Here is a 72,089-nt window from a genome sequence, read left to right as displayed (position 1 = left end):
TCCCCAAGGACGAGGAAGCAGCCTGGCCGAGGGCGGGGTCGCCTGCCTGCTTGTGTAGAGGGGCGGCAGGTGCATGGCGCTGTAACCTTCCCTGCCGCTCTCCCTGCTCCCTGGCCCTGGACTAGGCAGTCCAGTCCCCACCTCTCCTACTCGACCACCGCTGCCTACACCATGCGCAATGACAGTGGCGGGCCTGGAAGGCAGGGCCGGAGCAAGCGGACCAGCGGTACTGAGAGCCCTGCAGCCCTGCTGGAAGATGGAGAGCCTGCTGTGCTGCGGCCGCACCAGCGCCAGGACTGGAGGAAGCAGGAGCTCCTGTGCCAGGACAGTGAGGGCGCCTCTGGCCGCGGGGCAGGCCCGCACCAGCAGCCCGACCTTTGCCATCACACCGCGGCCCAGGGCCAGTGGGGCCGGAGCCTGGGAGGCCAGGAAAGGAGCTGCGCGTCCGTACAGCACCTCCACCGCCGCCAAGGCTTCGGGCCAGCCGCTGGAGATGCAGCCAAGGCAAAGGCCAAGTCCGTGGCCCACCCTCCCATAGCCCAGAACCCCGGCCTCCAGGGCCCGGCGGTGGCGGAGGCGGAGCCAGTGAAAGAGGAGTCGCTGACCCGCCCATCGCTGTATCAGGAGGGAGCGAACCAGTACCCGCCTAGCAACACGCCCAGCAAGGGCCTGAGCCATAGCTGTGGTCTGCAGCCCAAAGGGCAGAGGAAGCCGCTTCCGGCGCTGCCTTGCATGAACAAGCAAGGGCATCTGTAGTGGACGACTTCCTGGACAAGACAGGCGACGAGATGTGGGCCCTTCACGACACAAGCCAGTTCACGGACAGCCAGCTGGGTAGCCAGAACAGCAACTCGTTCAAGGACATCTGAGGCAATAAGATCACCTGGATCGAAAGCAAGGAGCCCGGCTGTGAAACCGCTGGGCTGCTGATGAGGAGCATGGACGACCTGATCCGCCACTGTAACAGGAAGCTACGCTAATACAAAATGATTGGCCGGACGAAAGCCATGGCTGCTTGTTATGCAGGTAGTGGAACAGGTTATGTGCGGTATGCTGATAATCCAAATGGAGATGGGAGATGTATGACTTGTATATATTATCTTAATAAAGACTGGGGTTCCAAGGGAAGTGGAGGTATACTTCTAATTTTTCCACAAGGCAAAGCCCAGTTTGCTGACATTGAACTCAAATTTAATACACTGCTGTTTTCTGGTCTGACCCTCGCAACCCTCATTAAGTACAACCAGCATATGCTGCAAGGGACACAATACCTGTTTGGTATTTTGACTAAAGTAAAATATCTCACTGGTGAAAAAGGAGTGAGGGTTGAACTCAATAAACCTTCTGAGTCAATCAGTAAATATGTCTTATAGAGCCTCTCATCCTGCAGTAACCTCGATTCACTACAGTAATTGTTGACACTGTTTGTTAACTTGTGAATGCAAATAAATGGGATAAATAAAAATAGACAACCAATCAGCAGTTTAATAAGGAAAAGATACAATTGTTTTGTGGATCATCAAACAAGAAGATTTCACTGCTGTGGCTTTGTACTGCATGATCCACTCAGAATCTGTGATTGCTTATGGGAGGAAGGTAAGCTATCAGTGGAAAATGGTTTTTACATCTGGACATGAAATAAGTGCCCTGTGTAGAATTTTTCATTCCTATATATTGTCTGACCTGTCATCTTGGTGAGTTCATTCCATCTCTCCATTTTTTATATCAAGCTTGAATTTTGGATAATTTTTGTATGATTAGGTACAATTTATCAAAACTGAATTGTGAGAAAAATTACAGTATTATTTCTTAATCTATTTTTGTAAACCTCTTCATAATATTAAATTTTTGCCCTTAAAAACCTCTCAAGATGAGGTTGCTAGTGGCTGATGATTAATTCATTTTCTTTTCACTTAAAATAAGAAAAGGAGCACTTTACCAATGGAAACATTAGATGTTTTGTAGTCTTATCTTGCTCTAATTTGGATTCTTACAGATTGCTGCTGTCATGTTTTTGACATTGTTAATAATGAACCCTAACAGTGAAACAGTCACTGTTTATTACCAGTAACTTCAGTTCATGTTTTATAAGGAAAAATACACTGTAAGAAGGATTTATCTTTTCAAGTTTTTTTTTTTCCTTTAACAAACTAAAGTGATTGGCACTAAGTGAACTTGAGATTATCCTCAGCATCGAGTTCTTAAGATAAAGGGCTTTCTTCTGCATGCAGGTGTTTCCTATAAAGGTAGATGGTAATTTCCCATTTCCAAGGTTTTCCCTTTTGCTTCTTAAATTGATTGTACTTTCAAATTTATTGCTTTCTTCCTAGTACTACATTCCATCTGATTTTCAGGTCAGAACACTGTTTCTTTTGAAGAACATCAGGGGAAGATTATATTTGCATTGAGAAGGAAATGTGTTTTTACAGACTTGATGTTCAGTGAGTCTTCAGACAGTTCTTGAGACATTCCCCGGTTGTGACACCAGCCTTCTTGTCAGTACTGAAAGATGTATGCTTAATTAGAAAAACAAAAAAGCGCAAACCCAGATAATTTTATTTTTATTTTTTGGGGGTTTTCTTTTTTATATTTTAGAAAATGAAGGAACATTACACAATCACACAAGGCCTCTCAGACTTCAGTTACTTAAAGAATGAGTTGAGATAGACGTCTTAGATTTCACTCTCCTAAGCTCTTTAGCAAAGAGCCCTTACCAACTTAAGTTTCTAACCCCCTTCTTCAATCTTCTTTGCCAAAAGTTGAGTATACAGAAATATTTCTACATATTTCTTTTTTTAAAGATTTATTTTATTTATTTGAAAGTCAGAGTTACACAGAAAGAGAAGGAGAGGCAGAGAGAGAGAGGGAGAGGTCTTCCATTCACTGGTTCACTCCCCAATTGGCTGAGGTGGTCTGAAGTCAGGAGCCAGGAGCCTCCTCCAGGTCTGCCACGAGGCTGCTGGGACCCAAGGACTTAAGCAATCTTCTACAGCTTGCCCAGGCCATAGCTGAGAGCTGCATCAGAAGTAGAGCAGCTGGGACTTGAACTGGTGCCCATGTGGGATGCCAGCACTGCAGGCAGTGGCTTTACTTGCTACACCACAGTGCCAGCCCTTCTAAATATTTCAATTTACAGCAGTTTTAGCATCTGTGTAGTTTGTATGCAATTAGAGACCTCTTCTATGGAAAGCTCAGTAATTTTTATTAAAAGATTGCTGTTGTTCATGTATAATATGAAAAAGATTATTTAGTGAAACTGACAGTGTGAATTTAGAGTGATTAATTATTTGATATCATGTTCTCACTTAGGAGAACCTACAGGAAAAAGTAATAGTTTACTGCTTTTCCTTGCTCATGTTCAACTTTGTCCACTTCCTCCTCCAGATGATAACATAACATCTCTATAGTAAGTGCTTCTCTGCCAGCCCGACCTGGGAGGACAAGTTATCCTTGACATCTGGTCTATAGTGAAGTGCACTGCCTTTGGCCAAAACTCAAAAGCATTGCCATTTTTTGGGTTAGTAGAAATTGTAGGTAGACTGAAGCCTGTTAAGATATACAGCATAGACTTTAAATTTGGGAGCCCCTGTTAAAATGTGTGTATCTTTGCAGTTGTGCAGTTATCAGATTCTGCTGTCTATTGGTTGTGCTTGACAGGTCTTAAGTTGCATATTTTTTTTGCAAAAATTTATATACTTTCTTGGAGATCAGTGTGAAAATATCAAGAAATTAGGATAGCCATTTCTTTAATATTTGCTGAAACTATTCATTTGATGTTAGTGGGATCATTAACTTGTCACTGAGCAGGACTATATTTAAAACTAAATTGGAAATGGTTTGGCCGGCGCCGTGGCTTAACAGGCTAATCCTCTGCCTTGCAGCACTGGCACACCAGGTTCTAGTCCCGGTTGGGGTGCCAGATTCTATCCTGGTTGCCCCTCTTCCAGGCCAGCTCTCTGCTATGGCCAGGGAGTGCAGTGGAGGATGGCCCAAGTGCTTGGGCCCTGCACCCACATGAGAGACCAGGAGAAGCACCTGGCTCCTGGCTTTGGATCAGTGAGATGCACCGGCCGCAGTGGCCATTGGAGGGTGAACCAACGGCAAAAAGGAAGACCTTTCTCTCTGTCTCTCTCTCTCTCTCTCACTATCCACTCTGCCTGTCAAAAAAAAAGCCAAAAAAAAAAAAAAAGAAAATTGTTTGTGTCCTATATGTGCTTATTTCTGGTTAAAAATAATTCTTCACAATGCTTATTTTTATTCAACACATTAACCAGTTGTAAAACAGAACTTTATCAATAGTAGGCAAAGAATTTCAGGATTCCTATATAGACAAGATTATAAAGTCATATAATTTGGAAAGCAGTGTTTCATTATGAAATAGCTCTCAGGGTGCTTGTAAAGCCAATCTAATTAAAATATGTATAAATGTTTTTGAAAAAAATGGAATGGTTCCTGGAGATTATTCTGGCATGACAGACCCCCATTGCAGCAAATTACTTAAAATAAAAAGAAATGCCAACCATTTAAATGTTCTGTAAATGGTCTGAAGGTCATCCAGCGAATAAAAGAAAAATAGTTGCTAAAGAAGGTCTTCTAAGAATCAGTAAGAGCATGGAGATCCAGTGGTATTTGAATCCAGACCTCCTCTCCCCCTCTTGTCAGTGAAATGGGAACTCTATTTCAGACACATGGAGTCAAGAGCATGAGGCTTCCTCTCCCAGCAGTTGGCTGGTGAGTATTCTAAGTGTGACAAGACATGCTCATTTTCCTCCTTCCCCAGGCACCTGCTGCTGGTCATGTTATATTGAGTGCAACTGAGAGGTGAGCTCCTGACCTCATTGTTGATGAGGGATCTACATTGTGCATAAGAACACTTAGATACCATCATCAATTGTATGTAATGTTTATAGCAGGCAGATTTCTCAAAATAGTAGATTTGTGGTTGATGTGGATTGGAGGGATGAGCATGAGCATATAGTTAAGAAAGAGTTAAAAGGCACTAAATTTGGGGGGTTGCACTTTAATAAAATAGGCAACTTGTGGCCAGTGTCATGGCTCATTTGGCTAATCCTCTGCCTTCAGCACTGGCACTCCGGGTTCTAGTCCTGGTTGGGGCACTGGTTCTGTCCTGGTTGCTCCTATTCCAATCCAGCTCTCTGCTTTTGCCCTGGAAGGCAGTGGAGAATGGCCCAAGTGCTTGGGACCTGCACCCGCATGAGAGACTAGGAGGAAGCACCTGGCTCCTGGCTTCAGATTGGCACAGCGCACCATCTGTAACAGCCATCTGGAGGGTGAACCAATGGAAGGAAGACCTTTCTCTCTGTCTCTCTCTCACTGTCTAACTCTGCCTGTCAAAAAAAATAGGCAACTTTTTTACACAAAAGACATAATTTCCATCTTTTTGAAATTTTTTAAAAATTATATTTAAGTTACACAATTTCATGTATTTTCATATATAGAGATTTAAGAGCATAGTGATACTTCCCACCCTACCCTCTTTCCAACCCATGCTTCAACACTTCTTCTTCCTCCCTCTCATATTTCCACTCTTAATTTTTATGAAGATCTATTCTTAGCTTACTTACTGATTGTATAGCTGACCCTACACTAAGTAAGAGTTCAACAAATAGTATGAAGAAAAAAGAAAAAAAAAACACTGTCCCTCAACAATTGAGACAAGAACTGTAAATAATCATCAAGTCTCAAAATGTCCATTTCACTCCAACACATTACATTTTGGACACTTTATTAGTTATCCCAGGTTGAGAAAAACATACAATATCTATCTTTTTTGGATGGGCTTATTTCACTAAGTATAATGATGTCCAGATAAATCCATTTTGTCGAAAAGGACAGGATTTCAATTTTTCATAACTGAGTAGTGATCCATAGTGTATATATACCATAATTTCTTTATCATGTCATCAGTTGATGGACATCTGGGTCAATGCTGTATCTTAGCTATTGTGAATTCAGCTGCAATGAACATGGGGTACAGATAACTCTTTCATATGCTGATTTCGTTTCATTTGGGTAAATTCCCAAGAGTGGAATTACTAGTTATATGGTAAATTTATTTTCAGATTTCTGATATATTGCCATACTGTCTTCCACAATGGCTGTAACCAGTTTGTATTGGCTTAGGGTAAATTTTTCCCCACATCCTCACCAGCATTTGTTCTTTGTAGATTTCTGTGTGAGAGCTATTCTAACTGGGATAAAGTGAAACCTCATTATGATTTTGATTTGCATTTCCCTGATTGCTAATGATCCTAAGCATTTTTTCAAGTGTCCCTTGGCCATTTAAATTTCCTCTCTGAAAAATGCCTATTCAAGGCCTTTTCCCACTTCTTAACTGGATTGTTTTGTTGTTGAATTTTCAGTAGCTTAGTTTGAAAGTATTTCCTCCTATTCAGTTGGTTGTCTCTTCACTTTTCTGAGAGTTTTTTGCAGTGCTGAAGATTCCTAGCTTGATGTAATCCCATTTGTCAATTCTGGCTTTGATTGCCAATGCTTCTGGGTTGTTTTCTAAGAAGTGTTTGCCTATGCTGATGTCTTGCAGTGTTTCCCTTTTATTCTCTAGTAACTGGATGGTATTGGGCCATAGATTTAGGTATTTGATCCATTTTGAGTGTATTTTTGTGTAAGGTGTAAGGTAGAGGTCTTGTTTCCTACTTCTGCAAGTGGAGATCCAAACTTCTTAGCACTATTTGTTAAAGAAACCATCATTCTCCAGGGATATATTATACCTCATTTGTCAAAAATAAATTGGTTTTAGATGTGTGTATTGATTTACATTCTGTTCCATTGGTCTGCACATCTATTTTTGTGCCAGGACTAGGCTGTTGTAATCATAATTACCCTGTTGTGTGTCTTGAAATCTGGTATTTTGATGCCTCTGGCTTTGTTTTTATTGCATAAGTTTGCTTTAGCTATTTGGGATCACTTTTGTTTCCACATGAATTTTAGAATCATTTGTATAGATCTGAGGAGAATGTCCTAGGTATTTTGACTGGGATCACATTGAATCTCTATATTACTTTTGGTATTATGGACATTTTGATGATATTGATTCTTCCAAACCATAAAAATGGAAGATTTTTCCATTTTTTAATATTTTCTTCTTTAAGTTTTTTCCCTAATGTTTGTTATTTTTGTCGAGGAGATTTTGACATCCTTGGTTAATTTTATTTGAAAGTATTACATTTTTGGTAACTATTGTGAATGGATCTATCTTAAACTTCCTTTGTGAGTCATGTCATTTTATGGGGATACAAAGGGTATTGATTTTCATGTGTTAATTTTATATCTTGCCACTTCAACAAACACTTTTATGAGCTCCATTAGTCTTTCAGTAGAGCTTTTTGGATCTCCTATATATAGAATCATGTTATCTGCTTATAGGGATAGTTTGACTTCTTCCTTTCCAATTTGTACTTCTTTGATTTCTTTTTCTTACCTAATAGTTCTAGCTGAAACTGTAGGACTATATTACATAACAATGGTGAGAGTGGGCATCCTTATATGGTTCTGGACCTTAGGGGGAATGCTTACAACATTTCCCCATTTAGGAAGATGCTGGCTGTGGGTCTGTCATAAATTGCCTTGATTGTGTTGAAGAATGTTCCTTCTATACCCAATTTGTTTAAGCTTTAAATCATGAAAGAATGTTGTATCTTATCAAATGCTTTCTCTTCATCCATTGGGATAACCATATGGTTTTTGTTTTTCAGTTTGTTAATGTGATGTATCACATTCATTCATTTGAGAATGTTGAAACATCTCTATATATAACAGATAAACCCCAGATGGTCTGGTGAATAATCTTTATGATGTATTGCTCAATTAGCTAATATTTTGTTGGGGATTTTTGCATCTATGTTCAGCAGGGATATTGGTCTATAGTTTTCTTTTGCTGTTGTTTCTTTTGCTAGTTTAGGAATTAAGATTATGCTGGCTTCATAGTTTAGGGGGTTTTCCTCTCTTTCATTCGTTTTTAATAGCTTGAGAAGAATAGAATTGATTCTTCTTTAAATGGCTTGTAGAATTGAGTAGTGAAACCATCCAGTCCTGGGATTTTCTTTATTGGGAGAGTTTAATTACTGATTCAGTTTCTGTCTTGATTATTGGTCTGTTAGATTTTTTTGTCTTCATACTCAACTTTGTTAGATTGTATGTGTACAGCAATCTATGCATTTCTTCGGGGTTTCTCAATTTATTGACATATAGCTCTTTTTGTATTTCCTGGTGATTCTTTTTATTTCTATGGTATCTGTTGTTAAATTTTCTTTTTCATTTCTGATTTTATTGATGTGGATATTTTCCTTCATTATTCTTAGTTGGGCCAATGGTGTATCGATTTTATGTATTTTTTCAAAAAATCAGCTCCTCATTTCACTGATATTTTGTATTTTTCTTTCAATTTTGTGTATTTATTCTCTAATGTTAATTATTTTTTCCTTCTACTAATTTGAGTTTGGTTCATTTTTTATAGGTCCTTGAGATGCATTGACAGCTCACTTATTTGGTGTCTTTCAATTTCCTATGTAGGTACTCATTGCTATAAATGTCCCTCTCAGCACTTCCTTTATTGTATCCCATAAGTTTTGATATGATGTATTGTACTGTTTGTTTCTTTCCAGAAATATTTTGATTTCTTTTATGACCTGCTGTTCATTCAGGAGCATGTTGTTCAGTCTCCATTTATCTATATATGTCCTAGAGATTCTTGAATTGTTTATTTCCAGGTTCATTCCACTGTGGCCAGAGAAGATGCATGGTAGGATTTCAATTTTTTAAAATTTGCTGAGACTTGCAATACGGTGTAGCATATGGTCTATGCTAGAGAAAGTTCCATGCACTAGTGAGAAGAATGTGTGTTCTGCTACTGTGAGATGAAAAGCTCTGTAGATATCTTTTAGGTCCATTTGGTCTACAATGTTGATTAACTTTGTTGTATGCTTGCTGATTTTTTGTCTGGTGATCTTTCCATTGCTAAAAGTGGAGTATTGATGTCCCCCATTACTATTGAATTGGAATCTATATCTCTATTTAGATCCCTTAACATTTCCTTTAAATATCCAGATGCCCTGTAATTGGGTGCATATACACTTATTATAATGGCATCTCCCTTTTGAATTGATCCCTTAATTATTACACATGCCCTTATTTTTCTCTTTTTACAGTTTTTGTGTTAAAGTCTATTTTGTGTGATATTAGGAGAGCTACAACAGCTCTTCTTTTGGTGTCCATTAGCATGGAATAATTTTTTCCATCCTTTGTGTTTCAATCCACATGTATCTTGTTGGTGAGATGTGTTTCTTGTAGGCAACAAATAAATGGGTCTTGTTTTTCACCATCCAGCCAGTCTATCTTTTAACTGGAGAGTTGAGGCCATTTACATTCAAGGTGACTATTGATAAGTAAAAACTTAGCCCTGCTGTTTTTCCATAAATATTCCTATTGTTTATTTTGGATTTACTTTGTACTTTTAATTTAAATTGAAAGTAATCTGTACTTACTAGATTTTATGTATTCACTTTCTTATCATATTGAGGACCCTGTTTCTGTATTTCTGTATGTAGCACATCTAGAAGTTCTAAGAAATGCACTGTGAAGGTGGAGACAGAGGCCTAAGATGCTGCCCTGGGCTGCCCTGCAGTATTCCAGCTCACAGGAGCAGCTGGGCAGCAGTGGGCAGCTGCGTGGCGAGGAGACAGCTGGAACCCCTTGCTGGCATGTGCAACCAGAACAGCTTGCCCTGTAGGGGCAATAGAGCACAGCCTGGCAGGAGCTTGGGCTTGGAGCAGTCAGGTGAGGAGGAGCCAAATAAGGACACAACAGGACTGCCACTTCCTCTGTATGGCATCTCACACAAGCTCTTGGAAAAAAGAATCCACTCTCCAGAACCTGCTGTGCACCAAGAAGCTCCTGATGGCAAACTCCAGGAGCAGCAGTTCCTGCTCTCCTCAGTGAGATTGCAGCAGCACAGGAGCCAGTTGGCGACTTTGAACTCCTCTGCTTCCTGACCTGGGAGATGTTAGGCTGAACAGTGGTTGCTCTTGGTGTTGAGCATTGTTCTGGAGTGTCTCTATGATGTCCACAGACTGTACTTTGTATCATGGAGCATGGCTCCCTGCATTTGCGCATATAAACACTCTTGTAAATCTGACCTCTGTGTTCCCTGATGGTGCAGCTGAGGCTGGGGGGGGAGCAGAACTATGAGATCAAAGGTCAAGAGGCATGGGGTCTTTTTCCTGGCTATGTCCTGCCCACCCCTTGCAGGTCAAAATGCAAATCAGCAATTGTCTTGTTCTTCTTCCCACATTGTGCATGCTTCATTTTTTCTATTTTTTAAATTTAAAAAAATCCTTTTTTTTTTGAAAACAAATTACCAAGCTTTAAGGGGGCAATTTACTTAGAAAAAAATTGTTTTAAATATTTGAGGTGAAGTACCAAGAAAGATTTCAGTTACTGAGTTATTTTAAAAAGATGTTTTTGATTTATGAAACATTCAGAAGTGCCATGTTCACACATGGTGATTCATCATAGCTCTAGGTGGCTTAAGAGACTTGTCTTTTTCTTCTTGGTTGAGAAGGGTCAAGCTGCCCCCTTGCCCTTGCATGGCAGCAAAGAGGATGCCATATCCTAGTTGCCTCTCTGCTGTACTGCCCAGGAAGGTTGCACGTGGCCTAGGCTGTCTTCCAGTGCCATGTGGGTTAGAATGCTATACAAACCCCAGAGAACACTGGCTAATGCTGATGCTAACATGAATATAGATGGATGTGATCTGTTTCTCTCATGACCCCAATTCTCTCCCCATACATGGTGCTGGTTGGTGGGGCAGACATATTTCCTTGGAAAGGAATGTCTGTGGGCATTTGGATTCTTGTTTGATTTAAGGGTTGAGCCCCTTTAGGCTCACTGAGAACTGTTTAATCTCTGTGTGTGTATTTGTACAAAGTCAAGCTGTGGGAGCTATGTACTGACTTCCCCAGACTCAAGTGTAGCTCAGGCAGTTATGCATCCTGGTTCCTCGGGGCCAGCCGTGGACTGGGGCCCAATGGGAGCTGGCATTGGAAGGATTAGGTGATCTCAGAAGACTCCTGTGTCCTTTCCATGGTCTGCTAAGAATTGTCCAGGCCCTGATGGCCCACCCCTTCCCCATTTCTTGTTTTTCGAACATGCATCTTTTCCCTCCTTACTGATTGGGAAGGCCACCCTGTGCTTGGCTGGCAACTTGCCCTTCAGGAGTTGGGGCTGGGAACAGATCAATTCCAGAAAAAATAATTTCACCCAACACTTGGGGTCACATGCCTGGCCTAAGAGGGAGAGGAAACCGTGAAACCATAACTGAGCAAGGAGCCTCAGATGCCTGGGACATTAACTGAACCACACAGTGTAGTCCTAAAACCCTTGTGGGAGGTTGCAGATTTAATAACTTCATGGCTTAATAGTTTGCGGTCTTAAATTGCAAATACTATAGGCTGGCATTGTGGCATAACAGGTTAAGATGCCACTTGAAATACCAGCATCCCATGTAAGTGCCAGTTCAATCCTGACTGCTTCGTTTCCAATCCATCTCCTTGGAAAAGTAGTGGAAGACAGTCCAAATATCTGGGCCCCTGCCACCCACATTGGAGCCCTGGATACAGCTCCTGGCTTCTGGCTTCAACCTGGCCTAGCTCAGCCATTTTGGCCACTTAGAGACAGAACAAGTTGGATGGAGGATCTCTCTCTCTCTTCCTTTTTCGTACCTTCTATATGTTACTCTGCCTTTCAGATGAAATAAATAACTATTTAAAGATGCAGAAATACTAGAACTAGCCTGTGAATTTTCTTTTTTTTAAAAGATTTATTTGTTTGAAAGTCAATGTTACACAGAGAGAGGATAGTCACAGAGAGATAGAGAGAGGTCTTCCATCCACAGGCTCACTCCCCAGATGAACGAAATGGCCAGAGCTTTGCTGATCTGAAGCCAGGAGCTTCTGGGTCTCCCATGTGGGTGCAGGGGCCCAAGGAGTTGGTCACCTTCTACTGCTTTTCTGGGCCATAGAAGAGAGCTGGACAGGAAGCAGAGCAGCTGGGTCTTGAACAAGCATGCATATGTGATGTGGGTGCTTTAGGCCAGGGCATTAACCCACTGAGCCACCATGCTGGCCCCACACCTGTGAATTTTATTCATAGCCCTGATATGCACTGTATTCTAGGGATTGTATGACATAATTCTGCCTACACACAGTAGGTATTTTTCTTCTGTGAGCCTGGACTTTGAGCAATGTGTGGTTGATATAAATGTCATTGCTGGTTATTTTGGTTGAGGCTTCAAGCCTAAGTTATTAGGATTTTGAAATGCACAAGGAAACACACCATCAACCACCCCAACACACACACACAAACATATACACATATTTGTTCTTAGTAGAAAACTTAAGTGAGATGAAGCAGACCTGTGTGGATAGTGATTTCACCTTTTTGTGTGCCTGGAAAGAAGGGGCTGGAGCACCTGGGAGACTCTCCTCACCATGTGTTTGCCTCCTTAGTGAATGCATGCACACTTATGCACCAACAGACACTCATGTACTCTACACAAAGACAGCTGCAGCTTTCTCCAGGCAGCCCTGCCTGTGAGGCATCCTGTGGAGTATGTTCTAGTCACTAGGATACATCTGACAGGATTCCAAGCCCTGAGAAAACTATCCTGTTCTTCTCACAGGTGGACTGTGACCTTGCAACTCCTGCAGCATAATCCATTGATGAGTCATTTTTAAAAACTTCCTGACTACCCACATTAGAGAAAACCAACAGTTTATAGGAATTAAGACCATCTCTCTGTAACCTAGAGCATGGTAAACTTTTGCAAACTACTTTGGTGTTTTCCTCAGTACCTTTCCTGTGCAGGGCTTCTGCTCCCCCAATCCTACAGGTGTGTTCAGTGAAGAGAAATGGGTCTGCTCTGAGAGCTGTCTCATTGCCTCCTTACTGTCAGACAATGCCTGAGCTCCTGTGTTCTTCCTGTATGATGCCCTCAATTCTCCAACACACAGGCGGCCAGTGAGGGGTGGTGGTGATGGTGATATATGTGTGTATGTGTTTTTCACATGAAGCAGAGAACGTACAAAATACTTCATTTTTTCAAAATTTACTGTGTTCCAGAAATTTGTTGGCAACTTCCATTCTTGACTCCTCTAGTTCTTTGGTTTTCACTATTTTTTCCTTTTATCTTTGCCTTATTTACTTGAGGATTGCAAAAGTAGCACACACTCTGACATTGAGTAAAACACTAAGTCACAGTATGTGGTATCCTCTTCTGTTAGTAAGAAGAGTGTATGAAGATAGTCATGAATGCACTAAGTGTTCAAATCCTGCTTCAGTTCACATGGCTGTATGTATATAACAAACATATGACAGGGAATAAAGTCCCATCTAGTGTCATGAGTGCTAATGTCCTCCTACCTTTTGGGTGTTGGCCCCAAACCTCCCTTTCCTCTTAAGTTTGCAGGAGGGCCATCACATAAGCAGCAATCAGAAACCAGAAAATGGGGACACACTGGCTCTTTCATTGATAAGTGTCATATATTTTTAATATATTATTCTCTGATAAGCAACTATTTAGGAAAAACTAATAAAAGTGATAGATGATAGCCGGTAATAGCTTGCTATTTCTTATTTTGACTTCCACATAATTGAATCTTAATTTGAAAAGAAGTTATGGCATTGTGCCACAGCAGGTTAAGCCCCTGTTTGTGGCAGCAGTATTCTGCACTGGAATGTCTCTCCAAGTCTGATTATTCTTCCAATATAGTGTCTTGCTATTGTGCATGGGAAGGCAGTGGAAGATGACCCATATACTTGGCCTCTGCCACCCACATAGGAGACCAGGATGTAGTTTCTGGCTCCTGGCTTCAGCCTGGCCCACACATGCATGTTGTGGCTATTTGGGCAGTCAGCAAGTAGAAGTAAAATCTCTTCACCTCTCACTCTCTCTCTGTTTTTCTGTCTTTCATTTTATCTGAGAATGTGACAGACTTTCAAAATTTAACATTGTACCAAAATGAGTTACTAAAACACATTTTTCTCATATGAAATATCAGGAAATATTCTCAGTGCACTAAAAATATGAATGTAGAAATGAAATCAGGTGATTTCACTTTCAATACCTAGTTAAAATCTCTTGGCACTAAAAAACACAACAAAAAGCATTGAGGAAAGTTTGTGAGAAGATGTCAGGTGAACAACAGGCAATAAAACATTGAGATCACCAAGAAAAGAAAATTTGACAAGCAGTCACTACAGTTATATGGGTTCTTGCTGGGAAAAATGACTTTTCAACAATACAATGAACTGGATTCCAGTCAATACCTGTTGCTATTGAGCTGCAGTAGTTACCGTTATCTGAGGACAGCAAGAACTTTCCAAAGAAGAAACTGGAATGAATGTAACTGAACAGATGAAACCTTGAGAACTGGATATGTAAAGCCCTTGAGCATGAGATAGACTGAGCATCGATGGAGTGAAACTACATGAGGTTCACCAGAGAGTAGCTGATCCTGGGGTGGGGGTAAAAAATATATTTCAGATTATTTGGTTTGGAGGGTACCTAAGTTCTAACCTAAGTAAGAACTTGTTGACATATTATTAACATCACAGGCATGTAAGTGAAATGTGCAAAGGATGTACTTTATAAGAAAGAACCATACACTGCAGTAATGCTTATTTTAGATCACTCTACAAAAAAAAGTATGTTAAATAGCCCTGGTTTGAGGCTAAGGCAAATAAAATGTTGGAGGTCAAGAAATTCAAAGTTAATAGTGCTTATGGAAAACTTGACATATATTCAGGCCTACTATTGAAAAGCTGAAAACCAAGACTAAACAAGTTCAAGGTGACAAGCCAGTAATTAGGCTATCTATTAGAACAAATACAGGAGTCAAATAAAACTGTTACCTGGTGTAATAATAGAATAGCATTGACCAATCTTCTCACATAAAATGCTGAATTCATGGCTTTCAAATTGCCCTTGCAAAAATATTGAAGTTTTAATCTAGAAGAAATGGACCAGCTGGAATAAAGACACAATCTGCCTCAACCCTCATCAGAAGAAATGAATATCCTAAAAGTTTCTATATCTATTAAAGGAATTCAATTAAAAGATATTTTCACAGCAGTTGCTGCTTGATATGCCTGCAACCAACAGTGGACTACATTGGTTCAAGTAATAGCTCCACTCCCAATTCAGACTTTCTACTGACATGCACACTGGTAGGTAAAAGCCAATGTCTAAAATTTTTGTGTCTCTCTCACTCACATCAAAAATCTGGATTACACTAATATGGGGTTGTGTTTATGTCTCCAAACTGCAGGCTTACTGAGTTTCAGCTGTTGTGGTCATTTGGTGAATTGAACAGCAAGAGGAAAGATCTCTTTCTCTGATTGTTACTGTTAATTCAGTAACAATCTCCTAAAACAGAAAGCACCAGGCCCTGATGGGTTTGCTGAGAAATTCTATGTAGCATCTAAGAAAGAATTGCTTTAATTACTTGTGAACTTTTCTGGAAGATAGAACTTGAATAAATGTTTCCCTATCCAAACTATAGAGAGGGTACAGGAAAATAATTTACAGGCCAGTGTATTTCTTATATGTAGATGCACATATTTTAAAGTTTTTCATAAAATTTAATAAGGTATTACAAGAGTGATGTTTGATAAATATATGGAATTAGTTCCAGATATTTAGGGCAGGTCAAACTGGTGGCAATTTAATTTCCAAAATCAATGGAAAAAAGAAAAAATACAATTTTATCAATTTGATGAATACAAAAAATCTTGACAAAGTCTAGCACTGTGAGTGATTAAACAAATGGATGAAAAATTAAGTAAGAGCCTCCAGCCCAGGATGTCCTCCAAGTTAATACAATACATCTACACAGACCTCTCACCTCAAATTATAGGTAATGATGGAAAGCTCCAAGTTTTTCCACTAAAATGAGGAATCAAATAAGCATGTGTCTTCACAACCAATTTTCAACATGTTACTGAAAGTCCTAGCCAATGCAGTAAAGTAAGAAATAGAAATAAAATGCATAAAGTAAGAAGAGACACTCTGTGGAGCAGCAAAGATTGCACAGACACACAGCAGTTCAGGGGACACCACCAGCTACTCCTATGGCTGCAGCTTCTGCAGTCCTCAGCTGGCAGGGAGGCCATCTTCCCAGAGTGAGTTGAGAGGATTCTGTAGAAGCCTGTGCACCACTGGTGATCTTGTCTGGAGAAGAGGCTTGTGGTCCCTACTGACTCTTATTCCATTGAGGCAAGTTGTCCAGGGATAGAGTGTCTACTTAACTTTATGAATGGAGGGAACATTGCTCCCTCCCCCACCAGGGGGGAAAGTGCCACCTTCTCATAGTAATGGGAGTGGAAGCTGACACAGCTAGTGCATGTCTGGGATTTTTTTTATCACAGGAGAAATCTATGATCTCCACTGACTTTGAGTCCTGGAAGAGGAGCTGGTGGGGGCAGGGCACCCATTTTGCTCAGGGAATGGAGAGCACGTTGCCTTCCAGCCCTATCCCAAGGTCAGGGACAGAGTAGTTCTCTGGATAGAGCAGCACAGAGGGCAGAGAGTGGATACCCTATAGTCTGACTACAGGAATCCTGCATCCTGTGACTGGGAATCCTGGGACTATGCTATAAGCCAGGAGGACTCCATGTTCAGGCTACAGAGCGGACAGATTTTTTTTGTACAGTTCATGCACTTGAGTGAGTTGGGGGCAGGGTGTAGGCACAGAGAAGTTCATCTTGGCACAAAGGGTGGAGGCAGTGACCACAACAAACAAGGGGATCATCCACTCTCTTCTGCTGGATACAGAGGGGAGATACCATGCATATTTTGGGTGTTACCCTGGACTTTGACTCACACACAAATGCTGACCAGAGCTTCTGGATCCCACTCAGCACACACCTCTAGATATCCACTGAAGGTGCAGGCATCTTCCTATACCTAGGGGGCACGTTCCCGATAACAAAGACTTCAAAGGAGATACCCACAAGTGCTTTCTAGATATGAAAAAATCATAAATATGAGATATTAACAAGGAACACAATATGAAACACCAAAGAGAACACAATAATACTTCAATATTAGACTTTGAAGATGAGGATCTTGACAAAGTGCCTGAAAAGGCATTCAAAAGTCTTATTGTAGGATTACTCAAAAATACAGAGAAGCAATTACATGAGATAAAGTAATTGATGCATGTTATGAATGAGAAATTCAGCCAAGAAATAGAAATATTAAAAAACAACCAAATTGAAATATTAAGAAATGAAGAATTCAATATGTCAAATAAAAAATACAGTGAAAAGCATGAACACCATTCTCAATGGTGCCAAAGAAAGTATCCAAGCTGAAAGACAAAGGTTTTGAAATATCGCAGTCTGAGAAAAGAAAGGAAAAATTTCAGAAAAATGAAAACAGTGTTTATTCTATGAGACACAATCAAGGACAAACTACACATGTCTTAGGCATTCCTGAAGGAGTGGAAAACCAGAGTAAATTAGAAAACTTTCTCAGCAAAATAATAGAAGAAAATTTCTGAAATTTGGACAAAGATATGGACATCCAAGTACAGGAAGCACAAAGAATCCCAGATAGACATGATCAGAGAAGGCCTTTATCACTATACAGAATATTCAAACTTTCAAATGTAAAACACAAAGAAAATATGCTAAAAAGTACAAGACAGAAATGCCAGATTATCTTTAAAAGAGTTCTAGATTGACAGCAGATTTCTCATCAAAAACCCCACAGAAAAGGATAGAACAGAGAGACATAGTCCAAGTTTTTAAGAAAAACAAAGCTGTTGGGCTAGAATACTGTATCCAGCTCAGCTCTAATTTATAAATTAAAGTTAATAAAGACTTTCCAAAACAAGCAATCTTGAAAAAAAAAAAAACTTGTCCTCCTAAAAGTGATACTTAAGGATGTACTAAACACAGCATCATGAAAGAATGTGAGGCCAAAAATCTAGTATTAGTACAAAGTAATACTACAAAGTAGTAATACAAAACAACCAATAGAATATTTGTGGAAAGAAAAGTACAAAGTAATAGTACAAAACAAACAGTAGAATATTTGTGGGGAAAAAAAGGCAAGAACAAGTCATCACTCACCAATAACAATCTTTTTTTTTTTTGACAGAGTTAGACAGTGAGGGAGAGAGAGACAGAGAGAAAGGTCTTCCTTCCATTGTTTCACCCCCTAAATGGCAGCTAAGGCTGGTGCACTGCACTGATCCAAAGCCTGGAGCTAGGTGCTTTCTCCCAGTCTCCAATGTGGGTACAGGGCCCAAAGACTTGGGCCATCCTCCACTGCCCTCCTGGGCCACAGCAGAGAACTGGACTGGAAGAGGACTGACTGGGACAGAATCCAGCACCCCAACCAAGACTAGAACCTGGGGTACTGATGCCACAGGCGGAGGATTAGACTAGTGAGCTGCAGTGCCAGCTACCAATAACAATCTTGAATGTAAGTGGAATAAACTCTCCAAATAAAAGATAGACTGGCTGAATGGATTAAAACAAAGACCAATATACATGCTGCATAAAAGAAACACTCCACACCAACAAAGCTACACAAAGACTGAAAGTGATAGAATGGAGAAAATTATTCTATGCTAATGGAAATTAAAAAAAATGAGCAGGAATGCCTAGCCTAATATCAGACAAAATAGACTTTTTTTCAGGATTAAGTTTTATTTCACTTGATAGAAACTGTGGAAAACATTTACATTTTCCCATATTACAGCACAACATTGCAACAGAATATTTCTTGCCATAAATAAGATTTTGCTGACTTATATAACTGAAACAATGTATTTTGTTCTTCAAGGCAAAGCAAAATGACTCAGTAAATGATTGTTTAAAATTTTAAATCCAGAGATAAACATATGGCTTCATTATTAGCATTATTATTCTATAGTCCAGTACTAAATTATATTCATAACCAATTAGCACCCATTTATAAAGATCCATTCTTAACATTGTTTGGTCTTTTGGAATACAACAGAGAAATTAACACACTTCAGGAATATTAAGCATCCATTTTTGCTACGTATTAAACTGTGGTAACTAGACCACAGTACATCGTTCTGATTCATGTTTATTATCCATAAACTTGTTTTCAAACACTTTTGTCAGTAATCTAGCAATTCTGACTATTTAAAATCAAATGATCATTATTTTTATGTCAGAACAGAAAATAATCATTAAAACTCATTTAACTAAATGAAAACTTAAGTTCACTGGCACAAAACATATTTTCTAATGAACTGTTCATTTCCTACAGTAGCTAGTTTGAAACAAATGTACAGAAAACAGAATCTATGCTACTAGGAGATGAAATCATCTCAGAAATTAGTTTTTAGGATTGGTCTTAATTATTTCAGAACATACTAGAATATAATCTAATTATTATTTGAATTATATACAGAAAAATAAAAACACAGAATGACTTGTTACCTGTATTGAAGATTCTAATTACTGAACAGGTCTAAGTTTAGACTAATGTATGGTTATTCGAAATATTACACAGAAAGTTTTAAGTAATGGTTGTTTTCTCTTAAAGTGCAAATAGATTTTCAATACCATATGTCTATGATTCAGAATGTCAAATTACAGCATTACTGACACAGGTTCTATGGCAGGAAAACAGTATTTGGTCTGCTGTGAAGGACAATCAGGAAAGAACATTTTTGTTTTGTTTTGTTTTGATATCCAGGGAAAAGTCTGGTCCCCAAAATAAAAGGGCCATTACTTGAAGAGAGGAATATTACTCTTTACTGAGACTTAAAAGCATTATCCCTACTTTAGGAATAATATAATACCTTCTCCCTCTTATGTATTACTATCATTACACATGGGAGCATATATAAAAATACCAGAGATTACATAGTGACTAAGCAACTTTGGAACAAATTTATAGACTAAGTCACACCATGCAAAAATCTCTTATAGTTTAACTCTTTTTTCATACCTACATAAATTTTCCTTAAGCACACTGTTAAATTTCAAATAATGTAATAAAAACTATGACTGCAAACAGAAGTTTCAAGGCTGAGCACAGGAAAAGTATTACACTGTACAACAGTGATACTGGTGTACTTCTACACAGGCCTCTTAATGACACAATCAATTGGAGGTAGGATTGTATCAGTGAATTGGTTGACATCCATCATTTCCTGCTGACAGGAACTGTGTCTCATGCCTCCATAGACCTTAAAGGTTACACTGGCCAGATTTAGCAATGTGTTTAGTTTTTCCATAGTAAGAGAACCAAACACTTGTGGACCTAAGGGTTGTAATCTCCATGGTAGTGGAGAATAGAAACATCTCTATTAGTACCACTGATAGGACCCTGTGGAAATGAAGCCCAAAGTGGAAGCCAGCAACTAAGTGCAGTGACACCCACCAGTTTTTGCTGTATGGTAACAGCAGTGTATAAAAATAAAACTCCTCCCTGAGGAAATCCTTCCAAAATAATTCTGTTAGAAGGAATGCCACTCATCATTCTTGATCTAACAAAAGCTTTACATTTTCTGCTGTCTGTTTAATTCCAGATTCATTCTCCTGTGAGTCTGGTGGAAGTCCAATATTATCAAACCAAGAAGACATAGCCATGTTTATATTTAATGTAACAGGCATAATGGGTGCATGCAGGCTGATACATTTGGTATGTGAACTTGTGATACCTGCAAAGGCTTCTGCCCATCCATGCCCAGTATCTCCTAATCCATGAAGGAAAATTACCACAGTGACAGCCTTCCAGGTGCAAGGCACCATGGCTAACAGTGGAGCAGACATGGTGTTACCACACATACACAGACTAAGTCAACAGCATGTCAAAAGTGGAAGGGAGAAAGAGTGTCTGGCCTCAGCCCAAGAGTCTGCCAGCAGTGAGTCCCCAGAGCCCTACTTGGAATGTGCTCAGTCATGTAGGCACTAAGCCAGAGAAAATGGACTTTAAGACAGAAACTGTTGGTGCCAGTGTTGTGGCATAGAGGGTAAGACCACTGCCTGCAGTGCCGGCATCCCATATGGGTGCTGCTTTGTGTCCCAGCTGCTCCACTTCTGATCCAGCTCTCTGCTATGTCCTGGGAAAGTAGCAGAAGATGGCCCAAGTCCTTGGGCTCCTGAACTCATGTGGGAGACCCAGAAGAAGCTCCTGGCTCCTGGCTTCAGATTGGAGCAGCTCCATCCATTGTGGTTGATGGGGAGTGAACCAGCAGATGGAAGAAAAATCTCCACCTCTCCTTCTCTCTCTGTGTAACTCTTACTTTCAAATAAATAAATAAAACTTTAAACAAAACAGAAATAAACTGACAAAAGAAACAAATAAGGTCATTATGTAATAATGCAAAAAATCGATGAAATGCAGAAATAGTGTTTTGAAAAATAAATAAAATTGATACATCCTTGGTTTTAACTAAACAAAAAGGAGAGAAGACCAAAATTAACAAAATAAGAGATGAAAAAAAAAGAGATGTTGGGACCAGTGGTATGGCACAGCAGGTAAAGTCACCACCTGAACTGCCAGCATCCCATAGAGGAACTGGTTTGAGACCCACATGCTCCACTTATGATCCAGCTCTTTGCTGTGGCCTGGGAAAGCAGTAGAAGGTGGCTCAAGAACTTGGGCCCCTCCACCTGCATGAGAGACTCATAAGAATCTCCTGGCATATGGCTTCAGATCAGCACAACTCCAGCCAATGCAGCCAATTGAGGAGTGAACCAGCAGATCAAAGACCTCTCTCTATTTCTGCCTCTTCTTTTTTCTCTGTGTAATTCTGAATTTCAAATAAATTTAAAATTTTTTAAAAAAAGAAAAAAGAAATGTAACAACAGAGACCACAGAAATAAAAAGAATCATCAGGAATTACTGCAAACAGCTATTGGAAAGATTGGAAAATCTACAAGAAATACATAGATTTCTAGAAGCATGCAATCTATCAAAATTGAGTTATGATGACACAGAAAACTTAAATAGGCCTATAAGCAAGATGGAGATTGCATCAGTAATAAAGACCCTCCCAACAAAGAAAAGCCCAGGACCAGATGGCTTCACTGTTGAATTCCACAAGACTTTTAAAGAACTAATTCTGATTCTAATTCTGAAACTTTTGCAACAATTGAAAGAGAGAAAAGCCTTTGCATTAAAAGTAAAAAGTTAACACAGTGAAGAAGCAACTGACAGAATGAGAGAAACTATTTATGAACTATGAAACTGATAAATAATATTCAGAGTCTATAAAGAGCTCAAAATCTCAACAAGAAAAAAAAACAATACAGTTAAGAAGTGGGTAAAGGACATGAGCAGGCATTTTTTCAAAGGATGAAATATAACAAGTGAAAAAAAATGCTCAGGATCAGTAGCCATCAGGGAAATTTAAATAAAAACCACATTAGGTATTTTCTGACCCAGTTATAATGGTAATCATCCAAAAATCAGAAAAATAATAAACACTGGTGAGGATGCAGAGAAAACATTAACTTAATACACTCTTGGTGGTAATGTAAATGAGCACAATCATTATGGAAGACAATAGGTAGATTACTCAGAAATCTGAAAATAGATCTACCATATGACCCAGTCATGTATCTCCTGGGAATTACCCAAATGAAATGAAATCACCCTATGAAAGAACCCTTATGTTCATTGCATATCAATTCAATAGCTAACACATGGAATCAACATAGATGTCCATCAGTTGATAACTCAATGAAGAAAATGTTGGGGCTAGAGCTATGCTGTAGCAGGTTAAGCTGGCATCTGCAGTGCTGGCATCCCATATTGGCACCCGTTCTAGTCCTTGAAGTTCCACTTCTGATCCAGCTCCTTGCTAATAATGCACATGGAAAAATAATGGAAAATGTCCTGTGTTCTTGGGCTCCAGCACCCATGGGAGACTTGGAAGAAGCCCCTGGCTCCAGTCAGGCCCATCCTGACTGCTGTGGCCATTTGAGGAGTGAACCATGAAAAAGAATCTCTCTCTCTCTCTCTCTCTCTCTCTCTCTCTCTCTCTCTCTCTGTCTTTCCCTTACCCTATAAAATTCAGACTTTCTTGCCGGTGCCATGGCTTAACAGACTAATCCTCCAACTTGCGGTGCCAGCACACCGGGTTCTAGTCCCAGTCAGGGTGCTGGATTCTGTCCCAGTTGCCCCTCTTCCAAGCCAGCTCTCTGCTATGGCCCAGGAAGGCAGTGGAGGATGGCCCAAGTGCTTGGGTTCTGCACCCCATGGGAGACCAGGAGAAGTACCTGGCTCCTGGCTTTGGACCAGCGAGATGCGCCAGCCACGGCTGCCATTGGAGGGTGAACCAACAACAAAAGGAAGACCTTTCTCTCTGTCTCTCTCACTATCCACTCTGCCTGTCAAAATTTTTTTTCAGACTTTCAAATAAATAAATATTCAAAAAAGACTTTTAGTGTATAAAGATGATTGAACACTACTCAGCCATAAAAATTAATGAAATCCTGTCTTTTGGAAAGAATTGGATGCAGCTGGAAACAATTATGCTTAGTGAAATCAGCCAGTATCCCAAAGACAAATATTATGTTTTCTCTGATATATGGTAGTCATTATAAAGCACAAAAGATGTGTAGGAATGAAATGGACATCTTGTGATTTGATGTTTTTAACCCTTGTTTATACTTCTGTGAAACTGTGATCTTGATCTTTCTACCTTTAACTTATTCTTGTTAGTGGTGCATTAAATCTGTGATTATATAATGGACTAAAATTATGCTTTTGCAAAGATTAAAGAAAAAAGAAGGGAAGGAGGAGCATTGGTTGATGGAGAAGAGGACAGGAGTGAAGTATGGTTATCTCACTAGAATTGTACCTCAGAAGTATATTAAATCTGTTCTTTTGGGGCCAGTGCTGTTGCGCAGTGTGTTAATGCCCTGGCCTGAAGCACAGGCATCCCATGTGGATGCCGGTTCATGATCTGGGTGCTCCACTTCCTGTCCAGCTCTCTGCTATGGCCCAGGGTAGCAGTGGAAAATAGCCCAAGTCCTTGGGCCCCTTCACCCACGTGGGAGACCTGGAAGAAGCTCCTGGCTCCTGGCTTCAGATTGGCGCAGCTCCAGCCATTGCAGCCATCTGGGGAGTGAACTATCAGATGGAAAGCCTCTCTCTCTCTCTCTCTCTCTCTGCCTCTCCTCTCTCTGTGTAACTCTGACTTTCAAATAAAAAATAAATCTAAAAAATATGTTTTTATATTAATGAAAATTAAAAAGAATCAAAAAAATATTTAAAGTAATGAAGGGAAAATTTTAAAATTATACTGAATACATATAAAAAGACAAAAGAATAAGAAATCAAATCAATCTTTCCATCATGTTTGTAAAGTGTAGAATCCCCTTGTAATCTTAAGTGGTTAGGATTAAAGTCTAGTGATTATTTACTATTGAATATGCTTGTGAGTCCCAGAAAGGAGTCTTTAAACTTGTTTAGGCATTTTTCTATTATCTGGTGGCAGAAGATAACAAAGTAGAAGGTCTTCATCCACTCACCCATGTGTCAGTATCTATCCATTTATTACTACCTAAACTTCCAGTAAGTCAAAACATTTTCAGAGTAGATAAAGAAGAGCTATATAGTTCTTTAAATTTATATTTCTTCACCAATTGTGGAAAACAAATGATAAATGACTGTGGCTGCACTTAGAGGGATAAGGCATAATTCCAGATCTGTAAGCCTCTAAACCCCATGTTCAAATGCATTATGATCAATAATTTTTCTTTGGAGAATTAAAAAAAAAGCATTTGTGATCTTCACATTCTACTTAAACTCCCTGGGCCTCAGTTTCTTTTTTCTTTTTTATTTAATTGACAGAGTTAGACAGTGAGAAAGAGATGCAAAGAGAAAAGTATTCCTTCCATTGGTTCACCCTCCAAATAGCTGCTATGGCTGGAGCTACACTAATCCAAAGCCAGTAGCCAGGTGCTTCTCCTGGTCTCCCATGTGGGTGCAGGGGCCCAAACACTTGGGCCATCCTCCATTGCCCTCACGGGCCACAGCAGACAGCTGGACTGGAAGAGGAGCAACTGGGAATAGAACCCAGCACCCATATGGGATGCAGGTGCTTCAGGCAGAGGATTAACCAAGTGAGTCACAGCACTGGCCCTCTTTTTTCAAAACATAAAAAGTTATAGTTTATGCCTTACAGGGTCATTGTGAAAATTTAATGGTAGTATACCTCCCAAGACCCTAGAACCAAATCTGCCCTTTCTTATGGGTTCAAAAATTATTAGCCATTATTTTTATTACTGTAATTCATATTCATAGTCAATTCAATTATAGTTATTCCTCATAATCAGAGACAGGGAGGTTTGAGGGATACAAATTAAGGTCTTTGCTTATGCTAAACTCTTGGAAAGTTTATCTGAATTTTTCCTATAGTAATTTGATGGTATTGGGACATAGATTAAGGTATTTGAATCATTTGGAGTGGATTTTTGTGAGGGTGGGGGTCTAGTTTCATGCTTATGCATGTGGAGATCCAGTTTTAACAGCACCATTTGATAGAGAGACTGTCCTTGATCCAGGGATTGATTTTAGCTCTTTTGTGAAAAATATGTTGGTTGTAGATGCATGGATTAATCTGGAGTTTCTACACTATTCCATTGGTCTACTCATATTATTTTGACAGTACCAGGTTGTTTCAACTATAACTGCAAGAAATATGTCTTGAAATCTGATTTCATAATGCCTCCAGCTTTGGTTTTATGTAAAAGATTGCTTTAGCTGTAGTGTTTCCATATAAATTCAGGATCATTTTTTCTGGGTCAGAGAAGAATGTCCTTGGTATTTTGATTGGGATCTCAGTGATTCTGTAAACTGCTTTTGGTAGAAGGTACATTCTGATGATACTGATTCTTCCAATCCATGAACATGGAAGATGCTTCAATTTTTTGTGTCTTCTGTTTTTTTCATTATTTTTAAAAATTATCAATCATAGAATCACTCTACCCCATGGTTAAATTTATTCCAAGGCATGTAAATATTTTTGTAACAACCGTGAATGGGACTGATCTTAAAACTTCTTTCTCAGTCATGGCATTGTTTTTGTATACAAAGGCTATTGGTTTTTGTGTGCTAATTGTATATACTGCTAATTCCCAAACATTTTAATGAGTTCAAATAATCTCTTAGTGGAGTCTTTTGGTTCTCCTATATTTAGAATCATATCATCTGAGGCCAATGCCATGGCTCAACAGTCTAATCCTCTACCTAGTGGCTCCAGCACACTGGGTTCTAGTCCCGGTTGGGGTGCCAGATTCTGTCCCGCTTGCCCCTCTTCCAGTCCAGCTCTCTGCTATGGCCCGGGAGTGCAGAGGTGGATGGCCCAAGTGCTTGGGCCCTGTACCCCATGGGAGAGCAGGATAAGTACCTGGCTCCTGCCTTAGGATCAGCATGGTTCACCGGCTGCAGCGTGCCAGCCGTGGCAGCCATTGGAGGGTGAACCAATGGCAAAGGAAGACCTTTCTTTATGTCTCTCTCTCTCTCTCTCTCTCTCTCTCTCTCTCTCTCTCTCTCTCACTGACCACTCTGCCTGTGAAAAATAAAAAAAAAAGAATCATATCATCTGCAAATAGGGATAGTTTGACTTCCTCCCTTCTAATTTGTAATCCCTTTGATTTCTTTTTCTTCCTAATGGCATTGGCTAAAACTTCCAGGACTATATTGAATAACAATGGTGAGAGTGGGAATCCTTGTCTGGTTCTGTATCTTAGGGGGAATCGGTCCAGCCTTTCCCCATTCAGTAGGATGCTAGCTCTGGGTTTGTCATAAATTGTCTTGATTGTCTTGAGGAATGTTCCTTCTATACACAATTTGCTGAAGGTTTTCTTTATGAAATGACGTTGTATTTTATCAAATGCTTTCACTGCCACTGTTTGGTTCAGTTTGTTAATGTGATCAATCACATTTATTGATTTGTGAATGTTGAACCATCCTTGCATATCAGCCTTTAGTTCCACTTGGTCCAGGTCCATTTTTTCTGATATGTTGTTGGATTTGATTGGTTAGTATTTTTTGAGGATTTATGTGTCTGTGTTCATCAGGAATATTGGTCTGTAGTTCTCTGTTATGTCTTTTTCTGATTTAGGAAATAAGGTGATTCTGGCTTCATAGAAGGAGTTTAGGAGGATTCCCTCCCTTTTGAATATTTCAAATAGCTTGAGAAAAATTGGAAGTAGTTCTTTAAATGTCTAGTAGAATTCAGCAGTGAAGCCAACTGGTCCTGGATTTTTCTTTATTGTGAGGGTCTATATTATGGACTCAATCTCAATCTTGGTTATTAGTCTGTTAGATTTTCTATGTCCTCATGACTCAATTTTGATAGATTATATGTGTACGGGAATCTATCCAATTCTAGATTTTCCAATTTGCTGGCATACCACTCATCGCAATAATTCCTGCTTATTTTTTTTATTTCTATGGTGTTTGTTGTTACACCTCCTTTTTCATTTCTGATTTCATTGATTTGTTTCTTCTCCCTCTTTGTTTTGGTTATTTGGTTCAATGGCATATCCATTTTGTCTATTTTTTCAAAAAAACTATCCTTCATTTCCCATCCACAGAGATGTTGCCAGAGCCTGTGGGTGATCCCCTTTGGCGTTTTGAGCATTAGAACTTATAATATGTTGAGAGGCTGGGGGCATCTCACAATCCTGTGTGGATGTTCAGCCCCCAGCCAGACTAAAAGTCTGTGGGGAATATGGATTTTCCCCTCTGGTAACATCCTGGGCTCACAGGAACACTCAAGTACTGCTTAGTCCACTTCTGTTGTCAAAATGGCACTTTCTCCCCACCAGGTGCCCTTGTTGGGGGACAGGGATAAAGAAATGTCCTTTGTCTTCACTGTGTTAGAGGGGTACCCTGATCCTATTAGGATCCCAGGATGGACTCAAAGACAGTGTGGTCTTTGAGTGCCAGGCTCTCCCTCTGGCAATATCACAAGAGGCACAGGCTGCTGCATGCAGCCTGCTCTCACCTCACTCTCCAAAGCTGGCAATGTCCTGTTGCTCATGGCTGTGAGATCCTATATTGTGTCTGTGCTCATTGCTGTAACTTCTGCACTATGCCATAGTGTCACTCTTGCATCTGCAGAATTTCCACTGCAGTTTTGTCTCCAACTCCCCCAGGGATGCAATTCCTCCATTTTTTCCTGCTATTTTCTCCTAGCCTAAAGCAGCACATCTTTTTTCAATTCAGCCAGCTTGAAATCCACAAAATTATGAGAATTGTACTTTTGCAATATCCCATGGTATTGTGCCTACAACTTCCAGCATTCTGTGGGCATTTTAAATGGTAATATATAAAAACATTTTCAATGAGATTAATTTTTCATTGATTATATAAGGATAAACAAAGAGAATAAATGTTTCCATACTTTATAGTTTTAGCCTCTATTTAAGTCCCTCCATCTCCAAAATGGACATAGCTTTTCTCTGAGAACTTGTAAGAGACACCACACAACTAGGAATTAAATATATAATCTATAGCAAGGAGCTACTTTAGTGAAGAACACTGCTATCTGCTACTGACAATGGGAGGAATATGGCAGGTGAAATCCTGAAACAGAAACCTAATCATGAAATTATGTGGGGTGTTTCTTAAGTGATAAATCAGAAAATTTCAGAAGCTTTTATCATCAAAAACATTTATATGAATTCCTATATCTGAAATTAGTTGCCATTGTCCCTTTGGTAATCAAATACATGAACTCCATAGCTAACAGGCAGCTGCTGTTAGATTTCCGCAATGTTTTGAGATGTACAGTCATCTACATTTAAGATTTAGGAAAGTTCAACTAAGAATCCTAATTTCAGTCTGCATCTGCCCCTTTAAGCATGGACAAGCTGCCACAATGAACATCTGCATTCATTGATGCTTACTTAGGCAGCCCTTACACAGTCTGAGAGCTCAATACACTGAAATCATGGAACAACAGTAATCCAGATGATCACTTTTTTTCCAGAATAATTAACGGAATTGTAAGTTTTTCTGGTTGAGGTTATTATGTGTTAGAGAACAGTTGGGTTTTCAACCCATCACTGAAAGATTGTAGAATTCAATGACACTGAGTTATTCATACATAGTCAACGAGCTTATTGCTATTTTTCTCCTCAAGCATGCCTTCTAATTATTCAGATCTGTCATAGTTTCCATGAACTGTAGTTCATCTATTACCTGGAAATCTGATTTTTTATAATGGTACCTTACTGCCCGCCTAAATAATGACATCAATTAGAATAAGTATCTCAGATATATTTTTATTGAACTCGAGATAGTTTGTCCATCTCATTTATACTCAGCAACATGAATTGTTACCATGTGTTACACATATATGTTGTGTGTATTTCCACTTAAAAATTCTTTAACACTAATGTTAATAATCAAACATATAGTATTTTTCCTTAAGGCTCAGCTCTAACTCTGAGAATTTGATACAAATCCATATTTTACCTAACTAGCATGCATATTTTTATCAAAATTCTCATTTTGAATGACACATTTAGAATTCTGACTAATCCATATTTTCTGGCATTTTATATAAAAAGGGCTAGGAAAGGAAATAATAAAACAGTTGCAAGCCAACTGGAAGCTAAATGCATATACTCTGGAAAACATAAAGACAAATATTTGAAATCATCGAAGGTTATCCAACTCTGAGTTTTAGTATGGAAATTATTTATTATGCCTACAAATGTAAACAAAGTAAGTATGAATCACAATATCTATGAATTACATATTGATTAAAGGCATGTGATAGTTTAGCATGTTCTCTGAATGCCATACCAATAGACACATAGTTATGGTTGATTCACTTTCACATAGTGTAATTTTTCAATGAATCACATACAAATTATTTCACAAAATGAAAATATAAGTATGTAGTTAATTGTAAATATTTTGACACTTAAACTCCTGCATGTTTGTAATAATTTATAGTGATGCATGAATAACATGATTTAGCTATCCAAATAATAAAAAATGTAGTCATATAGCCATCTTTTAATATATATAGTTCTAACACCATTTATTGACAGATACTGTGTCAATGATAAAAATGTGTTTCTCTAATATAATCCCAGTTACATAAAAATATCTGATTATGCATAGAAAACATCTTCAAAGTATGCTGTCAGCTTAACAATAGATTCTGGTCATGATGCAGTAACATACTGTATCCCCATAACTGTATTATATTTTTCCAAAATTCATAATTTATATATATTGAAATAATATTATTTTTAAAGTACAAGCTAGTAATTTCAACATTTTGTTTTCTAACTGAGGTTGATCCTCCTCTGACCTATACGTACATGTCAGACATTTATATACGGCATTATTAATTTATAAAAGCATTTCTGGAAATAAAGTTATCACATTTCTACCTTAATAATAAATGCAAATATTTTATTTATTTTGTCTGCTCTTCTTGACAAATGCAACTGTGAAACAGTACCCTGTGTGGTTAGAATTTTTCCAATGTCAGCTGTGCATTGGGAGAGCACTAACACTTGGCAGCCATGAGATATTTCACTGATTCAGCTGGGCAGATGGAAGTCATTCAGGGCACACCATAAGTACATACTGTTTATGTTTTATATTTCTCAACTAGACATGCTTTTATAACTTATTAATGTGCTCAGAAATCTATATTTTATGAAACTCCTTTATTTATGTTTTATTTCATGATAACTTTGAAGCCCTTATGGGATCCAAAAGTTACAACTGATGTGCTTGCTTCCCTTCGGAAATATCTGCAATGTAAAGGAGCCCAAATATTCATAAAATGAAAATGTCTCCATAAAATGATTTTGCCGTCTCAAGAACATTATATATCACTGGACAGGCCTATTTTTAATGAGATGGAATACTCCCTACTTCTCTGAAGATGTCTTTCACTATACAAATCAGGCTCTGCCCACTCAGAGCTGGAAGCACCACTGTTGAGGTTTTGGAGACAACAGAGCTGGAGGCGGAGGTGGCTGGAGGGGGGGGGGGATCCCAGAACTGTAACCAGGCTGCCATCCCTCCACTCTTCCTCTCTCTCATCACCTCTTGTCTTGAAAATAACTTCTTTACTCCAAAAAAGTGGCGATTGCAGTAGCCATCAGTGCTTCACTCCCTCTCAGCTCTCTCACCTGGGAGGGAGCCCAGGGCAAGTCCTGGCAGCCATGGTACAACCCCAGGCATCCCTTTTACACCTGGGCTGCCCCCATGATAGGCAAGATTGCCACCACCGAGTCTATCATCTCCACGTTCCTCGACACCAAGAGGCTCACGAGCAAGTGATAGCTGCAGAACTTCAGTCAGAGCCTGCAGGAGACATGGGCAGAGCATTACACACTCCACTGGCTCCCAGAGAAGCTGTGCAAAGGATCAGGTTATCATCATATTCCTGTGGGCATCAACCACAAACTGGACCCTCTGATAGCACTGAGCAGTCAGGAGGTATTCAGGCTTCTGCCTAAACACTAACTTCTACTCTGGGTTGACCCTTATGAAGTGTCCTACAGAGTCAGACAGGATGGCTCTACCAGAGTGCTGTAGGAAGCCTTGCCAGCAGGAGGCAGTGCTCAGAACAGCACCAAGGTGCAAATGGTTGACAGCAGAATCTGCTCAAAGGAGGGTTCTCTTCAGTAGGAAAAAAAAAAAAAAACCTTCCAAACATTATAATATACTGACTATCAGGCTAAGATATAGGTTATGGAAAGATGTCTTATAAATTTGATTTTTGTTTTGTGTGAGCTCCTCTTGAGGATACATTATGGAACTTAAACCATGTCACGGCTGTGAAGATCTTGCACAAGATAGAATGGCAAAATAATTTTAAGTGCCAAAAGCCATGGTTTGTACAGTCTCTTTCAATGACTTAGTAGCCTTTGAGACCAAGTAAATGAACACTTCATTTCCTGGAGAGTTAAATCCTATGTTTCAGTTTCTCCCAGGCATTATACCTAAAGTTTTATATCAGTCCCTTTAATGAAATCAGGATTTCAATGGATCTTTCTTTTTTTTTTAAGGGAAAGGGTTTATTGGAGAATACCCTACAGACCAGAGTGAAGGGGTGGCAAAGGAAAAAGAGGAGACTGTAAGAGAGAGACAGAGAGGAGAGAGGCGAGAGGAAGAGAAGCCAACAGAGCAGGGAGCAGAGCCAAGAAAGCAAGTATTCAGGAACAGGCCCTTTTAAAACTTTGCCTGAGGGGGGGCAGGGAATCCCATTAGGATGGGGGTGGAGCCTGGCTCAGGTAGCTGGGCTGTGCAGCCACCTGGCTAAAACTGCACCAGTGTCCTAACATTCCCCCCTTTTGTTTTCTATAAAGCAGGATTTGTATGGGGTTATATTAGTCCCAAAACTCCAGGAGGGGTAGAGGGACAATGATCTGTCTTTAGAGCTACTTCCTGCTGGCATGGGGCAATGTCTCAGGCTGCTGTCTCCTGGGTGGGGAGCTGAATATATTCCTGTAGCAGCATTTGGTTGACTGCCTGGTTGTTGAAGGCCTTTCTTTGTTCCATTATAACTTGCTGTAAACACTTAGACACTGTAGTATAAAAGATAGGGTTGAAAATAGTAACCAATGATCCTGAGAGTAGCATTAACCATTTCATAGAGAAGAGGAAATGGGGGGGGGTGTCTCTGGATCCTTGTGGGGACAGTTTGATGGATGTGGCTTAAAGCTGGTCCCAGCCAAGACTGGGAGAAAAGCCACTCAACTTTTGCAGGTAGCTGGGCTTGTCTGTAAAGAAATTCTGAACAATAATACAACACTAAGTGGGAAGAGGACCATAAGTACACACAGGTTGGGAGTAGAGCCATTGGTGGTAGAGTAGATGCTATAGTTACAAAAGAATGAGGCCCAAGTGGGCTAGATATAGAGGACACAGTTGTTATTAGAGAACCTAAGAAAGGTTTGCAGTATATCTTGCAGAAAATTTTCACTAACACTTGAAAATTATCATTTCCTATTGTAGCTCAATAGAAAAGATCAATATCTTTACAAGGATGGTACTAGAAATTTTTTTCTTTGACAGGCAGAGTGGACAGTGAGAGAGAGAGAGACAGAGAGAAAGGTCTTCCTTTGGCGTTGGTTCACCCTCCAATGGCTGCCATGGCCGGCATGCTGCAGCCGGTGCACCATGCTGATCTGAAGGCAGGAGCCAGGTATTTATCCTGGTCTCCCATGGGGTGCAGAACCCAAGCACTTGGGCCATCCTCCACTGCACTCCCGGGCCATAGCAGAGAGCTGGTCAGGCTTGGAAAGGGTAAATGTAGGTATCAGGTGAAAAAGATGAAAACCAAGACACCTAATTATATTCAGTATGTGCTACAACCCATTTCCAACAGATTTTAAGGAGTCATAGGCTAAACTGTACCAGATCACTAGATTGTGAGGCCAACCAACACTGTTGAGTTCACAGAAAACATCTCCACTACAGTTCTAAATTTAGACTATTCTTTTCTTTGGTATGGAAAGATAAAATCTTTGGAGCACTCAAGTTGCTTAAAATTTACAAATATTCTATGCAATAAGATGTTCCAGAAATGATTCATTGGCACCAAAGCAGATCAAAAGATTAAGATACACAGGGTGACTTTCCATTCTTAATGTGCCCTTAAGATTAGAGGCAAATCAAGGCAGAAGTCACAAATAACAGCTGAAGAAAACAGTGTAGAAATAATTTTAAATCTGCATGCAGACATTCTCTTTAAAACGTTGTTCTTTGAGAGCCACCTGGATGGCTCAACAAGATGGAGTTAAGAGCAACATAGAACCTACTCTGTTTCACCTTCCTCTTTCTTGTTCTTCCACAATTGGAACAAGAATAGCTATAAAAAACAAATGACACAGTTACAGGAAAAATCACACACAGATAATTAGATATAAACTGTGTTTATTTAATTATTCTTTTAAATAATGAGAAGCCAAAAGTCACAAAGTATAAGGAGAATTCTATTCTGGACATAGCTAACATTTATACTGTCCATACTATACATACACCAGGCACAGTTCAAATGATTAAATATATACTTCCACCTCTCTAATCCACAGTTCCAAAAACACTTTGAAAGTCAGACATTTGTTTGAGGTGGGGCTAGAGGTGTGCAACCCCACTGGATGACAAGACTGGACTTGAAGTGACGTGCAGCTAATTTTAATCTATCCCATATAATGTAACTACTTATGTATCATTGCTGGAATATTAATATTCTCTATTATTAAGTACTTAGCCATCGCTGTATTAGATTACCTATAGGTTATGTACTACAGTACTAATTTTTAAATTCTGAAATATTCTGAAGAACATCAGCCCCCAAGGACTTCAGATAAAAAAAGTGTAGATTTGTATCAACAATCCCATTTTGCAATGAGCAAACTGAGGGTAAAGGAATCTAAGATAAAAGCAGCTGATAACTATTGAGACCATGATTTTGAACTTCAGCAATTACAACCCTGGGCTGCAAACCATTATGGAAGTACCAAAGAGCCTTTCTGTTGTACACGATGTGGATTGGGAGGCCTTTAAAAATGTTCTAGTCATAATGATCAAAACTTCGAATGCAAGATGCCATTCCCAAAAAAAGCTTTTTAAAACCTGAAGTCTTCAGGGAAAGAACAGAAAGTATTAGACTACAAGGAAAAACAAACTTTGTGGAGAAGCTCCAGGTGGCTCCATCCAAGCTGCTGTGTATATCCAGTGGTATGGACAAGAATGCTTGAGTACGTGCACTGTTGCTTGCTCCTAGCACCCCAGAGAGATCAATATTAATACCATGATGTAAAGAAAGCTGTGTGTGAGAAAATAAAAGTAATCCTAACACAGCCTTCACACCAGTAGAGAGAGCTCATGGACAATTTTTCTACAGTCTCCTCAGGAAGCCCTGTTCAGTCACTAAGGATACCTGAAATGCCACCCTGTGGCCTCTTCCCCCCAAGCTACTGGAAGAAGTTGAACAGATCTCACAGGCGTTTTATCTCAGGGTGCTCCCCCCTCCCCAGGAGGCCTGGGACCCCGCGGGGTCAGAGGGGGGACCCCACTTGGCTGCACAATGGGGGCCGGAATGCGGCTGCCGGCCCTACCGGACTTCCTCCAGCAGGGTTGGCTCCAGACAGCTGCTGGCATCAGCCCGAGAGAGGAGGAAAGCCCAGCTCTGGGGATCCAGAGAACAAGCCCCAAGGCCAGCAAAACAGGAAGCACTTCTGGAAGACTGCGGGGGTGAGAGAATGCAAACTGAAAGGGTTTACAGAAACAAGAGAAAGCACCACAGAGGCAATCTTCTATGTGTATTGCATTGGAATAGAAAAAAAAAGGTTCAAACGTCAAAATAAAGAAGAAATGCTAAGCTTCAAATATGGCCAGGTCTGTACACATGATCTTAGAAAGTAATCACTGTTGCTATTTACCTATTAGCCCATTAGCCTTGTAATTCATGTGTTTATCAGATGGTATAGAATTGTGAGAAACTGGAGTGCTGCTTCCCTTTAAGATATATTTTTAACATTACAGAAATTTAAAAGGCCGGCACCGTGGCTCACTAGGCTAATCCTCTGCCTTGCAGTGCCAGCACGCTAGGTTCTAGTCCCAGTCGGGGCACCAGATTCTGTCCCAGTTGCCCCTCTTCCAGGCCAGCTCTCTGCTATGGCCCAGGAGTGCAGTGGAGGATGGCCCAAATGCTTGGGCCCTGCACCCCATGGTACACCAGGATAAATACCTGGCTCCTGCCTTCAGATCAGCACAGTGCACTGGCCGCAGTGTGCTGGCCGTGGCGGCCATTGGAGGGTGAACCAATGAAAGGAAGACCTTTCTCTCTGTCTCTCTCTCTCTCACTGTCCACCCTGCCCGTCAAAAAGAAAAAAAAAGAAATTTAAAAATTTTCTTAGTGAAAAATTGTATGTAACAAATTTATATGACTTGATGTTATAGGGGCAAGTATCCTAAATATTAACTAAAAATGCAACCTAATATGTTACAAACCACCTCATGCTCCCCAAAAATTCAATTCTGAGGAACATATATTTTCACAATGTCATGTGTTAGTACTAAATTATGACCTATAGTTGATTTCAAAAGTAACTTTCTAATTATTACACAGAGAAGACAGAATGTGGCAAATCGATGTTTGACATTTTCTGCTATTTCAAGGATGGATCTGCTCAAGAAGTTACCATCTCTTTTACACTGGAAAAAGCACATTTTGTTGCAGTTAATTTTAAATCCTCAATCACTTTAAAAGTTAGTGATTGTCTAGTATTAATGCTCATGACCACTTCTAATAAGAACTACATTCTTCCACGTGTCAGTTTTTTATGCATAAAGATCTATTTCTGTCTCTGAGTATGTTATGATCATTATATAGTAAAATATCATCCAAACTAATAAAAAGTTAGTGTGAAAAGAAAAAAGTACTTTCTATAAACGTTGAACATTTTAGAATAACAATGAATATGAATGTCAAAACTGACAAATCAGGTACAATTCAATCAACTATAATAGATTGAAAATATATTAAAGTTAAAGGAGTTTACACCCATGTTACTTGTCAATTATCTTCAAGTATTTGCTCTTTAATATACCTCAAAATGAAAAATCACAAGTGGTATATCAAATAAGAGACTACACAAATGCAAAGATAAAAATGTACCAGTTAGGTATAAGCAATGAGCCTGTATATTTTAGTATGTAACTATGTAGTATAAAAAGCTACACATAAATCAGTGATTATCATTCTGCAACCAAAATAATTATGATTAATTCAGTTCCATGCACTGAAATTATAAAAAAGAAAAAAAAAAGACACACTATACCTAACCACATATTAAATAGAGTAATTCTACATTTACTAGATCTTTGCTTATAGATGAACAGCATAAAAGTGATTCTCAGGTATTTTTCTGGAACAGGAAAACCCCTTCAAAATTATGTTCCTTACACAGAATGTACATATTTAGGGAACATCTTTTTGCACTGATAGATTGTAAATAATCCTATTGTAGTAACGTATCTAATTGTTCCTATCACTTGCAACAACCAAAGACAGAGTAATGTCCTTAGGATAAAGAGGAAAAACTGGACAAGGAGCAGTTACAGACTTTTCTCCAACAGGATTTAGCAAATAGCTTTCAACATACACACAAGTTAATAAAGTATCTGTTTCAAGAACCCAGTTTATTTATAGACATAGTCATGAAGGATTTCTTCCCCAGTTATCCACCATTTAGTGCAATGGTGCAAGCAATTTTTCTCACCACAGTTTCTGGGTGCCTCTCTTGCACTTGCCCATTTTGTACCAATACATTTTGTTTTTCTTAAAGACCTTAAAGTTTTCAGTTTCAAAATCCCCAAATCTGGATCTTATTCTATTCATGATTTACTCAATACTGAACATATAATATTTTGGTGGCTAATTTCCAAACTGCTTCATTTCACTTGTAGGCTATCTTCAAACAAATGGTAATTTGTATTGTGCTTATTTCTATTGTGAAAAATAACACAGACACACACATGTCATTGAAGGTAAAGTTAAATAAATAAAATACATATTTGTCAACATCTTAATTTTCAGATATGTTTAATAGAAAAGTCATTTATTTTTTAAAGATTTATTTATTTACTTGAAAGCCAGAGTTACATAGAGAGAAGAGAGTCAGAGAAAGGGAGAGAGGTGTCTTCCATCTGCTGGTTCACTCCCCAATTGGCTGCAATGGCCAGAGCTGAGCCAATCCAAAGCTATGGGTTTCTTCCGGGTCTACAACATGGTTGCAGGGGCCCAAGTACTTGGGCCAACCTCTACTGCTTTCCCAGGCCATATCAGAAAGTGGGATCAGAAGAGGAGCAGCCAAGTTACAAACCAGAGCACATATGGGATGCTGGCACTGCAGGTGGTGGCTTTACAAACTGCTACAACCACAGCACTGGCCTCTAGTCATTTATTTTAAAAGGGAAGCTTACCTCTTTGGGTACATTATACCTATTAGATGGAAGAATAATTCCTGACTGATGAAAAACATTAAGACCAAATATATAGGCACACTCATCTTCAAATAATATAGCGGTATGATGATCCTTATCAATTTTCACTTCAGAAAAAATTATTACTGTTCATAAAAATACAAATAGAATATTATATATTATGCTACATACAAAATGGCAAAACTTACACATGGTTATGTCTGTCATTGGTAAATTGTAAATCTTAGCAAAGAGTGGATATGTTTAAAAGGCTATGCACACTGGTATATAAGCAAAATTCATCAGTAAGACTTTTCAATAAAATAATTCAACAAATGATATTAAAGGAGTTACCAAGTACAAATTTGAATTTGGTATCAATAAAGAGAGTTTTTCAAACTATTCATTGATATACTGAGAAAATGGAAATCCAAGTTCCCCTTCAGTGAACAATCAAACATCCTATCACATTGTTTTGAAGTCTTCTATACCGGGTTTAAATAGTACTTGTAGTGTCTGGTGGCAGTGGCAGGGCTGCCTTGGGCCTCTCTCTAATCCCACTGACATCCCCTGAAATGTGAAGACAAAGGAACATAAATTGGATAAAAATGGGAGGTGACACATTGGAGCTTGGATAGGGGCCCTGCCTCATCCACCCCTTCCCTATAGTGCCTTGCTCTCTGGCTCCCACTCATATCACCACTCTGCTTGCTTCTCCCAGGCCCTTCCCCTCCAGCTTGGTCCCTCCCCTTTCTTCACCTTCTGCTCTCATGGCTTCCAAGCTCTCCAGCCACCCTGGCTCTGTTTTCTTTGCCATCACCTCATCCCTCCAGTGCCCACCACCCCTATAAGTATCTCCCAAGTCAGCTTCACAGGCTGCCCCCACCTCAGGACCAACTGAGGTTCCCAGGACCCTGCCATCTGTTGCATGTTCTGTGGCTTTGCAGGGATACTGTCCTTAACCTGCTCTGACCTGGAGCTCATAGGTAATGAGAATCTTGTTGGCTTCTGTTAGAGCAGTAGCCATTCAAGCCTTTAGAGCAATTGCAGTACATCCATGTACTGGGCCCTCCTAGTGTCTCTGGTGCAGGTGGTGCAAACTTACCCTAGCTGTGTCTCCCAGCCTATCAACACCACCATGGGAGCCTGCCTTCATCCCCCACCTCAGCCCCACATGGACACACTGACACAGAACCCCCAGACATGACCATGTCAGAGATGCAGTCCTGAAGTGATAGCACAATTCAGTTCAAATATTGTGCCACCTGAATGTCACCAACAACTTTGGCACAGGGAGAACAATCAGCTGCCCAAAGTGGGTCATGTTTGTGGGAACAAGAGGTTCTGACTGAAGATGGTATGATTGATGAAGTGATGAAAAATGAGGCAAACAAGGCACTTCCTGGTGTCTAATTGTTCCAAGACAAGGACTAAAAGGAAAGAAAAGAAATAATAATAGTTATTTGAAAAAATCATGAAAAAGCAGACAACTTTGACACTGAAACCATCATGAAATCAATAACCTGTACCTCATGTCAGGCCAAGAGACAGGAGACACATAGGAGTGGAGAATTTTTGTTCACTCAGATGTTATTTGAGCCCTCAAAAAGATAAAATTAAAAATTAGAACTTGTAATGTGTCTCATGGATTATCAGACCCTGTAATCATGGTGTTAGAAATGGGTGCAGTTGAAGAAATTGAAGACATGCATCAAAGTACCAAGATAATGCAGAGTACAAGCAGAGAATGAGGGCTTAGATTTGATCTTGAGGTTTTCCAATACTATTGACTGAGTAGGACTTTGCAGAAACACTGGCAAATGGTGACCAGATTTATTTGAAGACAGGTACCTTAAAATATCAGAGAAGACTTGGAAATGTAACAATCCTGAAAGGTAAGTTTTTCATTTGTCCAAGTAAGATTATGACATAAGCACCCAATAGATTGATGGGGGCATAACTGATTTTATTAAGTTGTTAATATGGATAATAGCTTTTTAGTGGGCAAATAACTGGTTATCTTTACAGTCATACATCAGGGGGGTTTGAAGCAATGGTAATGGTTCTTTGTTTTATAGTGAAGGGAAAGAAATTGTACTGGAGCTTTATAAATTAAGTGGAGAAAAGATTTCAAGATAAAAACAGATTAAATGAGAGGACAAAGTGTTAGAGAAGTTAATGACAATTTCATTTATAGTTAGTGCTATGTGTTCTGAGAAATATAAAGACCAAGGAACATAAACTAAAAATCTAAGGGGTTCCAAGGCTGGAATTTCAGTCTTGCTGCTTGAGCTGGCTCTGGACTTGAGGCGCTGCCTCTCCCACTTTCGTCTCTGATCCTTGCTCTCCCCTCCTGCTCTGGTCTTCCCTTTTCTGGCCTCTCCCAGGTCCATCCCCTGCAGCTCAGCCCCTCTCCTTTCATACTCTCCCTTTTCACCACATCCATTGCTTCCCTACCTCCCTCTACCTGGTTCCCTCTGAGTCTGCCCCTCCCTCTGGTGTCTTCCCACTGCCATTCCCCATCATCATTCCCTGCCATAGTCAGCCTCCCCTAATATCTTCACTGCTGTAGTTGTCCAGCAGGCCCCTTAGCCCCTGCAGGACCAGCTGCAGCTCTCAGGACACTTCCTCCTCTGCCCCATGCCCTGCAGCTTCACAAGAACAACATTTTCCCACCCCTGGCCCTTGACCCTACACAGCCACTACCCCACATCAAAAAAAAATACTGCTGAGGTATGGAATCTGAGAAAAATGTAACACAGCTATGGGGGGGGGTCACTGCTTCTGGAGCCAGGGTGGCACAATCTTGCCCTAGCCATGTTCCCTGGCCTATTGCCACTACAGCCACACCCTGTCAGATGTTCTTACAGTCTTCCCCTGGCCACACTGCTGCTGGCCATCCATACTAAGGAGGAGATTTGAGAAGAGGAGCCTTGCTGGGAAACTCCTGAATGCTACAGTGTCCAAATTGCTGCCTTGGGGTGTCTAGAATGACATAGATCCCAGACATACAAGTTTCCCTGTGTGCTATGCTCACTGTCTTCTCCAAAACTACACCACCAAGGTGACCCAGAAATGGTTGATTGGGAAACTGTGGATCACTCTATAATTCACATCCAGCTTTGTGAAATCACTAGCAGTGAAACTGATTTTTGTATACTGGTCTTGGAATAGTCAGACATAGGTGGAATAATTACATTTGTAGTGATGGTACATGTATGGGTTTACAAGCCCACATTCACCCCACTGGTGAACCAAACTCACCAAGGATGCAGCAGGAGCTGGAACCTGGGACTGCATGAAATCCCTGGGCCTTTGCTACATTTGTGGAAATAGAGGTGAGCAAGACTGACACTAGAGTGGAGGAGTTGAGATTCTGGTGGTCACTGTGATGCCTACTGATGCCTAGACAGGGATTTCCTGTTATCATCAATCCTGGGAGGTTCAAGGCCTGCAGGTGATCCTGCCTCCTGCACCCTGGCTATGGCCTAATTATTGTCAGCAGCATCTTCAGTGTTACCTGCATGAGTATCAGAAAGTGTGCTGGAGAAGTTGTAGTATTTTTCAATTTAACTTCTTGCCTACTTTGAATACAAGGTCCTTGTTCCTTCTCCTGCAGACAGTATATGTTAAGCCAGCTAGGGGTCCCAGTGGTGATTAGCTGGTTATTGACTTTCCTTTTATCCAAAGAGGACTACTTAGGGTACAACACCAGCAGAACCAGAGAGAAGAAGAGCAGGAACAGAGCAGGGGCATGGTTGGGATCAGCAGTGGCAGTATGAGACCTGATTTGTGGCAGGACATTTTAGCCCTAGGGATCTCAAGCTATGGTAATTGCAGGCCTAAGAAGAGAATCCAGGAATCTTAGGAAACTGAATGAAATATGTAGGTACTTGAAGTGGCATTGATTCAAAGTGAAAAGGCCTTAAAAGTTGTTGTGAAATACAGTTGTGGAATAGGAAAAGTAAGGAGATAGAAACTTGCAGAGACCAAGTGCAGCATATTGCAGAGTACATTGGCTCACCTGGACCTATGGCACTCCAGCCACTTAAGTTAACATGCCTTCTTCCTTTAAAAAAATATTAATATCAATGGAACAGGCTGTATGCATTTCATAACTATATAGTTTTGGGTTTGGTTTACTGTTGTTTTTCTTTTCTTTTGACAGGCATAATGGACAGTGAGAGAGAGAGAGACAGAGAGGAAGGTCTTCCTTTGCCATTGGTTCACCCCCAATGGCATCCGTGCCCAACGCACTGCAGCAGGCATATCGTGCTGATCCAAAGCCAGGAGGCAGGTGCCTCTCCTGGTCTCCCATGCAGGTTCAGGACCCAAGGACTTCAGCCATCCTCTACGGCACTCCCGGGCCATAGCAGAGAGCTGGCCTTGTAGAGGGGCAACTGGGACAGAATCTGGCATCCCAACCAGGACTAGAACCTGGTGTACCCATGCCACAGGTGGAAGATTAGCATATTGAGCCATGGCGCCAGCCTCCTGTTGTTTTTCAAGATATTTGTGATGCATTGATAGCTTATTTATTTGGTGCCTTTCCATTTTCTTGATGTAGACATCAATTGCTATAAACTTTCCTCTTAACACTGCTTTTGCTGTATCCCATACATTTGATATGTCCTATTGTCTTCATTTTTTTCCAGAATTTTTTTTATTTCTTTTGTTTCCTTATATGACCCACTGTTTTTTCAGGAGAATGTTATTCAGTCTCCATGCATTTGCATATGTTCTAGAGATTCCTGAGTTTCTAATTTCCAGTTTGTTTTTTTTTTAAAGATTGATTATTTTTCTATGTAATTTCCAATTTAAAACCAAGGGTTTTTTTTTTTTTTCATTTTCAATTATCTTTATATACAGAAGATCGCTTCAGTATATACTAAGCAAAGATTTCATCAGTTTGCACCCACACATAACCACAAAGTGTAAAAATACTGTTTCAGTACTGGCTATATCATTACTTCACCTTTGACAACCTATTAAGGACAGGTCCCACATGGGACGCAAGTACACAGTGACTCCTGATGTTGATTTAACAATTTAACACTCTTGTTCATGGCATCAGTAATCTCCCTAGGCTCTAGCCATGAGTTGCCAAGGCTATGGAAGCCTTTAGGGTTCGCCGACTTCGATCCTATTCCGACAAGGCCATAGTCAAAGTGGAAGTTCTCTCCTCCCTTCAGAGAAAGTTACCTCCTACTTTGATGGCCCCGTTTCTTTCCACTGGGATCACACTCGCTGAGATCCTTCATTTAGGTCTTCTTCTTCATCTTTTTTTTTTCCCAGCGTGTCTTGGCTTTCCATGCCTAAAATACTCTCATAGGCTCTTAAGCCAGATCCAATTGCCTTAAGGGATGATTCTGAGGCTAGAGTGCTATTTAGGACATCTGTCATTCTATGAGTCTGCTGTGTATCCTGCTTCCCATGTTGGATCCTTCTCTCCTTTTTTTTAATCAGTTAGTCTAATTTCCAGTTTTATTCCATTGTTGTTCAAGAAGATGTATGCTATGATTTTTATTTTTTTGAATTTGCTGATACTTCCTTTATGACCTAGTATGTTATCAGTCCTAGACAAAGTTCCATGCAGTGCTGAGAACAATGTGTATTCTGCAACTGTAGGTAGAAAAGTTCTGTAGATATCTACTAGGTCTGTTTTATATAGTGTTGATTAACTCTGCTGTTTCCTTGCTGATTTCTATAAGGTTGACCTGTCCATTGCTGAAAGCGGGGTATTGAATTTTTCGATTACCATTGTATTGCAGTTTATGTCTCCCTTTGTATTCCTTAACATTTATTTTAAATAGTCTGGTGCCCTATAATTAGCTGCATATACATTTATAATGGTTTCATCCTCCTGTTGAATTGATCCATTAATCATTACATAGTGCCCACCTTTGTTTCTTTTAACCTTTTTTGTTAATTTTATCTGATATTAGGATGGCTACACAAGCTCTTTTTTGGTTTCTGTTAGCATGGAATATCTTTTTTCTATCCTTTTACTTTCAGTCTGCATGTATATTTGTTGGTGAAATGTGTTTCTTGAAGGCAGCAAATAGATGTGCTTTGTTTTTATTTCATTCATCCAGTCTGTATCTTTCAGCTGTAGAGTTGAGGCCATTTACATTCAAGGTGATTATTGATAAGTAATGACTTTTTCCTGCCATGTTTTTGAAAAATATTCCTATTTTTTACTTTGAATTTCCTTTGAACTTATACTGAGAGATTTTCTTCCTTTATCTTGTTTCATAGTGATGATCACGTTTCTGTATTTCTGTGTGTAGCACATCCCTAAGCATTTTTTGTAGGGCTAGATGGATGGTGACAAGTTCTTTCAATTTCTCTTTGTTATGGAAGGTCTTTTTTTATTTTTTTTTTATGTTATGGAAGGTCTTATTTCACTGCCATGCATAAAAGAGGGCTTTGTACGATATAGTATCCTGGGTTCTCAGGGTTTTTTCTCTTAAGACTTGGAATATATCTCACCAGTCTCTTCTAGCCTGTAGAGTTTCTGATGGGAAGTCTGCTATGAGTCTCATTGGAGATCCTCTGAAAGTAATCTGGTGTGTCTGTTTTGAACATTTAAAAACTCTTTCTTTATGTTTTATTCTGGTGAGTTTGATTACAATGTGTTGTGCTGAAGATCTTTTCTGGTCATGTCTATTATGGGTTCTATGTGCTTCCTGTACTTGGATGTCCCTTTATTTTTCAAATTAGGGAAGTTTTCTGTTATTATTTCACAAATCCTTTCTCTCTTTCCATGCCTTCAGGAACTCCTAGAACCCATATATTGGGTTATTTGATAGTATCCTGTAGATTCCCAAGAGTGTTTTTTAGTTTTCTAATTTCCTCTTCTTGTTTTTGTTTGACTGTGTATTTTCTTGTGCTTTGTCTTATAAGTCAGATATTCTTTCCTCTGCTTTGTTGTTTACATTTTTAAGGCATTCCACCACATTGTTTATTCTATTGAATTCTACATTTGATTTTGATTTCTCTTTAAGACCTCAATTTCGTGCCAGAAATTGCCTACTTGCATTTGCTTCTGATTACTTGTATGTAATATTATCATTTTTTAAAATTCCATTGCTTGCATTTCTTCCATCTCTTCATCTTCACAATCTAGTATTGAAGTGTTTTGTTCTTTTTGGAGCATTATGTTGTCTTCTTTATTCTTGTTTCTTAAGTTGGTGCATTTGTTATTCAGCATTTGTGGAGACACTCATTGGTTTCTTCTTTGTTTTTCCACTGTGGAGGCTTTTATTTTTGTACTATGCTTCTGTAGATAACTGGAATTTCTGCTTTCAGTGAATATCTAGAGGCTTTAGTGGCTGTGGCCAGGGAGCTCTGTTTTGGTCTCTGGGGTGAAGGGCATATCTAAGGTGACACACCCAGGTTTGGTTTAGTAAATTCCTTTTTTGTAATTGGAAGGGGATTTTATTCTGATCAGCTTAGCTCCTCTCCTCAAAGGAGACCATTGCCAGAGTGCTAGCCCCATTGGGTATAATTTCATCTGCTCTTTACCAAGGACCACACAAAGGAAATCTGTAGTCCTCAGTGTAAGCTCAGATTCCCCAGCAATGTCCCTCACCTGGTAACCAGAAATCTCTGAACATGTGGAGTCTCCCACAGTGACTGCCCAAAGTTTCACCCAGACTGTGAGTTCTCCCACAGTCTGTTTTTCCCACAGTCAAGAACACTGAGGCCCCTGTTAGGTCCTCCCAGTAGAATCAGGAGTCTCCAGTTGGCTTGTTGCTGGGCAAAGACACAAGCTGTCACAGCTGCTATGTATGCCCAAAATGATGCCCCCTCTATCAGCTTGTTGCAGGATTCTGTTGTAAAGTGATAGGGGAGAGAAAAATGTATCATTCCTGTTTTTTTCCTTTTTTTCTCCTCTGGTTTGGCAGGTACACTATCCCCCATAGTGCTCCAAGCTGAGTTCTCTCTGGGCTCTTCCTGCAGCTTTATTGCCAGTGGCTTTGGCTGCTGTGGTACAGTCTCATCTCACTTTCCAACACTGGTGTGCAGGATCTCAGCTGCTGGAGCCCTGAGATGTGGGCATCCATGCCCTCCTTGTAAGTCCACCATGTCCCTCCAGTTTGCATAATTTCCTCTGCTGTTTTCTCCCTATCTCTTCCCTAAGACTGTACTCTCTCCACTTTTTTAAACTATCTTCTAGCCTGGAGCAGTAAGCTCACTCCCTACTCTGCCATCTTGGAGGATCCCTCTCATATTTTGCTTACTGTGTGTACTATTAGAAGTTTTTTTGTAGAAATATTGGATTTTAGGGTAGTAAGGGGATATGAAGGACCAAAAATTTTGAAAAGGACCCTAAAATTTTGTTTATAAAAGAGAAAATCTACAGGAATTTATTTATAAAAGACAAAATCTATAAATCTAAATAAGTTCTTGCTATTTACCCACACAGTTTGCAAGCAAATATTGCAGTGTCTCAATATAACATAATGTAACTTTCAAAAATCTTGTTCAATTTGGTGTGCCAAAAGCTCAACATATGGGTAAAATAATATGTGGACTACAAATTGTGATTGATTTCATTGTTTCAACCTTCTTCTCTGAAAATCTGCATATGAAAGTTATAGAGTTGATGTACAAAATTCTAACAGATATGATGAACTGATGATAAAGGCAGCATCCAAGAAGACTGCCTTTTTGAAAGTGTAAGTTTGGGCTTTTTGAAGCAGTTATTCATTATAGAGATATACACAAATGAGACACCTAAGAAAAATAAAATTTTAATGTGAGATAAAAATCAAATTATCTGGGAAATTCTATGTGTGTTACTCAGTTATTTTTAGGAAATAAGCCAAATGTGTAATATGTAGGGGGGGTACTAAAAATGTGGTTAAATTGGGACCAGTATTGTGGTATAGCAGCTAAAGATATTGACTACAAGGTGAATCTCCCAAATGGACACTGGCTTGAGTCTTGGCTGCACAACTTCTATTCCAGCTCCCTGCTAATAGCCTTAGAAAATCATCAGAAGATATCCCAAGTGTTTGGGTGCCCTGATACCACTTTGAGAAAACTGGATGAAGCTCATGACTTCAGCCTGCCAAGGGGCTGACTATTGCAAGTAACTGGATAGTGAATCAAAGGATGGAAAATACCTTCATCTCTCTGTCTCTGTCTTTGTTTCTCTCTCTCTCTCTCACTGATTTTAAGTACATAAAACTTTAAAAAACATTGAATTTTCAATGCAAAATGAGTATGAAAATTGGTGGGCCCACCATCAGAAAAAATTAAATAATATAAAAATATATGTATATGTATCCCCCCCCCCCCCAGAACAGAACATGGCAGGCATACCTAGTGTGTTCTGTAAGTTTTCCAGTATAAAATTTTTTTTGACGGGCAGAGTGGACAGTGAGAGAGAGAGACAGGGAGAAAGGTCTTCCGTTTGCTGTTGGTTCATCCTCCAATGGCCGCCGCGACTGGTGCACTGCAGCCAGCGCACCACGCTGATCCAAAGGCAGGAGCCAGGTGCTTTTCCTGGTCTCCCATGGGGTGCAGGGCCCAAGCACTTGGGCCATCCTCCACTGCACTCCCTGGCCACAGCAGAGAGCTGGCCTGGAAGAGGGGCAACTGGGACAGAATCCAGAGTCCCGACCAGGACTAGAACCCAGTGTGCTGGCACTGCAAGGCAGAGGATTAGCCTATTGAGCCACAGCGCCGGACCCAGTATAAATTTTTGAACCACAGGATTTGGTTGTCACAACCAAAAAGCCATCCTTGATGATACTTGTTTTCATATGTTGCAAATGCTGTAGTAGAGAATTCTGATGATTTAAAACTGCAATGAGAATAAACTCAAATGTAAAACAAAAATCAATGTGAATTCATATGTAGGATTGTACATTCAGATTTAGTTTATATGATGAGAGGGTTATTTTTCACGGCATTCCCAGATTCCCAAGCAGATAGAGAGGATAATATTTGCATTAGGAATCATATAAGGAAAATTTGAGGAAATTAAGTCACATGTGTTTGGCTTACAAAACTCAATAGTTCCAAACCTCTTATACTAGTGTCTGAATATAAAGTACAAAAAATTTTCCAAATTTCTGTCCCATGTCTCCCAAGTTTTCTAAGGCATATGCAACTTGGAAAGAGAAAAAATACCTTCTCTGCTATGAAGAAAGGGATACATTAATTTTCCAATATGGAATGATAATGAAATTGACATCCAAGATGACTACCTTTTGGAGAGGGTAAGTTTGAGCTATTTGTGAAAAATTTTTGAGATGCAGTTGCATACAATCAAAGGAGACCTAAGAAAAATGAAAATTTAATATGAGAGGAAGACCAGGTTAACACTAAAATCCTGTGAGTATAACTCTATAGCTTAGTAGGGAGAAAATCAGTAAGAAGGGACTGGCATTGTGATATCACCTGTTAAGTCACCACCTGTGATGCTGGTAAATTCTTATGATCATTGGATCAAACAATGGTGACTATATTTCCAATTCAGATTGTTGCTAATATACTTCAAAACAGCAGAAGATGGCTCAAGTACTTGGGTCCGTGAAGTCCACATGGGAGACCCAGATGGTTTTATAGGCCTCTGAATTTGGCCTGGCTTATTCCTGCAATGGAAGCCATTTGGGGTATGAAACAGCAAATGGGAGATATATTTCTGTGTGTGTTTCTCACCTTCCATGCTGTGACTACTTTGCCTTTCAAAAAAATACATAAAAAAAACAAATAAAAAGGAGTGAGCAACACTTATATAAAAAGTATTCAAAATTAATTTTAAAAAGTCACTGTATAATGAATGTGGAAATTTCTGAAAAGGTCAGCAGAAAAACACACCAAAAAACCCCACCCTCATACATACCAGGTGTCATAGATTACTTTAAAATAATAGAACATTTAAGAAGTTTTGGTAAGTTGAAGAAATTTAAGAATGCAATATAATTTTTAGTTCAAACTATGTCAACCAAAAAGTGACAAAAAATTTGCATCTCTTTGTCAACATATGTAGTTCCTAGAACAGAACATGGGTTTCAGAAAGTCACAGATACAGCCTTTCTCAGGACAACTGCTGGAAGAGGAAGTGGATGATGTTGCAATCAAAAAACCATCCTCAGTGATGCTAGATTTCACATTTGACAAATGAAACAATACAGACTACTGAGGATCTATAGAGACAATGGTAACTTGAATGTAAAAAAAAAGTCTGTCTCCATAGGTAATAATGTACAGCTCATTTTGATTAATATGAAAAATGGATTTATTTATCAAAGTAGCTTCTGAGTTCCAGGAAGATTTAGAGGAAAATATCAAAAATTCTCAATATACATTTAGAATCATATAGGGAAAAGAGGGAAAATGGCAATCCACACATAGTTGGATATAGAGGTAACAAATTTCAATTTTATCATGTTAGTGTCTGAACTGAAAGTAAAATAAATAATAATTTTCAAGATAAACATTAAATTTTCTAACCCATGGATACCATTAAATTTTCTAATGCATGTGCAATCTTGGAAATGAAAAGAGTGCTCTCTTCAAATATGGATGTATAGTAAATTGTACATCAAAATTCTCAGAGGAGTTACAACACTTACTTGCAGATTTGAAATAGTTATCAACTGGACCACATAGAGGAAATTCTAAGTATAGCTTTGGCAGAAATGTGTATGAGGAATACACATGAAGACAATAAACTGAAAAATGAAAAAAACAGAGATCCAGGAAAGATGAAATTTATGCAGACATTCTCATGAATATAACTCATTGGTTTAGTGTCATACCAGAGTCACAAACACAAATACAGGGAAACTTAGAAAAATTTCAATTATATTCACACTGGAGAAAGAAGAGAGAAACTTGTCAAAACTTTCATCAAGAAAATACCATGACTCCTAGAAAACTTACAGGAAGTATACTGGGATACAGAATTGCCTCGTGGGAAAATCAAAAAGCAAGAAATAAAAACCATAACATCAAGAAAATCACAAACATACGAACCTATATTAATTGCAAATAAGCATGATCAAACTGGGTCCTAGTTGTTTCGGGAAAATTGTGAACATGAAGTCACTAGAACAGCTCCCAGAATGGATAAGAATTAGATGACATTGCTTTCAAAGCAATATGCAGTAATAACTTCACTATATCATAGTTGCCACATAGTAGGTTACTGAGGACAAATTTATAATCAACTAAAATACAAATCAAGCATAGTATAAGCCATATGAAATAAATGTTTTGCATTATATTTTGATTGCTATGTGTGGCAACAAGGAGTTTCTTGGAAATATAGGGCATAAAGAGATAGTTTAAAATTTAATTTTTGAAAGACAGAAAATATGCAGGAAATTAAATCCAAATTAGTTTTTTCTAATTAGTGAAATTATGTCAAGCAAATATGGTGGTGTCTTAATCTAGCATATAGAAACTGAACCTTGTTCAATATAGGGTTGCAAAGGACCAACACATGGGCAAATAATATGTGGGCTTCAACTTGTGTAATATTTAACTCTTTCAATATTGTTCTTAGAAAATGTATTATGGGCATGATGAATTTATAATGGGTTGAACATTAATGTTGTCTACTTTATGCAAAATCTATGTTTAGGCTTTTTGGTATCTTTATTTGATATGTAGATGTATACAATCTATTGAGATGTAGTAAAAATGGAAATATAATCTGAGAGAAAGATCAAGTTATCATTGCAATCCTGAGAGTATTACTTAGTTTGGAATGAGGAAAGTCAGAATGAGTAACACATGCAAGGAAAGTGGTTACAGTGATTAAATTGTTATTTTGAAAATATTGAGAAATTTCTGGGTTGGCCATCTAAAAAAAAGTTTAAACCCACCACATGTGAGATAATCTTAAAAGAAAGGCCAGTTTGAGAAATTTTAGGTTGGAATATTTCAAAAATCTAGAACCACATTTAATTCTATGAGTATCACTAGAAGTTAGTAACAAAATATATATGTTTTTATACAGGTATTATCTGGATCAGAACATGATGAATGTTCCTATTGTGTTCTGAAAAGTCAGAGATAGGGTATTTTCCAGAATAATTGCTAGAAGGAGTAGGGAGTCAATAGAGACACATAAAGTTGAGCAGATTAACAGAAAGATAAACCACAAGATGTAGAGACACAATAGGGAAACAGATGGGTAGAGAAAGATTGCCAGACATGGTCTACTAGAGGAAGAGGTAGAGACTTAGAGAGAGATAGGAACACTCAAAGGACAAAGCCAGTTAGGGGTGAGAGACAGACATTCAAGAGACAGGGGACAAACCAAAACAAAGAGAGATAAAGAGAAAGGGAAACATAAATATACAGAATGAGAAAGAGTTTGAGAGACAGAGTGAGGGAAACATACAGAAAATAATATAATTTTCTAATTTAGAGAAGAATATAGACATCCAAGAACAAGAGGCACACAGAAACCCCAAAAGTCATGATCAGAGTACTTTGCTATAACACAGCATATTATTATATTCAAACATTCCAAAGTAAAACATAAAGATTCTAAAATGTGTGGAGAAATGCCAGATTACCTTTCAAGGATCTCCAATCAAAATGACAGCAAATTTGTCATCCAAATCCTACAGGCTGGAATACAATGGAGAGTTATGGTCCAAGTCCTGAAGGGAAATAAAACTCAATGCAGAATACTGTCACCACCAAAACTCATTTATTAATAAAGATGATCTTCCAAGACTAACAAAAATTGAAAGAATTTATCACCACTGGGCCAGCCTTACCCATACAAATTAAGGATGTTCTACACACAGAAAAAGAAAAAGATAATCAAAATCATAAAAGAATAAATAGCACAAAAATTTCATAGTAATCATACAAAGGTGATTAAAAACAAAATGAATATTTATGAAAAATGGCAGGATCAAGTCATTACTTATAAAAATAATCTGGAATGTAAATAGGATAAATTCTCCAATTACAAGATATAGACAAGCTGAATGAATTAAAAACATGACTTGTCTATATGCTGTTTATTAGAAATACATTTTGCCAATATAGAAACATGAACTGAAAGTGAAATGATAGAAAAATATTCTGGGCAGGCAGAAATCAACAAGAGCTGAGATACCTTTCTTAATATTAGAAAAAAAGAATTTAAGGAAAAACAATCACTTAAAAGAAATGAAGGTCACTATATAATGATTGAAGGATCAAATTAACAAGAAGATCTGACTCTAATAAACGTGGACACACCCAAAGATAGGTACTCAACTATATTAAAACATAGATCTAGAGAGAGACATAGATCTGGAGGGAGATCTAGAGGAAGTCCTCCCAAATGCCTTCTATGAAGATAAAATCACTTTCATTCCAAACCAGAAAAAGATACAACAAAGAAAAAGAATTACAGAACCATATCCCTGATGAACACATGCAAAAATCCAATAAAATACAGGCTAATCAATTATATTAAAGCATCAGAAAGATCATTCACCTAGATTAAGTGGGATTTATCCCTGGTATGCAGGCATGGTTCAACATAGGCAAATCAATAAATGTGATACATCACACTAGCAAACAGAAGAATAAAGTCTATACAGTTACCACAATAGATACAGAAAAGGCACTTGATAAAATTCAACACAACTTCAAGCCAAATTGTGTATAGAAAGAATATATCACAACATAATCAAGGCAATATTGGACAAACCCACAGACAGCACCATATTGAATGAGGGAAAAGTTGGAAGCATTTCCATCAAGATCTAGACCTAGATAGGAATGCCCTGTTTCATAATTACTTCTCAATATTGTTCTGCTGAATTCACTTTTGCTAAGATAAGTAATCCTGGGTCCAATGCTGTGGTGCAGCAAGTTAAAGCCCCAGCCTGCAGTGATGGCAGCCCAAATAGGCATTGGGCTGCTTCACTTCTGATCCAGCTCTCTGCTATGGCCTGGGAATGAAGCAGGAGATGGCCCAAGTCCTTGGCCCTTTCACACATCTGGGAAACCTGGAAGAAGCTCCAGGCTCCTGGCTCCTGGCTTCAGATCAGCCTAGGTCCAGCCATTGCAGCCATTTGTGGAGTGAACCAGTGGATGGATGGAAGATTCATTCTCTCTCTCTCTCTCTCTCTCTCTCTCTCTCTCTCTCTCTCTCCCTCCATTCCTCCCTCCCTCCATCCCTCCCTCCCTCCCTCTCTCCCAATTCTTATCTGCAATTCTGCTTTTCAAATAAATAAATAAATAACTAAATATTTTTAAAAGATACATATTTAGCCCAGATAGCCACAAGCTTATGAGTAAATAAAATGTGGTACATATATGATGTGATTCTACTCAGCCATAAAAATAATGAAATCCTGTCTTTTTCCAGAAAAATGGATGTAACTAGAGATCATTACGCTAAGTGAAATAAGCCAGACCCAAAAAGACAAATGTCTTATGTTTTCTGATTTGTTGTAGCTGATAGAGCAAAAAAAAAATCCTGTGATTTTATTGTGATCTATATCTTGTCTATACCACTCTGGAACAATGGCCTCCATTATTTATTTGTAGGGCTATTTGTTTAAAGGAGTTTTGAACCTGTGATTGGAAAGTAAATTGGAAGCATTTTGTCACAAAAATTAGAAGAGAAAAGGAAAGAAGTAAAGAAAGAAAGAAGAATGGAGGGCAGGAGGAAAACATGGAGGGAGGGAGGGACGTATCATTGTATTCTTGGAGTCATATATATCCAATTCATGAAATATTTTCTCTATATATTAATAAATTAAAAAATAATAAAAATAAAAATAAATGTCTAAATTACAAGAGAGAAACATACTTGAGATTCTGAAACATACATAGAGATAGAAATTGAGGAGGACAAAGAAATGAGGAGGACAATATGACAGAGCAATATAAAGACATACAGTGACAGAGGTACAGATGAATATATACAAAGGCAGACACAGAGACATACAGAGAGAAAGACATAGAGACTAAAAGGATGAACATGAGAGTCGAAAGATAAAGACATAAACATGTAAAGACAGAAAGAGACTAACTGACCAACAGATAGATTGAGGCACATAGACAACTATTATACTGACTGAGTCAGATAGATACAGTGCACAGAAAGAGAGACAATAAGCAGAGAGACAGAGAGAGTGATGTGCAATGGCACTGAGATGAGCACAGAGAGAAGCATATAGAGATACATACAGAGAGAAAGTAATAGAGAGTACGAGAAGGAGTGAGAGAGACAGAAAGAAGCAGGCATATGGAGATAAAAATTGATACAGATGAACATAGTGGCAGATTGATAGAGTAAGAAACAGGGAGAGAAATAGAGAAATATAGGGGCCACCACTGTGGCATAGTGTGTTAACACCCTGTCCTGAACCGCTGGCATCCTATGTGGGCACCAGTTCAAGACCCAGCTGCTCCACTTCTGATCCGGCTTTCTGATATGGTCTGGGAAAGCAGTAGAGAATGGCCCAGGTCTTTGGGCCTCTGTGCCCATGTGGGAGACCCAGAGGAAGCTCCTGGCTCCTGGCTTCAGATTGTCACAGCTTTCGTCAGCTGTTGCAGCCAATAGAGAAGTGAACCATGGGATGGAAGACCTTCCCCTCCCTCCCTTTCTCTCTCTTTCTCTCTCTCTCTGCCTCTCCTCTCTTTGTATGACTCTTTCAAATAGATAAATAAATCTTTTAAAAAAGAAATAGAGAAGTATAGACACACACAAAGACATATAGGGTGAGAAATAGTAAGAGAGAAAGAGAGCAAGATGGATGGAGGAAAATACAGATAGAAAGAGATAGATAAACAGAGTATGTTACAAAGACATACATACACCCAGAGACAAAGACAGAGTGATTAACAGGCTGAGAGAGAAAATGTAAGTTAAAGGCACATACAGAGATTGAGACAGTCCAAGAAAGTGAGACACAAAGACTCAAAGTGAGAAAGTTTACAAGATACAGAAATATACAAAGACACAGACACATGGAGACACAGAGACAGAAATAAAAATAAAGAGACAGCAGAGGGGTTCTGGAAAGGTCAAATAGCAGCAGGATGGTCCAACCTATGCAGGGTGAAATTAATATTTTAAAGGGAGAGAAAATAAACTTGCAGGATAGAACCATGGGAGAACTCCAGCAGGAGACCCAGTTAAAGCAGTAGTAATGGTCGGTCGAAACCCACTCTGAAACCTCAAATACAAAAAAAAAAAAAGGATTGGCTCTGAGTGGTTAAGACACCTGCTCTTCCAAACCAGATGACAGGGGAATCCAGAGGCCTATGGCACTACTGATAGAAGAGAGGGAGCTTGGTCAACTGCTTATAAAGGTTCATGCAAACTCCCTAAGACAACAGATGTGGGAAGTAAATTTAAAAAATTGGCAATCTGCCTCTCTGCCCCCCTCACTGCTATAGCAAAGACCTGCAACCAGCAGGCAGAAGGTTCACACCCTTTTCTAGATACAGACAGGAAGCTGCCACCTCACCTACAATCCATGTGCCCAGTAATAACAGGAATCGCTCAAACCTTTTCAGTGAGGACCACAAAAATTCAGAAAAATTCCTTCCCCCTCCATGCCAGCTTCCCCATGCCAATTGCCCAGCAATGAGGGGAGGGAAAGCCCCTCTATGGAGGGGAGGCCCCACTTGTGGGAATGTACTACTTGCCTAGCACCATTGAGAAATTAGCAGGGCTGCAATGGGCTGGTACTTTGTATGCCTGCAAACCACAGATGTAACTAGAGAAAACACCTCCCCTGACATTGAAGCTGCTTGGGGGGACTACAAATAGTGCCTCTGGGACAGTGCAGCTTCCTTATACACAGGATTGGTTAGTGGGGTGGAGTAGCCCCACTTATATTCCATGACCTTGAGGGGGCTGGTGCAGTGGCACAGCAGGTTAAAGCCCTAGCTTGGGTGCTGCCTCTAGTCCTGGCTACTCCTCTTCTGATCCCACTCTCTGCTATGGACTGGGAAAGCAGTAGAAGATGTCCCAAATCCTTGGGCCCCTGCACCCACAGGGGAGATCTGGAGGAAGCTCCTGTCTCCTCGCTTCAGATGAGCTCAGCTCTGGCCATTGTGGCTATCTGGGGAGTGAACTAGCATATGGAAGACCTCTCTCTCTGTCTCTACCCCTTCTGTAACTTCCTCTTTCAAATAAATAAATCTTTTAAAAAATCCATGACATAGAGTACCCTGGAACTGAGTCTGAGAAAACAGTGACTGCAAAAGAGGAGAGAGAGTGTGGCTAGGTCCTGGGCAACCTCAGAGCATTCTTCACATTCTCTGAGCTCCTTCACTAACTGTAGCAGCTCATAACAGAGGGATCCATGCTCACAAAAATAATGCACAGATCAAATATTCAGTTCAACCAGCAGTGCTGATGAGTGCTTAGCACACTGGAGATAAACACCATGGCATCCATCAGCATTGAGAAGTGCTGGTCACACCAACATAAGTGACCATTCCTCTCCTCCCAGTTAACCAGAGGAGAATTACCATGCCCAATGGAGATCTCACCCTGGACACTTACATGACCCAGGAATACTAAACAGAGCACCCTGGTCAAACCCAGAGCACACCTCTTCGTATTTACTTAAAGTATAGTAGTTCCAATAAGTCAAAGAGACTCAGACCAAAGATAAAAGCACCAGACAAAAAAAAATTATAAATATCAAAAAGAAAAAAGAAAAATTAAGAAATAAGAGTAAGGAACACACTATGATCCCCCGAAAAGGAACACTACAACATTTCAAAAGTAGACAGTGAAGATGAAGATTAAAGAAATTCCATAAATGGAATTCAAACAACTAATCATTTGTTACTCTGAAAAATCAGAAGCAAATTCACAAACTAAAGAAATAATATATGATATGAATGAAAATTTTTGCAATGAAATTTAGATCTTAGAGAAATCAAATGAAATGCTAGAAATGAAGAATTCAATAGATCAAATAAAAATGCAATGAAAAGTCTTAACAACAGAGTTGGTGAAGCATAATATCCAAGCTAGAAGATAAATCTCTGGATATTTTACAGACCAAAAATAAGAAGAAAAAATTAGAAAACTGAAAAAAAAAACACTGCTGGGGGTATACATGATACTATCAAAAGCCCAACATATGGGTCATAGGAGTCACTGAAGGCATAGAGAGACAGAATTAGAAGGACTTTCAGTGAAACAAAAGCAGAAAAGTTCCATAATTTGGAGAAAAAAGGGGCCACCAAGTACAAGAATCACATAGAACTCCCAATATATATGAATAAAAAAGATATTCACCTTCACACATTGTACTAAAACTCTCCACAGTGGAACATAATAAAAATTCTAAAATGTGCATGAGAGAAAAGCCAGATTACTTTCAGAGGTATTCCAATAAGCCTCACAGCCAACTTCTCATCAGAAACCCACAGGATGGGAGAGAATGGCTGGTGAGATACAGTCTAAGACTTAAGAAAACAAAACTGTCAACTGAGAATACTGAACCTGGCAAAGCTCTTGTCTGAATGAAGGTGAAATAAAGATCTTCCTCAACATACAGAAACTGCAAAAATTTGTCACCACCCATCCAGCCTTACAGAAGCTGCTTAAGGATGTGCTACACATAGCAACAAAGGGTCATCACTACAAAAGACAGTGAAGGCAGAAAAACTCTCAGTAAAAACTCAAAGAAAATCCAAAGTAAAAATAGTAATTTTAATGAAAATGTGACAGGGAAAAGTCATTACTTAAAAATAATCCCTGAAAGTAAATAGTCTCAGCTCTCCAGTTAAAAGACACAGAATGGGACCGGCGCCATGGTGCAGTGGGTTAATCCTCTGCCTACGGTGCTGGCATCCCATATTGGCACTGGTTCTAGTCCCAGCTGCTCCTCTTCCAATCCAGCACACTGCTATGGCCTGGGAAAGCAGTAGAAGGCGCAAGTGTTTGGGCTCCTGTACAAGTGTGGGAGTCCAGGAAGAGGCTCCTGGCTCCTGGCTTTGGATTGGCACAGTTCCAGCAATTGCAGCCATCTAGGGAGTGAACCAACAGAAGGAAGACCTTTCTGTCTCATTCTCTCACTGTCCGTCACTCTACCTCTCAAATAAATAAATAAAAATCTTTAAAAAAGGACACAGTCTGAATGAATAGATTAAAAAACAATATCCATCTCACCAACAAAGATGCATGCAGACTGACAGTGAAAGGATGGTAAAAGATATTCCATGCCAACAAAAACCATTATAGAGCTGATGTAGCTATCCTAATATTAGATGAAATAGACCTTAACACAAAAACTGTTAAAAGAGACAAGGGCACTATGTAATGATTAAGGGGTCAATTCAACAGGAAGATGTAACTATTATGAATCTATATGTGCCTAATTGAATATTTAAAAGAAATATGAGCCGGCACCGTGGCTCAACAGGCTAATCCTCCACCTAGTGGCATCGGCACACCGGGTTCTAGTCCCGGTCAGGCTGCCAGATTCTATCCCACTTGACCCACTTCCAGGCCACCTCTCTGCTGTGGCCAGGGAGTGCAGTGGAAGATGGCCCAAGTGCTTGGGCCTCACACCCCATGGGAGACCAGGAGAAATACCTGGCTCCTGCCTTCGGATCAGTGCGATGCACCGGCCAAAGCGTGCCAGCCATGGCAGCCATTGGAGGGTGAACCAATGGCAAAGGAAGACCTTTCTCTCTCTCTCTCTCTCTCTCTCTCTCTCTCTCTCTCTCTCTCTCTCTCTCTCAGAGTCCACTCTTCCGGTCAAAAATAATTTTTAAAAAAGAAATATGAATGTATTTAAAGAGAGATATAGAATCAAATACAGTAGTAAGAGGGTATTTTAACACCCCACTTTGAGCTATGGACAGATCAACCAGAGAGAAATTCAGCAAGGAAACAACAGAGTAAATTTACACTAAAGATCAAATAGACTTAACAGATATCTACTGAACATTCTATTCTTCAGGTGTAGAATACTCATTTTCACAAATGCATGGAACTTTCTCTAAAATTGGCCACATGGTAGGCAGTAAAGCAAGTTTTAGCAAAAAATGGAAGTCATACCATGCAAAAGAAATAATCAGCAAAGTGAAGAGGAAAATGACAGAATGGGAGAAATTATTTGCAAACCATACAACTGAAAAAAGATTAATAACCAGAATATAGGGGCCAGTGCCATGGCTCACTTGGTTAATCCTCCACCTGCATCCCATATGAATACTTGTTCTAGTCCAGATTTCTCCTCTTCCAGTCAAGCTCTCTGCTGTGGCTTGGGAAGGAAGTGGAGGATGGCCCGAGGGCTTGGGACCCTGCACCTGCATGGGAGACCAGGAGGAGGCACATGGCTCCTGCCTTCAAATTGGCATAGCTGTGGCCATGGTGGCCATTTGGTGGGTAAACCAATGAGTGGAAGACCCTTTTCTCTGTCTCTCTCTATCACTGTTTGACAAATAAATAAAAAATAACCAGCATATATAAAGTGATCAAGAAATTCAACAAAACAAATAACTCAGTTAAGAAATAGGCAAAGAACTTAAATAGACATTTTTTAAAGGAGGAAATCCAAATGGCCAACAGATACGTGAAAAAATTCTCAGGATCACTAGCTGCCAGAGAAATGCAAATCAAAACCACATTGAGGTTTCATCTCACCCCTGTTAGAATGGTTTTCAGCCAGCGCCACGGCTCACTAGGCTAAACCTCCACCTTGCAGTGCCAGCACACCAGGTTCTAGTCCCGGTCAGGGCACCGGATTCTGTCCCAGTTGCTCCTCTTCCAGTCCAGCTCTCTGCTATGACCCGGGAGTGCTGTGGAGGATGGCCCAAGTGCTTGGGCCCTGCACCCCATGGGAGACCAGGATAGGCACCTGGCTTCTGCCATCAGATCAGCGTAGTGCACAGGCCACAGCGTGCCAGCCACGGCGGCAGTTGGAGGGTGAACCAACGACAAAAGGAAGACCTTTGTCTCTCTCTCTCCCTCACTATCCATCTGCCTGTCAAAAAAAAAAAAAAAGAATGGTTTTCATACAGAAATCAACAAAAAACAAATTTTGGTGAGGATTTGGAGAAAAAGGTACCCTAATTCACTGTTGGTGGAAATGTAAGTTAGTAAAGCTACTATGGAAGATAGTATGGAGATACTTCAAAAATCTGAATATAGAACTACCGTATGACCCAGTCATCCCATTCCTGGAAATTTACCCCAGGGGAATGAAATCAGCATATAAAGACCTATCTGTACTTCTGCATTTATCAAATCTATTCACAGCAGCAAAGACATGGAATCAACCCAAATGCTCGTCAACTGAAGACTGGATAAAGAAATTGTAAAATATGTACAGCATGGAATATGACAGTAAAAAATGAAATTCAGTCATTTGTAACAAAATGGATAAATATGGGAAACATCATACATTGTAAAGTAACACAGGCCCAAATGGACAAATACCATATGTTCTCCCTGACCTATGGTAACCAATAGATGACCAAAAAGGCAATCTGTAGAGCTAAAACTGTCACTTTGAGAAGCAATAACTAGAACAATCCTGTCTTGACCGTTGAAGAACAAATTTTCTTCTTTCCTTCCCTTTTCATATTAACCATTGAACTCTTTAATTAACATGATTAACCATATATGTATAAAGTTAATTGAAAATAGATTTAGATTGAGGCTGGTGCTATGACACAGTAGGTTGATGCCCTGGCATTCCATATGGGTGCTGGTTCAAGACCCGGCTGCTTGATCCAGCTCTCTGCTATGGCCTGGGAAAGCAGTAGAAGACAGCCCAAATCCTTCGGCCCCTGCACCAGTGTGGGAGACCTAGAAGAAGCTCCTGGCTCCTGGCTTCAGATTGGTGCAGCTCCGGCTGTTGTGGCCAATGGGGAGTGAACCATCGGATGGAAGACCTCTCTCTTTCTGCCTCTCATCTCTCTGTGTAACTCTGCCTTTCAAATAAATAAATCTTTTAAAAATATATATCTTAGAATAATCAGAAGTGATAAAAATACAGAAAAAAGAAAGGGGGTGGGGTGTGGGTAGGAGGGCAAGCACAGTTTAAGGAATCACCATGATCCTAAAATTGTAATTGTGAAATGTATGAAGTCTGTAACTGTAAAGCAGTATAGTTCTGCCTATGGACTTACTTCTAAGAGTAAAGTTTAAAAACTTGCCATGGAACTTAATTCTCATTTAGCTTGGTGGTAAAAATAGTATTTTAAGTATTAGATAGTTCATATGGATAGGATCAATTGTTAAAGTGATAACATAGACAGGATCAAGTTTGCACTAACACTTGATCCTGTCTATATTATATATATATATATATATATATATATATATATATATATATATATATATATATATATATATATATAATTATATTATATTATATTATATTACATTGTATTATATATATGACTAACTGCTGGGTATTAATAATAGATATAATTGGTAATATTGATAGAATTAAAAAGAGGTGAATGCTCCAACATGGAAAGCATTCCATATAGCAAACTCATTGAAAGACAATCACATTAAGTAGAACTATGACCTCAGGATCAGCCCTTAAGGCATTTTCTGGTCTGGATGAAAAGCCTAGGCATGGAAAGCCAAAACAATGCAGTCACCAAAGAAGGATGTACTTTTCTCTGAGGGGAGGAGAGAATGTCCACTTTTTTATGGTCTTGTCAAAATACTGAACAAGTTTATGGATGCAAAAGGCTTCCATTGCCATGGCAGGTCATGTCAAAAGCCTTGAGTGATCACTGATGTCATAATTGCTTTAACTGTTTTACAACAGGGATCACTCTGCACTAACTCCCCATGTAGGACCTCTGTCCTCAAGGCGTTGCATTATGAGCCCTAATAGTAAAACTTGCTCTTGAGGAAATACTTTATTTTAGTGCTTTAAGTGAAGGATATTCTTATGTCTCATAACTTATGTCTAAGTGCTCACAGAAGATGTATCATTCTTGGTTTCTTCTTTAAAGAAAATTAATTTTCTAAATATAGATAGATAGATAGATAGATAGATAGATAGAGGTACAAAAAGAGAAATTATCTTTGAGATGCAACGACTTTTAACAACCCTTTTTTGGACTGTTGAGGAATGATTTTTTTTTCTTTTATTTTGTTTTTCATACAAAGTGTTGAACACTTTACCTAGGATAGATTATATCTTCTATGTATAAAGTTAAATGAAAATAGAACTTAGTAAAAATCAAGACTAGGAATAGGAAAGGGAAGAGAAATAAGTGAGGGAGTGTGGGTGGGAAAGCAAGTACATTGGGAAGAATTACTATGTTCCTAATTTTATTTATGAATTACATGCAAATTAATAAACAAAAAATAAATAAAATTTAAAAAGCAATAGAGACAGCAAAAAGACACAGAGTCAGAGACAGCAAGACGAGAGACATAAAGAGACAGCCATAGAGGCATGGATATAGACACAGATCCAGAGAAGCAGACTGAGAGAGAGATATTCAGACAGTGAGAAAGCAGAGAGAGAACAAGTAGGGAGAAAGAGACATGCATTAAGGGGCAGAGACAGACCAACACACTAAGAAAGGCAGTGAGAGTGACATATAGTGATATTGTGTTTGAGAGCAGAGACAGATGGCCAAACACACACAGAGAGATGGATAAAGAGACACAGACAATAATATAGAGACAGTGAGACCCACAGATAAAAATAAAGAGATAGATATGAGGAACCCAAAAACTGAAAGATGGAAATGCAGAGAAAAGTGTCACAGAGACAGGGAGATAGTGACAGAAAGACTGAGAGAGATAGATGGAGACAGAAAGATATACAGAGAGATATCTAAACATAGATAAAAATGAAGACAATGCAGACACAGAGGTGGAAACAGAAATACACTCTAGATACACAAAAAAGGAAGGAAAGACAGTGATAGTAAAAGAATGGATAGAGAAAAACAATAGATTGACAGAGGGAGACAGAGTGAAAAGAGATATGGCTAAAGATTGAGCAACACAGAAATGAGAAACATATGGAGAGAGAATGTGAGAAAAAGAGAGAGAGAAAGATGATGATAAACAGATAGACATAGAGACAGAAAAAGCAGAAGTACACATGGACAGAGACAAAGAGACATGGGGTGAGACAGATATACATGCAGAAAGAAACAGACTTGCAGATGCAGAGAAACAGGCAGAAATACTGACAGATTAAGAAAGAGACAGGCTGAGACTATGAGAGATGAATACCAACAAATAAAGTGACAGAAAGACAGACACGATTGACAATACCCATGGAGACACTAGGTATTATTGGCTTTGGAGTGAGCTTGAACATGAAAGCTGATAATAAATAATCTAGAAAGGAAAGTAAGCTGAAGATTTTACAACAACAACAACAAAAAAGATGAATCCAGAATTTTCAACACATGGGATAAAGTAGATTTTCATGAAGTACACATCTTATAATAATCAATCTGAAGGCTAAAAATAAATAATAACTGTAACAAGACATAATATATAGCATTTTGTTTGAGTAGAAATGAGTAATTTGGTAAGAAAAATCATAGAATTCCAAGCAGATAAGGAGATATTAACGAAAGAGTCGTAAAATAACAGAAATTGATAGGATGCTAATCCTTAAGAATTCTTGTTTCTTAGCATAATAATTCTATAGCAAAAATCTGTGTGTGAAAGTATGACAAAATTCAATGGCAACAGTCAATTATTTATCATCCAAAAGCACAGAATTTTCTAAAGCATATGTGAACTTGGAATGTGAAAGAGTCCAATATTCCATTCTGGTTATCATGAAAATATTCAGAAAATTTCCAAAATGGCAATGGAGTAAATATCATGCCTCCTGAGGAAAAAAAAAAAAAAACTTAAAGGAAATAAAGCAGTATAGGGAAGAACTGCAGGTTAGACAATTTAAAAACTCAAATAGAAATGATGTAGCTCCAAAAGAATGACTAAAAAGTTGAGAAAATGAATCACCTGGAAGTAAGTACAATGAAAGTAGGACTTAATTGCTTCTGAAAAATCATGACATGAAAATTGCTATGGAAGTTTATGAATGGAAAAGGATTTGACGTAACAAATACAACAAAATAATTTGACACATTTTAAGGGTATAAAAATTTTTCAAACTGCCATCCTAATAATCGCCATGTGTCTTAGGAGAGAGTCATAAAAGTGAGAATGAAGATGATGTATATTTGCTGCATAAACATCCATAAAATTTTAAAAAATATATCTAGGAATAAATATATATATGCATTTCTTAGAAATAAACATGATAATACTTGTACCTATTGATGTCTGAAAAATCAAGAACAGAGAAGTTTCTGAGACAACTTCCACAGTGGACAGTGAGTTGATTACATCCCAATCAAAAAGCATGCCTTGATGATTTCAGATCCCATATATAACAAATGGCATAAGACAAGCTACTAATGCCCCAAAAGTTGATGATAATCAATTTTATTGTAAAACAAAAAGATAAATAATGACTCATATGTAAACACATACATCATATTCTGAATAATATTAGGAGAATATTAGTTCCATAACTCGAAGTTAAATTGAGGATATTATTGGAAAAGCATTCCTAAAATTGCATTTAGAATTCTATATAGCAAAATTGGGAAATTTAAGTCCAGACATGTTTGGCTACAAAAGATTGTGATTCCAAAGTTATAATACCAGTGTCTGAATATAAATTAAGAAAAACTGCAGTTTCAACAGTTGATTTTTTGTTCTATGAATACTATCTACTTTTGGATGGAATCTCTCCTACACTTTGTTTCTCTCTCTTTACAGTGTTTCAGATCAATAAATCAATAAATTATTTTTTAAAATAAAAATTTAATTGCAATATATTAAAACTAGGAATGATAAAAATAGTATCACTTCTAAATGAGGTTGAGTTTAATGCTTCAATATTACACAGAGATTTGTACACATGAAAACTGTGAGGAACTCTCAGAATTTTCAGTAAATGAATGAAAGCAAAGTGAAAAATCCAACCAGTATTTCTACCTGCATGCTTACACCATTGTAATTGGCTTTTGTAAAATCTTTTATTTAATAAATGCTAATTTCATAGGCACAACATTAAGAATATAGTGGCTCTTCCCCCCCACACCCATACTCACACCCCTACTCCTGTCCCACCTCCTACCACCTCTCCCATCCCATTTTTCATTAAGATTCATTTTTAATTTAACTTTATATGAATGACCAACTGTATACTAGGCAAAGATTTCAACAGCTCGCACCCACCCTCACCAACACACACACAAAAAATGTCTAAAGTACTGTTTGAGAACAAGTTTTTCAGTTAACTCTCAGAGTACAACTCATTAAGGACAGAGGTTGTGCATGGGGAGTAAGTGCACAGTGAATTCTGTCATTTATTTAACAGTTAGCATGCTTATCTATGATGTCACTGATCACATGAGGCACTTTCCATGAGCTGCCAAGGTTAAGGAAGCTTTTTGTGACCACAAATTGTCAACATTTGATAAAACAAATAAAATTGAAGTTCTCTTCCTTCAGAGAAAAGTACATCCTTCTTTGATGGTCCCTTCCTTCCACTAGGATTTCACTCACAGAGATCTTTGATATAGGATACTTTTTGCCACAGTGACTTGAATTTCCATGCCTGAAATTCTCTCAAGGGCTTTCAGCCACATCTGAATGCCTTAAGGGCTGATTATGAGGTCACAGTATTACTTAAAGTGATTGTCATTCTATGAGTTTGCTGTGTGAGCTGCTTCCTATGTTGGACATTCCCTCCTTCGTAATTCTATTATTATAATTACTAGGCACTTGATGCTATTTACATGATCTCTTTAACACTTAATCTTATCTATATGTTCACTTTAGCACTTAATATGATCACTTTAACAATTAAGATCACAATATTACCACCTATTTTAATAGGATTTTTAGTCCAATGACAAATTTTTACACTGTACATTTAGAAGTAAGTCCAACGGACTGCATGCAGAACTATACATCTGTACAGTTACAAACTTCCTCCTTCCTCCTTCCTCCCTTATTCTCCCTTTTATTTTTTACTGAAATTTATTTTCAATTGACTTTATATACATATGATTAACTCTGTGTTAAATAAAGAATTCAACATATACTATGAAGAAGAGAAAATTAAAAAATACATAAAAATTCAAAAACCTTCTCAACAGTATGAGGGCTGTTCAAGTCATTGTTTCTCAAAGTGTCAATTTAACTTCTAGAGCTTTCATTTTAGGTGCACTATTAATTCTCACAGATCAGTGAGAACTTATAGTATTTTCCCTTTGGGACAGGCTTATTTCACTAAATATGAAGTTTTACAAATTGATCCATTTTGTTGCAAATGACTGGATTTCATTTTTTTTTACTGCTGTGTCTTATTCCATAGTTTATATATCCTATAATTTCTTTTCCAGTCTTCATTTGGTGGGCATTTATGTTGATTTCATGCCTTAGCTCTTGTGAACTGAGCTGATCATTTCAAAAGGGATCATTTCCCTTGGGTAAATTCCCAGGTGTGAGTTGGCTGGGTACTGTGGTAGGTATATATTCAGATTATAGAGGTATCTCCATACTGTCTTTCACAGTGGCTTGATAAGTTTACATTTGAACCAACAGTGGATTAGGCTACCCTTTTCCCCACATCCTTGCCAGCATTTTTGTTTGTAGATCTGTATGAGAGTCATTCTAACTGGGGTGAAGTGAAATCTCAGTGTGGTTTTGATTTGCATTTCCCTGACATCTTGTGATCCTGGACATTTTTTCATGTATCTGTTGGCCATTTTATTTCCCCTTTTGAAAATGTCTTCTTAAGTCCTTTGCCCAACTCTTTTTTTTAAAGATTTATTTCATTTATTTGAAGAAACTTACAGAGAGAAACACAGAGAGAGACACAAAGAGAAGTGGTTCACTTCCCAGATGGCCACAATGGTGAGAGCTGCACTGCTCTAAAGCCAGGAGCCAGGAACTTCTTCCAGGTCTCCCACATGGGTGCAGGAGCCCAGGGACTTGGATCATCTTCTACTGCTATCACAGGTCATAGCAGAGAACTGGATTTGGAGAGGAGCAACCAAGACTAGAACCAGCACCCATATGGGATGCCAGCACTTCAGGCCAGAGCTTTAACCCGCTGTGCCACAGTGCCGGCCCCTGCCCAACTCTTGACTGAGTTATTTGTTTTGTGGTTGTGGATTTTCTCAATCTCTTTGTAGATTCTGATTATTAATACCTAATGAATAACATAGCTTGCAAATGATTTTTCTCATTCTGTTGATTGCCTTTTCACTTTCCTGTTTCTTTTGCCATACAGAACTTCTCAATTTGAAGTAATCCCATTTGTTAATTTGGCTTTGACTGCCTGTGCCTCTGGAGTCTTTTTCCAAGAACACTTGGGCTGTGCCAATGTCTTGAGGGTTTGCCCTATGTTCTCAATTTCTTTGATGGTGTTAAGTCCTAGATTTAGATCTTTAATCCATGTTGAGAGAATTATTGTACAAAGTTTGAAGTAGGGAGTCTTGCTTGATATTTTTTTTGTGTAGAAACCCAGTATTCCCAGCACCATTTATGGAAGACACTGTTCTTTTTCCAAAGATTGGTGTTAGCTCCTTGGTCAAATATAATTTAGTTGTAGATGTTTGGATTGATTTCTGGGTTTTCTATTTTGTTCCATTGGTCTATCCATCTATTTTTGTACTATTGCCAGGCAGTTTTGATTATAACTGCTTTGTAGTATGTCTTGAAACCTGGCATTGTGATGCCTCTGGCTTTGTTTTTGTTTTATAAGATTGCTGTAGCTATTCGAGGTCTCCTACATCTCCATATGAATTTCTGCATCCTATTTTCTAGATCTGAGAAGAATGGTATTTTGATTGGTATCGCATTGAATTTGTAAATTGCTTTAAGAATGGGCATTTTGATGATATTGATTCTCCCAATCCATGAACGTGGAAGATTGTTACATTTTTGTATCTTCTTCTATTGCTTTAATATTTTGTAATTCTTATCACAAAGATCTTTGATATCCTTAGTTAAGTTTATTCCAAGGTATTTGATTTTTTGTAGCTATTATGAATGGAGTTGATCTTAGAAGTTCTTTCTCAGCCATGACATTGTCGGTGTATACAAAGGCTGTTGTTTTTTGTACTGACTATATCCTGCTACCTATAAAACTCTTTTATGAGTTCTAATAATCTCTTATTGGAGTCTTTATCTGCAAATAGGAATAATTTGACTTCCTCTTTTCTAATTTGTACCCTTCTATTTCATTTTTCTTGTCTAATGGCTCCAGCTAAAACTTCCAGAACTCTATGGAACAGCTGTGGTTAAAGTGGTCATCCCTGTCTGGTACTGAATCTCAGTGGGAATGCTTACAATATTCCCCATTCAATATGATGCTGGTCTTTGATATGTCATAAATTTTCTTGATTGTGTTGAGGAATGTTCCTTCTAAACCCAATTTGCTTGGAGTTTTCATGATGAAAGGGTTTTGCATTTTGTCAAATTATTTCTCTGCATCTATTGAGATAATCATAAGTTTTTTGTTCTTCAATTTGTTAATGTGATGTATCACATTGATTTGCAATTGTTGAACCATCCCTGCATACCAGGGATAAATCTCACTTGGTCAAAGTGAGTGATGTTTTTGCTGTTTAGTTGGATTTGTTTGGCCAGAATTTTGTTAAGGATTTTCACATCTATGTTCATCAGGGAAATTGGTTTATAGTTCTCTGTCTCTGATGCATCTTTTCTTGGTTTAGGAATTAAGGTGATGCTGGCTTCAAAGAATGAATTTGGGAGGATTCGCTCCCTTTCAATTGTTTTGAATATATGAGAAGAATTTTAGTTTTTCTTTAAATGTCTGATTGAATTCAGAAGTGAATTCATCTAGTCCTTTTTTTTCCCTTGGGGGGGGGCTTTATGAATGATTCAATTTCCATGTGAGTTATATGTCTGTTTAGGTTTTATGTCTTCATGGCTCAACTTAGGTAGGTTATATGTGTCCAGGAATCTATCAATTTCTTCTAGGTTTCCCAGTTTGTTGGAATACAGCTCTTTATAGTGGTTTCTGATGACTCTTTTTTATTTCTGTGGTGTCTGTTGTTACATTTTCTTTTTCATTTCTAATTGCATTGATTGGGTCTTCTCTCTTTTTTTATGGTTGGGCCAATGGTGTGTCAATTTTGTTTATTCATTTCAAAAAAACCAGCTCTTCATTTTGCTGATCTTTTTTATTGTTCTTTTAGCTTCATTTTTGTTGATTATTTTTTAATTTTAATTATTTATTTTCTTTTACTAATTTTGGGTTCTCTTTGCTGTTGCTTTTCTACATTATTCAGGTGCATAGATAGTTCATTGATTTTGTGCCTTTCCAGTTTCTTGATGTAGGCATCAATTGTTACATACTTCCTATTAACACTGCTTTTGCTGTATCCCATAATTTTGATATATTGCTTTATTGTATTCATTTGTTTACAAAATATTTTATTTCTGTTTTGATATCATCTATGACCCACTTTCATTCAAAAAAATGTTGCTCATTCTCCATGTGTTTGCATATGATGTAGAGATTCTTGAATTGAATTCCAGCTTATTTGATTGTGTTCTGAGAAGATGCACAGTATTTCATTTTTTTTTAATTTGCTGAGACTCACTTTATGACCTATCATATGGTCAATCCTAGAGAAAGTTCCATGCACTGGAGAGAAAAAAAATGTGTACCCTGTGGCTGTAGGGTGGAAGGCTCTGTAGTTATCTCCTAGATCTGTTTGGTCTATGATGTCAATTAATTTTGTTGTTTCTTTGTTGGTTTTCTGTCCATTGCTGAAACTACAGTACTTATGTCCGTTGTTACTATTGTATTTGACTCTACTTAACCCTTTAAATCCCTTTACAATTGGTTTAAATAGCCATATGCCCTGTAATTAGGTGGATAAATATTTATAATAGTCACATCTTCCTGCTGCATTGACCCTTTAATCATTATATAATGTCTTTGTCTCTTTTAGTAGTTTTTGTGTTAAATTATATTTTGTCTGATATTAGGATGGCCACGCCAGCTCTTTTTTGGTTTTGTTAGCATGGATTATCTTGTTTCATCCTTTCACTTTCAGTCTGCCTGCATCTTTGTTGGTAAGGTGTGTTTCTTGTAGGCAGCAAATTGATGGGTTATGATTTTAATCCATTCAACCAGTCTGTGTCTTTTAACTGGAGAGTTGATACCATTTACACTCAGTGTGCCTATTGTTAAATTGTCTTTGCCCTACCATATTTCCTTAAATAATCTTATTTATGTATTTTGGATTTTATTTGTACTTTTTGCGGGTCATTTTCTGCAGTCATCTTCTTTTGCAGTGATGTTCCTCTTTCTCTGTTTCTGTGCATAGCACATCCTTGAATATCTTTTGTAGGGATGGGTGAGTACTTACAAAATCTTTCAATTTCTGCTTATTGTAAAAGATTCTTATTTCTCCTTCATTCATAAATGAGAGTTTTGCAAGTTACAGTATTCTGGGTTGACATTTTTCTCTCCTAGGACTTGGAATATGTCTCATCATTGTCTCCTTGACTGTAGGGTTTGCGATGAGAAGACTGGAGTAAGTCTAATTGGGTTTCCTCTGAATGTGATTTGTTGCTTCTCTCATGAACATTTTAAGATCTGTTATTTGTGTTTCACTGAGGTGAGTTTTTCCACAATATGTCATGGTGAAGTTATTTTCTGGTCATTTCCATTGGAATTTTCGTGTGTTCCTTTTACGTGGATGTCTCTTTCTTTATCCAGATTGTGGAAGTTTTCTGTTATTATTTTACTAAGAAGGCCTTCTTATCCTCTCTCTCTTTCCACAGCTTCTGAAATTCCTAGGAACCATAAATTGGATCATTTGATAGAATCTTATAGATCTCCAACTGTGATTTTTAATTTTCTAATTTCTTCTGGTATTTGGTCTGTTTTATTAACGTCAGTTTGTCTTCTAGTTCTGATATTCTTTCTTCTGTTTCAACTATTCTATTGCTAAGAATTCCCACTGAATTTTCATTTAGTCTATTGGATTCTTTGTTTCCAGTGTTTCATTCTGGCTTCTCTTTAATATATGAATTTCTTATGAGTTCTTTTAATTTAGATCATGGATTTGTTTCTGACTGCTTCTAAGTAATCTGACTATTAATTTTCTGAATTCCTTTTCTGGCAAATCCTCAATCTTTTCTTCTACCTCCATTATTGAAGATTTGTAGTGCTCCTTTGGTGAGTTCATAAATTCTTCCTCATTCTTATTGCAGATTTCTCCTTTCTTTTTTGGCATTTCTGATTGGTGTCTCATTGATTTTATTTTTGAATTGATTTTGCTTTGCTATGAGCTGCTATGTGTCTGTGCAATGCATGCGGAAGCCTGCCACCCCACCTCCTGGAGCTCCATTTATTTCTAGAATGTGATGGATGTGTATATCAATGCTTTGGTGCACTAGGCCCTGCCTTCTGGGGCCATGCTTGCTTCTCACTTGTGCATGAAATGAGCTCAGGTTTTCATTGTTTACAATTACTCCTTGATATATAGCTTGCATGGTTGGGAAAAAAATCACTCTGAAATGTGATCTTTGTTCCCAGGTGGGGCGTGTTGTGAGATGACCCCCACAAGGGATAGGTGTGTGCACGTGAAGGAAACAGCAGCTCCCTGCTTATACTCAAAAATGTAAATAAGCAACATGGCTTCTCCCTGCCAGCTGTAGGTCTGGTTGGGGAAGTGGGGAGACACAGATGTACCATGGCACACCCAACCTCTCTGTCCATTCCCCTACAATTTCTCTTTCTTCACTCTTGGAATTTCATATGCAGTTCACCAAGTTTCTCTATCCTCCACCATCTACAGATCCATGGATTCGCTATCTCTCACCTGGTTTGCTGTGGGGAGGCTGTTGCCAATCCCACTCACTCACTTTGCTGCTCCTTTGCTGAATGGCTGCCACTTCATCATCCTCTCTGCTCAACCAGCATGGACCTGAGCAGTCTCTGGTGGACTCCTGGGCCATTCTGCATGAATATCTCATGATTCCTCCACCGGTTTGTATCCCCTCTGCTCACTTTTTCCCTGC

At 38.7% G+C, this 72,089-nt stretch overlaps 3 pseudogenes; 2 read left to right on the top strand and 1 right to left on the bottom strand.

Annotated features, from left to right (window-relative positions):
- Nucleotides 1–171: 171 nt before the first annotated feature.
- On the top strand, nucleotides 172–1,373 carry LOC133754159 (egl nine homolog 1-like; annotated as a pseudogene).
- Nucleotides 1,374–20,162: 18,789 nt separating this feature from the next.
- LOC133754158 (acyl-protein thioesterase 1-like) lies at nucleotides 20,163–20,874 on the bottom strand (annotated as a pseudogene).
- Nucleotides 20,875–29,745: 8,871 nt separating this feature from the next.
- On the top strand, nucleotides 29,746–39,774 carry LOC133754157 (protein BTG1-like; annotated as a pseudogene).
- Nucleotides 39,775–72,089: the final 32,315 nt, after the last annotated feature.

The sequence above is a fragment of the Lepus europaeus genome, chromosome Y, assembly GCF_033115175.1.
Source record: "Lepus europaeus isolate LE1 chromosome Y, mLepTim1.pri, whole genome shotgun sequence".
NCBI classification, from domain to species: Eukaryota; Metazoa; Chordata; class Mammalia; order Lagomorpha; family Leporidae; genus Lepus; species Lepus europaeus.
Note: the sequence above shows the minus strand (reverse complement) of the source record. Positions and strands in the feature narration are given on the sequence as shown.